Below are 63,466 nucleotides of genomic sequence, written 5' to 3' on the forward strand. Positions count from 1 at the left end.
AGACAGTTTTGTTTGTACCCAAAGATAATGTCATTTTGATATGTTGGGTCAAAATTATAAGTAGTTTCGTGGACACAAGCAGATTCTAGAGCCCCTGTTTGAAGACTCACAAATCAAATACTCTGTTTCTTATTCATCAAAAAAGTGACATGACTTATTCAATCATTCCTTCTCTCATGAAGAAAATATTAGTTTATAAATAGGCAATTATTTTCATTGGACACAAGCTGTCTCCTAAAATGGGTACAGTATGTGTAGCATTTGTCAAAGACAAAGATATTTGTTTTAAGTGATTGTGCTGTTACTCTATTTGTTTAACCAATAGCAGTGTTGGACTAATAATAGTCAATATATCATGACCATATATATAAAAATTGTAAAATGTTGTTAAGCAGTGTAATCTGATTTACTATTTACTTCTTGCTTACTGACCTTTGACCCAGCCTAAACTTAGTGTGAGCTTCTTGCTGTTGTTTGCAGCTCTAGACGAAGGTCAAAGGTCACAGCCTGCTCACAGTTGCAGCCTCCTAACAAGCTACTGTGTACCTATCCGTCATGTCCACGTGACCCCAGAGCACTATAGCATGTAACGCACCAAATACACCAGGGGTGGGGAACCTCCTGCCCCCGGGCCGTATACGGCCCGCGAGACCATTTGGAACGGCGCTCGAGGTGATTTATAAACACACGCAAAAAAGAAAAAAAAGAAAGAAATCTAGACCGCAAAAAAATGAAACAAGCGAGTGCCTGTTTTTCCTGGCCAAGGTCAGGGTCCTTGAACACAACACGGGCCTAACATGTCATCACGTGGTGTCATCATGTCTCGTCTGACAGAGGTGTGGTGCTGACGGAGAGCAAGAGAACACCGCTCCGGCACTTCCAAAAATGGCAGTAGCCTACCCATAAGGAGCCGTACACATGCCGCAGTTGTTGCGTGGCTGTGTCTTTAGTTGAAAACCCAGTGGCGATCTGTTCATCTGTCATACTGATCATACAGTCAATAACTTAGCTGTTATTAACATCTGGTTAGCTAGCTATGCTAACGAATATAAGAAGCTTTTTCTACAACCACTGAGGTAAAGGCACACCTTTATATGATCATTATAGTTATTATAAAAAAATAAGATAATAAAGTAAACTGGTATAAAATACTACATGACAGTGAAACAAAGTTGTTATTAATAAACAAGAATACAGTTTGAAAGGAGAGTGATTTGTAAAATATCCATAAAGAAAAATAAATCTGCTTACAGTTCTGTTTCATATGGGTGTCGAGAGATGTATCCATAGATCTCCTAATGTTGCTCTCTAAGTGCACCAGATTGATGCTTTTAACTTCAACATTAAAAAAAAATCTTCCCGGGGGAGCATGCCCCCGGACCCCCGTAGAGGAGGTTAGGTCCTCCACCACTTAAATCATGTCCACATGGATAGGGAACTAAATACATTTGCTCACATCTTGTGTACATATCTTTCTGTTTTGGTGGTCATGTCACAACCGTGCACGTACATGAATGCGTGAGTCATGGTAAGATATCTGGATTAAGAGGTTGCTTTTTCTTTGCACAACATGAAAGGAAGGCCAAATGAATGTGCTGTGATTTTAGTCTTTTTAAGCAGAGGTCAATAATTTGTACGGCCCTCGGAGGATGTTGAAAAAATTGAAATGGCCCTTGAGAGGGAAAAGGTTCCCCACCCCTGAAATACACTATCATTCATAACATAAACAAAATAAAAAGTGGATAAATATAAATTATGCCAGGCTGACTTCCAATGAAGTTTGGAGCGGTCCAAACCAGCGGGCAAATAGATCAATACTTTTTCCCTTTTAAAAATTGCAAGATCGGGCATTTTGCTTTGGATGAAGTCCACGCTTGATCCTTAATCTTTATGTTTCATCAACTAACAAAGCTGGCATTATTGTTGAAAACCTCCTTGGCAGTTTGCGATGCCCTTCACAGGTGTTTTCTTTATTATTAACGCACGCCCTCCCAGGTCATAAAGGTTTAAATCCCTTCAGCTATCAACAGCCAGCTGGGACTCGATTGCAAACAGCAGATCACCCATTAAAACCAGTACCATGAGTTATCCTGCCTCCCATCAGTAACCATCGTGGCACACACCTGCTGGCCACAACGACAGCAGCATGCTAATTTCCTGTGAAACCAGCATATCCCATCACCACAACTCCTGTAATCCCTGCAGGGGAGAAAAAGGGATGGATGGATTCCTGAGTATCTGATTGAGCAACAAACAAAATGAATTATTGATACGTAGCTTCTCCATACCAATGACTACACTACACAGATGAACAAAAACCAACTGTGTTACAGCCCATGCAGTTACAGGTCTCTCAGGCTAAACTAATCCTCCAGGAAATGTAATACGTGATTCAATTAGGAGCAGCATATAGTGCCAGCTACCTCCTGTGTATGACATGGTACTATGTGTTTGTGTGTGTGTGTGTGTGTGTGTGTGTGTGTGTGTGTGTGTGTGTGTGTGTGTGTGTGTGTGTGTGTGTGTGTGTGTGTGTGTGTGTGTGTGTGTGTGTGTGTGTGTGTGTGTGTGTGTGTGTGTGTGTGTGTGTGTGTGTGTGTGTGTGTGTGTGGCCCACCCACATCTCTTTGCGATCATTGAGCACGAAGAGGCCAAATGTACATACTGGCGTGAAAAGCCAAGAGATAAACTACACAGTTAAATGTAAATAAATGCTACCTATAGAATATGTCTCTGGGAAAGATACTGACTCAAAAAACTGGATTTCTGTATTTTAAAATACAACCTCAAAATTGATAGAATAGCAAACAATAGCCTTAACGCAGTCTCTGGCTTATGCTCTTTATTTGCTTTTCCATTATTCATCGTCTTGTTTTCATGCACTCCCCGTTGTTTTTCATGCTCACAGCATTAGGATGATGCCACTGTCTTTCAAGTTCGTTTCTAAGGGTCATCTCTTGCTTCAGACCCTAAATTCTAAACAAACAAATAGAAGTTAAGAAACCTGCTCTTACTCATACAAGGGGTAAACGTTCTCCCTGATATAAATTGCTCAGGATTTCAACGTGTTGAGGAATTTAAAGATGGACATTAATAGTGTTTCAATAAGCCACTTCCTCAGTCACTAAGTCAAATTCCTTGTGTAAAGTTTTAAAATTGTATATTTGCCACAAATTGTAGGAAAGTATATGAATATTTTGTAAATTATTAAAAGGGACACATATGGAACATTGCGGGGTTCTATAACTTACTAAACATATACAATATAAAGTCAAACACGTTGGAAATACCAATCATAGTCCTTAGAGGAAGCTTGTTAAAAATTACATAGTCATTGGCAAATAATAATTGCTTTGTATTTTAAAAACGCATGTAGTGAAACACAGCCCGTCTCATGGTCCAGAGGGGGAAGAGATGCAGGACAGAGGACAGGAATGTTACTCTTTATTTCTCCATCTCTCTTTCACGTCCTCTGAATCCCTAAGTCTCATGAAACTCTCGATGAAAAAAACACACACAAGCACAGAGTCCATCTACGACCCCTGTATAATATACAGCATGTGGAATAATGAGTGTGTACTGTATGCACTTCATTTTTGAGTTATGATTGATGTCTCTCTTCCAAAATGAGTCGACAAATTGGGAAAAGAGAGGGAACACACAACGAAGAAGGGATAAAAAAACAGCCACTTAAAAAGGTTTAAACCATTTAACCAAATAACCTCAAAACCAAAGTCACGCTCAGACCGCCTCTTCCGTCCTGCGTCCCTCTGTACCTCCTCTGACTGCCATTTAAAGTTTCCTCATTGCCAGGATCATGGTATGCACAATTTTAAACATTATACATACGTCATACTTACATACAGTAAGCGTAATGACACAGCATGTAAAAACAGAGACAACTGGTGTGTATACTCTCTCTATACATACATTATAACGTTTTAAAACCCCATCTATAATAGTAGTCTTATAAGGTTTTTCTTATTTCCTTTTAGTATGATTACTATTTTGATGCCGTTTGTCTGTTATGTTGCTTTTATTGTTAATAATCATACTTTGTACTATTATACACTTTTATCCATAACTGTGAAGCTCTTTGGAACTGCCGTTTTTGGAAAGTGGTATACAGATAAAGTTTATTATTATTATTACAGCCCGGCTGTAAACATGTATTTGTACTATGCATGAGTCTAGAATTTACTTTTTTGATTCAATGTTCGTTCAATGAAATGTCAAAAAACTATGAAAAACTATCGATTCCAATTTCAACTACATCTACAAAAGAAAATAGAGGAACCAGACAACAATGAATCCTCTTTTGAAATTATTTTAATTGAATTTTCTTATTGGTCAAGTGGTTGTTTTGTATGTCTTTATTCAGGCTGAAGTGAAGCTGGAAGTCTGGTTCGATTTATTACTTTTGTTGTTGTCAAATCTGACAAAATAGCCTAGTCCTAAATCCATAATATACACCAATAATAAGCATGTATTGAGCTTTTTCACATGAAAAAGTGACAAAATTACATGTACTTGAAATTGTTATGTGCACGCTGAAAAGTGCCTGATTTTTGAGTGTGACGTGGATGCACAAAGGAGCTAATCACGCTGCACAACTTTGAAGAAAATTACAGAGAGAGCTTCAAAAGGATTTTACAAACAACATAAAAAGTATTTTTAAAAAACTTTCTTTTAGAGAAGTTAAAATGGCAGATTGATTCTTAAGTGGCAGGTTAGTTGAACATTGAATAACTTCCTGTTTTTATAAAATGGCAAACTAGGGTAAATTCTGGTAAACCCAAAATCACTATACTGTTACGAAAATTATTTAGTATATTCAATTTTAGTGAATGGATTCAGGACACAGCATCTGTATTGTGAGTCAGTGTTCACTGGCCATAATTCTTGATTTTTAGTTGGAGTAGATGTGCAAAGTTTAATGTCCTTTTATTTCTCTTTGGCTATAATTTCCTGGTCCAGATGGGATGAGGGTTTTGCTGAGGATTCACATACAGCTCCTCTCTGATAATCCCTTCATCATCATCATCATCATCATCATCATCATCATCACACTTAGGTCTGACACCCATCCATCCTCCTACCTACTCTTTTGTCTCCATAACTGCATTTTGTTAAGAGTCACATTCGTCACAAACTACGGAATACATTTACAGTTGCCTAGAAAAATCAGTGGCTCACTGACTGACTGTGATAGTGAGTTAACCCTGATTGGCCGGCCTGTCTGTCAGTAATCAGAGTGGATGAGGGGGGGGCAGGCATCAGACCGGCCGGATGAGTCCCTCATTATTTTCCTCAATACTTTCTCCTGCTCTCATCCCCCACATCAATTTATAATACCGCTCTCTCATTGCGTCTCCTCTCCCACTTTCCTAAGCCTTCTGCTCATCAAATCCCCCTCCTAGACTTATCCATTCCCTATTTTTCATTTCCATGTTCTCTCTGTCTCTCCCTCTCTCTCTCTCCTGTCTCTCCGTTCTCTCTCTCCCCTGGATATTTAGTTTGATTTATTGCCTCTTGTTGGAAAGGTTGGCGTTTTAATAACTCAGCTCCTCCTCACCCGAACGCAGAGAGAGAGAGCGAGAGAGAGAGAGAACGTGCGAGAAGAAGAACTTTAGTAAGCACAAAATAAACGTGTGGACAGACAGCGAGGTTTTTCTAGTGCTTTTCTTTTATCTCCCCAGCACTCTCCTACTCTTTCATGTCTTCCGGTTCCTCTCACCGCTCACTCCCGGCTGAGGATATAAAAGCTAAACGCGCAACCGAAATGGATGTCAATTTGAGCTCCTCTCTGATCTGAGGAGAGCAAAATACACGCGCACACCTAACAGCTGTAATGGACTAGGGATGTGAAAACTGACAAGCAAATAAAAGATGGACCATCTGTTTTGAGGTGGAGGAAAGCATGGGACAAAAAACAACAAAAACCTAAATACTCATTGATGAAAGAGGGACAGCACTCGGCAGAGACTGGCAGTTATAATAAGAAATAAGTAGAGTTAGACGTGTGAAATTAACAAAGAGAGACAAGGCTAGAGAAGTATGTTCCTCAGCTAATGGGACAGTGGAGGATGAGAAAGTCAGAGAGAGACAGACTGGGAGATGTCTACCACCAAACAGGGCCTTTATTTAGATGGCGATTATTCACACTGGTCATTAGAGAACCATATCACTTTCCCTCATTTACTGAAAGACAGCGAGGAAGGGTGGGGGCGAGGGGAGAATGAGAGGGCAATCATTAGAAGATATCACTTTCACCCGCCTTGTGAGGAGGGGAACAACGCCACAGATACAGTCTGAGAGACAATATCCTGGAGCAATAAGACAATAACTGGCAATTAATAATTCAAGTCACAAACGAGCAGCCGCAGTATTGACACGAAGGAATTACAAACCCTGTTAACAGAAACTTGTTCATTTAGTTTTCTGTGTCTGCGTTGAAGGTAAATCCATCTGATTGGCGTAATTATGTAGTCTTAGCTATAGGCGGAGCATATTGTTCGTTCTTTAACAGCATATCTCTTCCGAGAGCAATTAAGTTAAAGTATATGCAGAGTTAATTACAGAGCATGAAGTAGGATTATTGGAAAACATGCACGCAGTCCTCATTTCATTAAATGTTTGAAGACATTTATAGTAAATCTGTCAAATATTGTGATGTAAGACTGGCAAACAATAGGCCTTTTTATAAACACACAGATCCAACACACAATGTACACACACACACACACACACACACACACACACACACACACACACACACACACACACACACACACACACACACACACACACACACACACACACACACACACACACACACACACACACACACACACACACACACACACACACACACACACACACACACACACACACACACACACACACACACACACACACACACACACACACACACACACACAGCTCTAGTGTCTGATTCCGCAGTAATAACTCACAGGAAAAATCGTTGATGGGTAAAAAAGTCATTGACAAGAGGAAAAAAAGAAATCTGCATTTTCATCTTCAGCCCATAATTCTAAAGTGGTCCGGCCTTTTTGAATCTTTCCTCAGGGAACAATTAACTTGCTTTAGTTCCTACCACATAAGCATGTCTGCCAAATCCCCATCAGATCGCTGCCCACAAAAACACACACCGACAGTCGAGAGACTATACAGCAAAGGCACACACTGGAAAACACACTCGTATATGAAGACACGCACTGCAACAGCAATACATTAATCAACGTATAGAGAGGTTTAAAAAGACAAAAACAACAACTGGTTTCCCCGCTTGAATCCACTTTAATGTAGATATCATAGGTAGATATGCAGTACTATTACTTTACATTGAAAGTTGGCACTGTCACATCTTCTCTATATCTAAAGATGAGTGCTCTTACGTTTTGGCCTTTCCTGTCTAAGTACATGGCTTGGTGTCCTCTTTAAAGGTTCAAAGCTCGATGTGCTGTAATGGGACAGTCACTTCATCTTCTACCCTGCCCCGCTGCCTCCTCTCTGTCTGTATTTAAATGGAAATCTCTTTCTTGGCACGTAGAAGAATTGTTTCTTTATAGACACCGAGCATCATTTAAGAAGTTGTAAGTCACAAAAGTGGAGTGTCTTGGCAGTATATAGATCAAGACATAACCTTCACTGCGTTTTTGGCAGAGTGTCAAACTGCATGTGCAAACTGCCACAGCCTCGTTCATCTCAAAGTTAATTTTACTACAGAGGTTCACTCGTCCATCTGGGATGGAGAGGAGGAGCGGAGGGAGATGCAGTTCAGTAGCGGACAGAGAGGGAGAGGATAAATGGTGGCGGAGGTGTTCGGGGGGGGAGAGGATGACTGCTGGCACGCAGAGAGGACAGAGAGAAAGTGGACAGAGAGCTGAGAGAGACCGCAGAGAGGGGCCGAGTGAATAGAGGGAACAAAAGGGCAGATGAATACGCAGAGAGGGACGCGTGTCCTCTTCCTGTTTCCATCTGACTCCACTAATCATCCACACATGCTGCAATGGGGGGGGGGGGGGGGGGGGTGAGATTCATCTTACTGTCCTAAATTGAGAGTCATTGTACATGTTTATAAAATACATTTGTACATGTCACATTGGGGGAAGCACAGTTGTAAATAATTATAACATAACGATGGCTGAACTCAATAACCTGGTATTGTTTATGCGGACTCACTGTCATCGTTAAGGCTATAGTAACACATGTGCTTTTCCTTCTCTATGACAGGTTGAATGTCTGTTATACAGCCTCTGTTTTTAATAGAAATACATAAAGCCATCCTGTATAGTTAGTGAATCAGAAGCAGTCTTCCACCATCCTCTGCACGGCTGAATTCTGAAAACGTTAGATAAATATCACTGTGACCTAACATCACTGAGCCATATTGCCAACTTTAGACCCGTTCTCTACTTGTACTACTGTTCCTTTTATTATTGATCATCTCTTAAGTGTCACTTGTGGCCATAAAACATTCTCTCTAGCAGAAGTTACATTGTTCACAATAAGTAACTATCTGATCAAACAATAAGCTAACGACAGAAATTATGCAAATTATGTTTCAGTCAGTATATAGGGCTGCAGGATTTGGGGAAATAATCTAATTGCGATTTTTCTGACAGATATTGCGATTCGATTTGCGATATTGGTTTTTAAGCGACCCAACGGAAGTTTATTGTAAAATGCGGCCATATCTCCGGCTAGGAAGGACGTATCAACGTGCTCCCGTCTCTAGCACCCCCGCACCCTGAGCTACGAGTGAAAGAACTAAACTTACATGAAACTTCCATTGGGTTGCTTTAAAGTCAAGCTTCAGTTTAAGATTCACCCTGTAATAGATTTAAAACATGTGATGGAGCATTACTAACCTGACTCAGATGCTTTGTTTCACCAAACCATCTAGGAAAGCTCCATTGGAAGCCATTTGGAAAAGTATTTAAAAAATACTTGGCAGGTGATTGGAACAATCTGTCTATCACCTTCTATCATGGGCCACTTCTGATTGGTTAACAATGGCTGGTACATGTGGAGCACAGCACTTCTGATTGGTGTGGATGTCTGACACACAAGAAGAACAAAACAAAACAAAAAACAGCAGGCTTTTTGATTTGATAATTGCATCATTTCAAATCGCGATTTCGATTTGAAATCTATTAATCGTCAGCCCTAGTAGCATATAAGTATTAAAGTTTTAATTCCACATCCATCCAACTAGAGAGAGGCAGGCGAGAGGGAACATAAGGAAAACTGGCTTTTTAATAGATGAACAAACAGAAAAGGAAAGAAAAGCCAATGGAGAAAGACAGAAAGGTAGATTGGACACTTTGTCTGTGATGATGAGGGGAAAGAACAGACACAATGGTATTGCTCATCTCAGTGTTGTATTCAGTAAGGGGCACTTACATAGTCAATAAATATGGATCGCACATATAAGAGAACTTTCCTTCCTTATTTGCTTACATGACGCTCACTCTGCCGACAAAAACCCTGACTACTGCATTGAAAATCTGTCTGACATACCAAACTCATCTCTTCTTTAAAGATTGCAACTATTAGTCACCAAAGAAGTTAAAGTGGCTCCTCAGACAACAAAAGAGGGAAATTAAATAAAGTAAAAAACACAGATGACTATCAATTCACAGTGTGGGTGATGTGAAAAAGTAAACAGAGAAAAAAAGGTGGTGCTGAGGAGGAAAGAGCAGAAAATAGGTAGAGGCTCTTTGTGGGAAGTAAGAAATTGTGGCAAAAAGCATTCAATAAACACGTCTCTATAGTAACCAAGATGTAATTTGCTTGGTGAGAAAAGGAGAAAGATGGAGATTGAGGGGGAGTGATGGAGAGAGGGGAATAGAAAAGCATTTACCATCACTGCTTGAGTCCAGAGCTGTAATTACGGAACTGAGACGCAACGAGAGAAGGGGAGGAAAAGAGCAAGGTACACACAAGAAAAGAGATGCACACAATGTACTTTCGCCAAAAGGAGAAGGTGAGAATGAAAATACACACAAAGTGATGACCCCATCAAATTGGCACTGTTGCAAATAAATGTAGTAGGCGTTGCAGAGAAAAAGCAGGGGGGGGGGGGGGGGAGCACACAATGACATAAAAAGAAAAGAAAAAGTTATGAAAAGGCTTTTTGTGTAAGGGAGTGTGTGTGGGAAGTGAGGTTAAAAAAAACATAATCAAAACATGGCTGAATGATCATTAAGCCAAATAAAAATAAATCAACAGCTCTCTGATTAAGTGGAGACAAGAATTAAGTTAAGTCGCTGGGACAACACAAATAAAATCATGGATGGGAAGAGAAGAAGTCGAAGTACAAGTGGGGACGGAGAATAGTGACAGACGAACCAAGATATCTTATGGCAAGCCGTAGTTCTCGAAAGATGAGTGATAGACAGGCCACGATGTGTATGAAACATTCAAACATATGGCCGATCAAAAATAGTAGGCGACCAAAAATAGCGGGATTACAGAGGAGACGGAGAATGGGGCCAGTGCCGCTCTGTGTGTGAAAGAAAGAGAGAAAGAGTGATATAGGGAGAGGAGTGTGTTCATGCTGTGTAAGTGTTTCAGGAAAGGCAAGTGTGTTTGTATAGGGTAGTTGATTACAGCTTTGCTGAGTGGCTTGGTGTTGGCCTGTATATGTGGAGATAACAGGATTAAGGGGCTACTGACACTACTGTACAAGAGAGAGGGAGACATGTGAAGTGTGAAGAGAAGGAACAGCAGGAGAAGGAAGAAACATTAAGAGAGATTTCTGAAAATTCCTTTGACATATGACATTTATTAATAATACTTTTATGGAAAATCATTCACATAAATGGGTGACAAACTTGAATAAATGAGCCACTTAATACACATGTCCTTACAAGGCACTTAATTGAATGAGTCAGTGAAGTAAAACAATGATATGAATCATACGTTATGGCCCTTAGAGTTGAACATGAATGGGGAACTTTTGGAGAGATATATGAAACCGTTTTCTCTATCCTCATATCATCAGGAATTATTATTTGGAAGAATCTTCAAGTGATTGAAGTGATTGAAGCCCTTCTGGAGGCTTCTCTGATCCCAACACCTCACTAAGATACTTTTATCTGTTTTGTATTTTCTTTAGTGTGACTTATGCATTTAATTTGGAAAAAAGTTGACCACTTCTTAAGCCTCTTACCTCAGATTCGATTTAAGAAGGAGCCCAGGAAATATATACATTAACTATTGAAAATGACAAACTAGTTCACGCCTGGAGCAATGACAGTGATATGTATTTACAGAGAACTGCAGAAAATCAATGCAGACTTTTGTATTGGACTTTAAGTTGTCATATTCATGAATCTTCTTTAGCCGAGTCCGAGTTGGTTTTCTAAAAGGCCCTGAAAACCTATTTTCTCATTTAGCTTATTGATGTATGTCATCTTCGACACACACACTTTACACGCCAAATAACAGTTTTTGGTAGGCTATTCTTGCTTCTCTGAATAGTAAACTCATGACACCTTAACATGTTTTCTTCCATAAATAATACACTTCCACTGAATCTTACATGAATGGGAGGGTATACAGTAGGAAACACACTATGGGATAACAGAACATTTTTGCTGGGATACACTGTACCAGGAGATGTGGGGAAAAACATTTTGACCAGTAATGAGAAGATCAATGAGAGGGAAGATTAGGACGAATGATGGATAGAGATTGAAGAAAGATTTTTTGGAAAGAGTGCTCAAAATGATGAATAGCAGACACAGGATGTGCAGGGTGTGAAACAAATATTCTAGGAGGAGAGGGGGAAGGGAAAGGTTTGAGGACGAATAGAAGTTTAAAGTGCTGATATTTATTTTTCTGCCTGTTTAGTTAAAACGGCTATTAGTATGTGCAAAATTTACCAGCTTTGCAATCAAAGCGGCTCTTAATTTAGTGCCTCATACTGTAGATTTCAATTGGTGCTCCCATGAGGTAAATGAGGCCACTTTTCTCTCCAATGTAATCTGAGTCAAGGGGGGGGGAAACTGGTCAATTTATAGTCTGAGACACAAGAGTTAGCTGCAGGGGCGCATACTTAAACTGTTCTGATTCTGACGTCAATTCCAAATTGAAAGTCAGAAAGTTTTCAAAATAGAAAGACGGAAAATTAAACAAATTTTCACAAAGCATTATTAACCTCTGGCACTCTTACAAAATGGGTTTTGTCTGGTCCAATAGATCAATCAAAACGAGAGAGAGAGAGACCCCAGCAGAGAGAGTTTCTCCTCTGTGGTCCGCTTTACTGAGCGCTATCACTAGGGACAAATTAGCCACACAGGAGCACTGAGGCATCATGGGAAATTAATGATCAGGACCTCCAGGAAGTGAGCTAATGAGTCCTAGTGCCACACGCACTTGTACATATGAGCCAGACACACACATACACAGGATAAAAGATGGAGAAAGCAAGAGAAGGAGGGGGAAACTGCAGAAAGGAAATATCCAAATGTGCAATTGCAGCAGCAAATAACACAAAGCTATCAATGTATCTTTGACTGGGTGAGTGATAGGGCTGGAACAATAGTAATCACAGACACACACACAGACACACACGTACTTAAGAGAATCAGATAATTAGAGGGGGCCACCAGTGGCTTTTGCCCATGGAGGCGTAGTGATTACTGTCACTACACCCTCCCCTGGGGCGTCTGACAACAACCAGTGAATTAATACTTAAAAACACACACACACACACACACACACACACACACACACACACACACACACACACACACACACACACACACACACACACACACACACACACACACACACACACACACACACACAACACACCACACCACACCACACCACACCACACCACACCACACACACACACACACACACACCTCAAGCAGCCAAGTGTAGCTAGACCAAATGAGGGGTGGTGTGGCGCCCCACTATTTGATTATGTTATGTGTTGGGTACCTGAACGCATCATTTTACCAGGTAACGTTGCCCTACCATGAGCTATAGCTACGATGACTAGGCTAAAGTTGGAAGGAAATGTGTTATGAGGTAGGAAGTTTGCTAGTTGAATTCTATGAAAGGCACATCTCTACTGGAGTAGCCTACCTATAGGTAAACACCCTGCATCAGCTGCCCTAGGACTGTGTGTGTTGGAGCATAATGAAAGCCGTTTAAATAATAAATAAATTGAGCATCTAGCTCCAGATGAGTCATGTCAGGGGGGAGAAAATAGGGGGAGGGGGGGTCCAAGGTTTCCCTGACAAACTGGAACAGTGACAGTCTGTCTCCCCACACCAGTCGGCGCACCTCTCCAGGATTTAAACTCGCACTACAGTATCACACATCACCACACCCTTGCCCAGTGATTGGCCCAAAGTTTCCCGGGTCCCGCCCTCAGCTCAGCGGACCCTCCCTTCGTCGCTCTCAGCCTGTTGCTGCCAAACCAGCTGGCATTTTCAATTGATATCCTGAGCCAGGACTTTGTACCCGAAATTCTGACCTTTAAACCCAGGTTTATTGTCTTTAATTAATTTCCAAGACGGAGCTCAAGAGTTCCTTTACGGTCATGCGGACCACGGAGAAACTCTCAGGAAATGCTCCCTGTTGAAACCCTCACCTCCCACTCTGCAGCCTGTGATTTAACCTACTATTTTTTAGAAGGACTTTAATCACTTTATCCTACCTTCATGCATCATACGAGACTGCAGCAGCACATGACGTAGAAGTTTGTTCACGAGTTGGTGAATCTGCTGGGGGGAAAACTGCTCAGCCAGCTCCTCTTTCGGGGTCTCCTCACCTGATCCGCACGCCACTCCCAGCCGCCGGTGTGCAGCTCTTTCCGGGGGGCCCGAGGCGGCCAGGATGGGGACACCGGGGGATCTGCTTGCTTGGAAAGTGACGATTTTCCTCTTTAATTTAATCTCAGCTGTTGTGGCCAAGAGACACATCGTTTATTGGAATTCAACAAACACAAGGTGAGAAAACACTGTGTGCTTAATGGTGCTCCTCTCCAGAAATATGTAAATGTATTTATGAAACTGGGCCAAATTATGGTTTATGTCGGTGTAAAGTCTCATTTCAACTTTGCACTGAGCATTACTGGCCTAAACTTGCTCTGACACACTCTTGCGCAACTACCACAATAATTCCTACTAAATGAGTCAGACCTCTGTTGTTTTAAGGAATTTTTGCTATGCTGCATCACGTCCCAGAACCTAAACACATCACTAACTCAAAAGCCATCAGACTGGTATTTTTGTCAAAGAAGAAACCTGAGTGGCCTGATCTCACCTTCGTCCTGCAGCTATCTTTATAATAATGACTACACTTTGACCCATTGCTTTCACATGTCAACAGCCTTTTAGTCAGTTATTATTCTACTTATAGATATGCCAGATGTAAGGGTTTCTTCATAAGTGTTTGCTCTAAATAGTGTCCTAGATAGCATTCTAAGAACACAGGTGTATTAAAGGCTAAAGTGTTGCTGAGCATAAGCGAATATCTAGTTAGATAATGGGAAGGTGTGTGTTTATGAGTAAAGAGTTGATTTGGGGCCATTAGCAAGCCAGAGCGAGGCTCACCTGCTGATCCAGGTGTTCCAGTCTGTCTAATTGAGGGGTTGAGGTGAGAGACCTGCAGGGCCAGTAGGACTACTTCCCAAAATAACACACTCCCTCACCTTCTTATTTAAAGACTCTCACTCTCCGTGCGGCCTTACTCCCCAAGCACTCTTTCAGATAAATGAACTTTTTAGCTAATAGCAACTGGCCACAGAAACCATTTTGTTTTGTCTGGTCCTGTCTTGTATTTAACATTTTGTGGATGCAAAAATGTACAGAGATATGACTCTCGGGACGGATCATTTCCCCAAATGCTCCTTTGTCAGATCTACAGGCCTCATCCTGTGCTGGAGTCAGCTGAGGTTGTATCTAGTGTGTCCAGGCGGGTAAAACCCAGTCATGTAATTGGGATCCAACCGAAATGTGCCGGGGAGGAAGACTGTGAGGATTAGGAAGCACCTTCTTGTTCCCCGGGGATTCAGGGATGAATGGTCACAGTCTGTGGCAGGGCCACACAGTTGGCTACAACACCACACAATCACAATGCCATCAGCATCACGGCGGCGGGTAACCCACTGTGGCAGAGAATCGCTCTCATCAGCAACACCACCCAATCACAAAGCTATCAGCAGAGCCGTGATGTTGCTCCCGGTCCAAAATCCCCTGGGTTTACTGTTTAATGCCTCTCCTTTCCTTTCCTTTCCTTTCCTCTCCTCTCCTCTCCTCTCCTCTCCTCTCCTCTCCTTTCCTTTCCTTTCCTTTCCTTTCCTTTCCTTTCCTCTCCTCACCTCTCCTCTCCTTTCCTCTCCTCTCGTTCTCCTCCCTTTCCTCTCCTCTCCTCTCCTCTCCTCACCTCTCCTCTCCTTTCCTCTCCTCTCGTTCTCCTCCCTTCCCTCTCCTCTCCTCTCCTCTCCTCTCCTCTCCTCTCCTCTCCTCTCCTCTCCTCTCCTCTCCTCCCTTTCCTCTCCTTTCCTCTCCCTCTCCTCACCTCTCCTCTCTTCCCTTTCCTCTCCTCACTCTTCATTACCTCCCTCGTTACATCCCGCTCTCCTTTTCATTTTGTCTCTGCACCCCCCCCCACCTCCTCGTCCTCCCGCCTCTTTATCTCTCACGACTCCCTCCTGCCCAGTGATGGATATTGGCGGAGTGATCAGTTGAGCTTCAGTCATTTTCCCATTCCATATTTTCTATTAGCTGCCAGCCAGCTAGCCAGTATGTCCTGAGACCTGTAAATGTAGCCTGGCGTGTGAAAAGTAGCGCAGGGACAGGAGAGCGATGCTTCTGTTGGCATGAAGATACACTGCAGGATCAACTCATGCTTATGGTACACTGATCACTTCAGATCACACAATAACATTTGTCCAAAGCTCAAAGATATTCACCTTTTTAATAAGGGAGACAAATCTGAAAATCTCCATATTTGAGAGGCTGAAAACTGTTTCTTCTGTCATTTTTGCATAAAAAAATCCACTAGCTGTCCATTATTTACAATTATTTCTCTGTCAATAAAATAATGGATTAGTCAAATAATTTTTGGAGCTTTATCCACAATATTGTCAAAGTTTAAATTAAAATATGTATGTACCATCTTACGCTCATGGTTTTCATTCACTTTCATTGGGTTTCATCACTTTTGTTGATTGTGTCTTTGCTCTGAAAAAGTGAATGTATGTCGTAGCCACACCAAAAAAAGATATTTCCTTCCTAAAGTTAATAAAGAACGAATCAGAGCAAAATGTGGTCCTAAAGAAAGAAACACAATTTGAAATGCTAGTGTGGGACGGTGTTTGTGTTTAGCTTGTAAAAAAAAAGCCACTCTTTACTAACCGTTTGCAAACATAATAACTTTACAAGGTAATATGTCAAAGATATGTTCCCAAAAATCAATGAATGCAGTATGAAATAGCACGCTTCTATATTTTTGTAAACGTATGAGCAGAATAGGGGAAGCAAGCTGCCCGTTACAGACATTACATTTAGGGCTCGGCTCGTATACCATCACTGTAGCTGGTGAGAAAACAAGCCCCTCTTTATTACGGATGACAGAAGACATTCTCTGGCCATCACCTTTCATTTGACATCTAGATTTATGGTTTTAATGAAGCAGGGGCAGTGAAGTGGAGACTGAAGGGCCGTGTTGCTCTGCTCTTCGCTTTCTAATATGGCTGTAACAAAGGCTCGCTGAAGCTCTTTAACTGGCACACATTTAGCACCCTGCAGATTGAAAAATGGAGCTCTGAAATGAAAGTGATAGACTGATGGGAGGGTCAACGCTGAACATCGTGGAATCAAGACACCCTTGCCTCTTTCCATTGTGGGACTCGAGTGGTTCGACTGCCCTTTTATGATTTTATGAACCCGCCGTTTACGATCGTTCCTTGTTTTATAACAGCGTTTCTCTCAGAGCGATAGTTCCTTATAAGAAGAGAAATTATTTTTTTACTTCCTGGAGCAGTTAAAGGTTAGTAACATATTATAACTGCTGTGCTCTTAGCTTGAGTGTGTGCTGACAGTATACCTCGGCTGTAGCAGGCTCAGACTAGTTTATTGGTATATTCAGCCCTCCCTCCTCTTGTTCCATGGTGTGCTTTAAAACGTAGGCCAAATAAGTTGACCAGCCTCTTGCTGACACTGGCTGGCTTCGTGTGCTGCATTCATCCTCATAAATTCACTCAGGATCTGTCAGAAAGTTTACTAGCATCAAAACTTAGGAATTGAATTGCCTTTTTTTCCCCACACAAGAGATATGGCTTTTAGGATACTTTTGCCACTCGTTTATGGGCTGCTCATACATCTGTAATAAGAATAAATGTCACCCAAACTCGAGCCTTAAATCAGCTACTCCATTTCCCCCGTCCTCTTGACTTATCCTTGGTCTGGGCACACACCTCTACGATTGCTTTCTCCTTTTACCTGACATGCAGGAGGCGAACTAGTTGCAACAGTTCTTTTCGGATCACAGCTCTAACTCTTGTTTCCAGTCACCTCTTGTCTTTCCTTTGCAGAGCCTAGGATAGCAAGGTGTCAATTAGAGATAAGCGTTTCACAAAAGGGGATACCACACAACAGAAAAATTATTCAAACCAATTTCTCTTACCTCTATATTTATGTATTTCTCACTCTGGAACTCACTCTGCAAGTCTGGACACAGAATGAAACGCCAGAGCCCTCTGAAATCTCTCTTACCTCCTCATCTGAGTCTCTCTCCCCTTTCTGGCAAAAGCTCAGGGCGAGCTCCAAGCCAGTGAAGCGTGTTTAAACAACGCGTGAGGAGATCATAAGTCGTCTGTGTAATCTCTGCTCTGTTTATGCATCATTTCCCTTTGTGTGCACTCATGAATGATCTACTTTAAATACCAAAGTAAATCACATTCTGCTCTGCATACCTTTGTCACACACACACACACACACACACACACACACACACACACACACACACACACACACACACACAGTCACAGACTCATACACACACTTGCCATGTACAGTAAAGTGAAAGCATACAGTGTGTGTCTTGTCAGAGGAGATGATTGCACTTCTAGACTGATTTCTTTCTTTATATATTTTTTATTATTTCTTCACCGTCAATGGGTCTATGTCTATCTCTATTCCTTCTGTGTCTGTGCAAATGAATGTATTTATCGTACTTCCTGTATCTCTCCTCACTGTGTCTGTCTCTCTGTTAATCTCTATCTTCCCCTGGTAAATGATTAACATGGAGAACCTGGCTGAACTATAATCAACAAACCCACAGTGAGGTAATTACCACCTTATTCCCTGTCCTGCTAACAAAGCAATCTCCCCTCCCCCCCCCCTGTCTCTCGCTTTCCATGTCTCTGTCTTTCCCTCTTCATCTGTCATCTAACTGTATCAATCCTCCTTTTCTGTGTCACTGCCTATTGTCTAGCTCACTGCTGCTGTGTAGATCAGAGATGTGTTTGTGATAGTGTACCTTATCGGTCCCTGTAAATGTGCTTTGTCTGTTTGTTTGTGGTGTTGAGTGTATTATCTGGAGGTAAACTTTGTGTACTTGCGCTTCGTCTTCTCTGTCTGAAAACAATGAGAGGCAGTGATTTTTAGTGCCAATGTTGTCGGTTGAAGTTGTTTTTAGCGGAACAATAGTAATGTGTGGTGTGTGTGTGTTTATGTGTGCGTTTGATTTTGGAACTAACCTGCCGGTTTGTGTAACAAAGAGAACTCTCTGTTCCCTTGAAGTGTGATCATTTCAGTTCTGGAGAAACAAAACCCAGAAATGCACCAGGATGCCCAGCCCTATTAAAACCTTTCATTCATTTGTGATCCTCCACATGATTCATCGTTTTTACAAGTTTTCTGAGAATTTCTCTTTTCCGCTCACAGCACGCAGTGAAAGTGGCTACGACTGTAAAACCTCCTCAGTTCCGGCCAGTGGTGTGCGGCTCTGGGAACATTTACCAACTGCTGTGCTGGCCTCTCGTCTAAATAGGTCATTGTTTTGTTTCCACTCGTTAGCTGATTTAAGGTGTGACTAAAGTGTTTGAAGAAAAAAGCAGCCTTACTGCCTTAGGATACTCTAATTTTCCAAAGGTGGGGCATGCAGATACAGTATTGTGCAAATACGTCTTTGGATGTAAAGTGCAACATTACGATAAGCTCCTTTTCTGAACTCAATCCTTACAGATATATGTGGCTACTAACTGCGTCAAATCAGCATTCCTCTATTTCCCTTTTTTAGTGTTATATTATACAGAGGAGTAAAACCAAAATAAAAGTTTCAAAATAACCTTTGCAACGCAATTTAAAGGCAGAGATGTGTACACGGAGAGATTGAAGCAAACTGAGTTTAAAATGAGGTTTAGTCAGAGGCCTAGCAGTGAGGATGTCTGTATTAAAATGGATCAGATAGTCACAGTGCAGCCGTTGGAGCAGACATGGTGAACAAGCATGAAAGGACGCTCGCTCTCTCCTCCTGGTCAGGATATTTAGTCAATCAATACCAATTTAACACCAAGATATTATCGCCCGGCTCCTCGCATTATCTCCAGACTGCATATGGACCCGTCTCTTTCCCAATTTCTCTCCACCGCGCTGCCCTGTTTCTCTGTGTACACACATCAGTATTAGGCAGCATTAAGCGGTAATAAGTAGTATTGTACGTATGTGTCCAAGTGGCATAGAACAGCTGTGGAATTAAATAAGGTTCAGCGTTGTCTGCCGCCCCGGTTGGCATGGCACAGCCTGGTTTTGGCACAAAATGGCTGCCGTGCCGTATGTGTGTGGAGAGGGTGGTTATGGGGGTTAAGGGCTGCTGGTGAGCACAGAGCGGGAGCACATTCATTCATTCAGGGCACACAATGAGCTGGCATTGTTGTAGGTGTCGGGCCAACTGTGTATTTCTTCCACATACAAAACAGCTATTAAATTATGGCGTGAGAATATGTGGGCTCAAAGTGTGGGAAACATTATCAACTTAAGCTTGACCATAATAACACAATCTGCTGGTTGTTTAGCCAATACAGGCATTTTTTCAAATATCACAATGACATGTGCACGCACAGACAGGCAGGCAGGCAGGCAGGCACACACACACACACACACACACACACACACACACACACACACACACACACACACACACACACACTCTCAAGTACATATAACCTCACACAATACTCTTCCACTCAGCTCAGAAATCCTGCCAAAAGGCAACCTGGGAATTCCCTGAGAAAGAAATTGAATTAGTATTGACCCAGGCTGAGCAAAAGGCTGTAGCAGGAACCCGGATTATTACACCATACAAGGTGCTCGCTGCCAGGAGGACACTGAGACATGTTTGCCATCATTCCTCAAATCTTCAAAGGTGCTTAAAGACAGTTTCTGCAGAATCTCTTTCTACTGCCTGCGTGTGTTTTCCATAGATACATTTTCCCCGGTACAAGAGATGCTGCAGTTTTCCTTCATTTAAGAATACAGAGAGACATGTGGATGCTTAATTTACCCAACAACCCTGATGCACAATTTCACATTTTATTTATACGAACGTATTAAGAATATTAATCGAGTGTCCCGTTGTGCGATCATTTACACTAGTTTTGGTCACAACATGGGTCCTGTTAAAAGCAGGTAGGAAAGAAAATCAGTTTAAGGCGTAAAACCTGTATCTTTAAAACTGATTTGATCTGACAAGCCGCCACGGATTTGAAGACACAGTGCTAAGGTGTCCTTGTGAGTTTCATACTTGTACAATTTCAGATTGTGATAAATATGAATATATTTTAATATCGGCCTTCAGTGATGCCGGGTTTAACTACCAACTCAATGAACCTGGTATCTGTTTTAACTGTTATTTTTTTCATAATTGTTACAATGTAGAAGAAGAGAATACTTTTTAATTGATGCTTTTTTATGGATTTGACTTTGAAAAAATATTGTAAAATGTCTTACCTCCATGAAATAAACACGAGTTGGCATTCTGCAATTTATGAATTTTTAAGAAGGATAAAAGCTATTCTGCTTTAAATGAAATCATACAACATCTACTATGACTTCTTGAACGGTAAGAAGCAGAAAATACACTGCAGGAGTTCACGTTTTGCTTATGTAAGTTGTTATCTTTGACCTGGCAGCTTGTCAGTCTTTATTTATTGATTACTTTTGATTAATTATGTATTCTACAAATCCACCTTTACAGCACATATGTTGCCATGTCATGTGCTTGCTGCAGTGCGGTGTGAGATGGTGAGCCTCCAGAAGCTGTACAAGAAAGTAGTAGCGGCCGTCTTCACACAAGACCAAACTTTATGGACTAATAAACCTGCTACAAAGAGCGGCTTCACTACACTTCTTCTAGACACAACAAAGAAACACTTCGATACAAATACTCAAAGGGCGGGAACATGTGTGTTTGTTAAGGAGGTGTGTAACTTTTGTGTATTAAAATGATTCTGCTTATCAGTTACCTCATAAAAAGGAGCTTTGTCAGCACCTTTTTCCAGTTCCTGAAGAACACCTTTCATCCTGTGCTTTGTGATTTCCAGAGGCGATTGATCACATGACAAATGTGAACATATTTTGAATCCGCTTGATTTTTCCATGGTGGAACAAAAGCTAATATTATTTAGCTGTTTGCCGCCCAGAAGTATGGGAACAGCACAGCCTACTTTCCAGCCCCCAGTGATGTGAAACACACATTCCTCCTCTTTGTTTCCTTTTGGGCTGGCATACACATACCACACACGCACACACACCACATATGAATATACATTCCCTTTCTGCTTCCTTTTCTCGTCAGCCCCCCAGAGATTATAAAAACATTAGACCTGCACTGAAGGGAGCGAGGGATGGAGAATGCGTTAAAGCAGAGGATGGTAGAGAAAGAGTCAACAGATTTCAACTCCCAAAACAGCTCAGGATGGCCCCGAGGGAAGGAGGGATGAGGAGAGAGGGAGAGAGGGAGAGAGGGAGAGAGGGAGAGAGGGAAGAAAGGATGTCAGCAGGAATTACTATCACTGTCTAAAGCAGGCGTGAGGAGCAACCCCCTTCACCTCCCCTCCCTCCGTCCCAACACACACACACACAGGGGCTGTTTCACACACACTCGCTCTGTGATGCTCTTATACAGGTGTGGTTTAGAGACACATACTACGAGTAGTAGCTGTGTGCGTGTTGACTAAGCATATTGAGTAGTGTATCCATGTTGTAAAATTACAGTAGAGTCCTTTTACCTGAGTTAAACAAAGAGGAAGCATGACTGGAATGTGGTATCATGAGCTTATTCAAACATGCCTGGGCTCAGATTTGTTTAGGCTTACAGTAGATTAGTGTGTGTGTGTGTGTGTGTGTGTGTGTGTGTGTGTGTGTGTGTGTGTGTGTGTGTGTGTGTGTGTGTGTGTGTGTGTGTGTGTGTGTGTGTGTGTGTGTGTGTGTGTGTGTGTGTGTGTGTGTGTGTGTGTGTGTGTGTGTGTGTGTGTGTGTGTGTGTGTGTGTGTGTGTGTGTGTGTGTGTGTGTGTGTGTGTCAGCATAGTTAGATGTGTTATTTTTGTTGCAATAACCAGCACTACTTGATCTCCGGGTGTGCAGTAATGCTCAGCTTGATCCTCGTCTCCTGGTAATTTCACTGCTATTTCTTCTCTCTGCTTCCTTGTTGTTCTTTTTTCTGCCCTTCCTCCTCTTTTTTCTCAACATTTGTTCCAATCAAATATTTTATTCATGAGTTCAAGGAATGTTTTTTTTTTCCAGAATTATTTCTTTGATCAACCTGCAGTTGTGCAGCTAGATAAGTGGGGTATGGTGCATACTGTGTACAGTATTGGTTTGCTTTTGAGTGATGCTAAGGTAGACCTTACCATCTACTACACTGACAGGCTGCTGACACGTTAGTATGCAGAGTGGGGACATAGTGTACAAACACTAAAGCGCTAAGTTGATTAAATAGCGTATTTTTTTACAAATGTCTTTATGCAAACTGTCATTTTTGATCAATTGCTCTGTCACTATCCAAAAATATGTTTTGTTATATTCATCAGAAATGATCAGATGGCTATCATTTACAGTCTGGGAGCATCCCTAGTGTTGTTGCTAGTGTTGTTCTGAATGAAAGAGGGTAAAATAGCCTTGTCCCAAATCTCCATAGCGGTGGCCTTGTAGCAGGAGAACTCATGAATCTCATTGCTCTCCTATTCAGCTGGAAATTGAGTTCTTGTACGCAGCACGCTTCTCAAAACACTGCTGCGTGTTTATGATTGTGGAATTAATGTGTGCTCACCTAAAATACACTCAGTGACAAATGCCTAGTCATGAAAGTCAGAAAACGCCTTACTCGCTACTTTTTACATTTGAGGAGTTTCACTGATGGATTTCTTTTCAGAACGAAAAAAGTTTAGAGCGGTTTTGTTTAAAAAAAAAAGGCAGATACTGAATATGTTGCGGGTTTTACTGTGGTATTTGCTTAGTTTGCAGTGGATTTACAGTGGACTTAGTCTGTTACTATGAAAAAAACCTGCTCACCACACTCTGCCACACTGTACTCTGTGCGTGTCACTTTTGGGTCATTGTGGTTGATTACTTTAAAGTAGAGACCAGTCCATTTTAATCCCAAATTAATCATTTAATCCCAGTCCAGCACCCGGCTGTTGTTCACACTGTATGTCAGACTGCCGTCTGCACCTCTCCTGTTGACCCTCACTACTTCCTTCCCCTCCTAAATCCACCTCCCCCTTCTTCCCTCTTATTGTGTCTTAAACCTTTCATCAGTGTTGTGGAACTCAACTGGCCTTTCTAAGAAATTCAGTGGCATCCGGCTTTGAGGCAGATAATGGCATCCAATACCAGCCCAAATATTAAAACCAATAATTCCATTTCACACGCTGCAAAGCAATGGATAAGCTAATGCTTATGTGCTAAAGTGAATATGCTGTATTAAGTTATAAATAACACATAGTATAGTAGCCTTGAAACCAAATGGACAGATTTTGTTCAAATGTCTCAATAATTGTATTTTCAGCTGATTGGTATTAGACGTCAGTGTGAGTGTCCTGTCTCTGGTGTGAATATGTGTTCGTGTGAGAGGGCGGGGGCGAGTGGCTGGCTGTGCGTGACTAGAACAGGACAAAGCTGGCTGCCTTGAGGGGGAATAGGGGGGACCTTCCATATCCCTGATGCACAGAGCGATACGAATCTTAACGGTTGTGACGGAGAAAGATGGAGAGGGAGGGAGAAGCATGGATCGTCTGCGAGGGGGGGAAGAGGGGGCCAGTTTAGTCTCCTGGGATTCCAAAGCAGTGACCGTGAAAGTGCTTAGATAAACAGAGAAAAATACAGAGTGGGGAGGGAGGGCGAAGTGGGTGAAATGGTGGTGGAAGAAGCAATGGAGGGAGAAGGTGTGTAGACACTCTGACAGAGGGAGGAAATGAGACCCGCTGAAGATGGGGTAGGAGAAAGCAGATGGGAGTGAAAGCAAGTATAGAAGTTTTTAAATAAGTTCTCCATGAGTCAGAGGGACGGGAAGAGCAGGCTGCCACTCTATTTACTCCCTAACTCGTGTGCCTCTCTCATCTCTCTCTCTCTCTCTCCATATTCTCCTTTGCACTCCTTCTCTGTCTTTAAATAATTCAGGCCTCTTGGCTGTATTAGCAGCTTTCCTTGACGTGTGTGTGTGTGTGTGTGTGTGTGTGTGTGTGTGTGTGTGTGTGTGTGTGTGTGTGTGTGTGTGTGTGTGTGTGTGTGTGTGTGTGTGTGTGTGTGTGTGTGTGTGTGTGTGTGTGTGTGTGTGTGTGTGTGTGTGTGTGTGTGTGTGTGTGTGTGTGTGTGTGTGTGTGTGTGTGTGTGTGTGTGTGTGTGTGTGTGTGTGTGTGTGTGTGTGTGTGTGTGTGTGTGTGTGTGTGTGTGTGTGTGTGTGTGTGTGTGTGTGTGTGTGTGTGTGTGTGTGAAGGACGGACAGATCCAGCCCTTGGACTGGCCATTCCTCCACTAACAACTAGCCAATGAGCCGACGCTGAGTTGAAGGCAGAGGGAATGCATACCTGGGTTTAACGGTCTATGTTGCCTATCCAGCATTGACCTTCACATCATGGAGAGAGGCAAAAACAGAGTGCAAGAATGGGAAAGAGTGTCGACGGCATCAGAAGGTTGACCCACTTAGTCAATGATGGATTCTCAAAGCCAACTCTGATTTATTGGCTCAGTGTATTTGCTTTGTGAGCGCCCTTTTCACTTTAGTGAAGAGTGTATCTGAGTTAAAATGTGTGACCGAATATGTGTGTGTGTGTGTGTGTGTATGTGTTTTTAAGGGGCGTTGCTGGCATGTCCTCCTTAACCTACTTACACAGGTGGGACCTGCTGACCTGAGACACAGATAAGTGTAGTTAAGTATAGTTAATATAACAGATGGGGGTGTAGAACGTATACTGCTAAGACGTTGGGACTCGATAGGGATACGAAAATATATATATATAAAACTATGAAACGTTGCCAATAAGCAACATGCAACATTCGCCAAACATTTAAAATAAATGTCGCTGTTTAAAAGGGTTTGATTTAAAAGGGTTTGATTTAAAATAATCTTTTTCAAAGATGCATTGAAAGATACAAGATGCATTGAAAGGCAAGGCAAGTTTATCAATATAGCACCTTTCAACACAAGGCAATTCAAAGTGCTTTACAAAAAATGAAAGACATTAAGAAAATGGCATTTAAAATCAGTCATTAAAAAGAAAAGATAATAAAAGAAACATTAAAAGAAAAAATACATGGTTGAAAGAGGAATGGGTATGGAAAGTTGGATCTAACCAACTTAGGGTTGCAATGATTATATTTGATTATCCTTTTATCTGTATCAGAATAACCTTTGGTCGTAAAACATTTTCAAAAATTAGTAAAACATTTCCTAAAGCCCAAAGTGACCTCTTTAAAGCTTTAATAATTCCATTATGGTTACATTCTATTAACTTAAATCCAAATATAATGATATGTAACAGAGCATTATATTTCTGGATTTTTTCTCTCTCCGTTGACAGAAAAAATAATTGTTTCAGCTTTAAAACAACGGACACGATGTATGATTCGAATGTGCAGTCTAAAGCCGGCTTTAAAATAAACACTTTTTTCACTGTTTTGTATTTATCTATTTTTTTTATTTAAAAGCAAAAAGATCTCCTGGAGCCCCCTCCGTCCTACACCACCTGCCCAATTGGCATGAAACCAATAAGACCAACCCTTGTGTCAGTGTTATTCACTTTAAAGTGAACACTCATTAATCAACTCTCTTTATTTGGCTAATCTTATCTGCTTTGACACTGTGTATGAAGTTGGTACAAAACATGAGACAAATGATGTTGACACTGTGGATCAGCCCGGCTGCCACTTTGTAGCAATACACTTTGATAGATTTTGTACATAGTTTGAATCATGGCTTTTTGTGTCCACCCATCATGGCTGTCACTGCCTCTCCTCCTCTGTCTGTCAGTGTCTGAGCGGTGAGGTACGGTAGCTATATTCAGGTTTATGTATCGGAGCCTGGCACCTGCACAGATCAACCCTGTATTTACACTGCAGCTGCATTTAGACTGCAGAAACATGGAGAGCACTCATTACTCTGAGGTTAAGGCTGTCCGACAGAGAGATGCAGGGAAAAAAGACGTATGGAAGGAAAGTATGGATGGGTGGGGCACTGGCTTGGCACCAATCCCGGCCTTGGATTGGTTGTTGTCCTGGCAACGGCACGTCTGACCTTATTTGCCCCCTCACACGCCCCTTTCTGTGCGTGCACCATGATCTCGCCCATGCGCATTTCTTTTGCCGCACACTTTCCCGTCATTCTTCTCTGCGTGAGGGCCGAACCTCTTCTGATTGTGCCCTTTCTCTCTAGCACTCTGCCTCCAAGTGTGGCCTCCACGCTGAGCAGGTGAGAGAGTCAAGTCCGAGCACTCACAGCTGCTGCTCCGCTGGTGGGCAACATTTGCACTCAGCCTTTGTCCGTTTATATTGTGGACAGTAATTTCATACCTCCTAGAAAAGTTGCTGGAAAGCTTATTTTTGGATCAGAATGGACCACACTGAGAGCGTGCATGACGGCGCTGCCACGTAGAGGCTGTGATGGTTTCTGCAGACCTGCAGCCGTATCAAAATGGTTCCGATGGAATGACTTCCATACTGATAGGTCCTGCGGACCCAAATCATGCAATTTTCCTCAGCCCTGACGACCGAGCTATACATCCTCTTGTGATGCTGATACCCACAGAATGACCACACACACACACACACACACACACACACACACACACACACACACACACAGAGGAGGACCTATGCCGTAACAGGCAGAAAATAGGGTCCCTCAGGGCCTGAAGCAGCGTGTGTGTGTGTGTGTGTGTGTGTGTGTGTGTGTGTGTGTGTGTGTGTGTGTGTGTGTGTGTGTGTGTGTGTGTGTGTGTGTGTGTGTGTGTGTGTGTGTGTGTGTGTGTGTGTGTGTGTGTGTGTGTGTGTGTGTGTGTGTGTGTGTGTGTGTGTGTGTGTGTGTGTGTGTGTGTGTGTGTGTGTGTGTGTGTGTGTGTGTGTGTGTGTGTGTGTGTCCGTCCACGGGGCAGCCTGCTGATCCTAACAGTTTGAATGCCCAGTGCATCTTCCTTTAATGGAGCCTGCAGGGCAAGAAAGGTGCAACCAATCACTTCCTCCAGGCTATACACATACAGCCATTGTCGCCAACGCTTATGCACCAAATTCATATAGATATACGATGCTTTGCAATGTGTGTGTGCACTGATGTTCTTATCCTTCTCCCATTTATGAGGGCAGATACATTAGGATTGTCTGTTAGAACAGGGCTTCCCCCAGGGAAGTGTTTATCAGAGGTCGTAAAGCCACCCAGATCTTACAATCTGTGTGTGCTCAGAACCTGCATAGAAAGAAAAGACGCACACTCAAGTGGATGGATACGGAAGAGGGAAAAATGGAGGAGGGAAGTTCACATACCGTCCACATTTCGAAATTAGGAGTCATGGAAAAGAAAGCAAAAGGTCTGTTTAGCGGGGAGATACACTTCCTTCTGACCTTGAAGGAAGCACACGTACACGAAAACATGAACATAGGCGCACCAAACAGGAAACGGTAGATAAGAGCAACAGCTTGTTCCCCTTAAGTCCCTTTTCCCTCTCAGTGAGGAGGGGTTGACCACAATCCTTTACCTCAGTTTGATGACACTTACATTTTGAAAATACAGGGTCTGCAGCGTCCCGGGATGTGAGGTTGAAGGGGGTTAGTAAAGGGATTTATTTCTGCCAGCTGGGCAGTCGGGGTTGTGGGGGGGCCCCAGATGGTCAGAGGTAGGGGGGGAAGTCCTTGTTTGTGCGCGTTGAGGGGAGTAAGCACCAGGTTATGTTTAGGCTCCGGACACAGCATGGCTTTGTGTGGGCGAAGAGGGGGGGGCATGGCTAGGACAGGGGGGAGGGGGGGTTGCCCTGATTCTGTTCCATTTTACAACAGCGCAGCATAAGATTGAGCAGGAGAGAAGAGATGGGGAACAAAAGAAAGACATATTTTTCCGAGTTAAAGTCTCTCTCTCTCTCCCTCTCATGTCTGACTCATGAGGAGCTACAGGTGTCCTATTCCTCTTGTTTCTCTCTCTGAAGATAGGATAGCCTCTGGAGCAGGAGGTCATTAAATCTTTGAAGAGAAAGAGTATTCTCTTGTTCTCTGCCTTGTTCCTTCTTTCCTCCTGTACCATCTTTGGGCTTTTTTGTTTTGAACTTCTCTCATACTTTCCAGCAGTTTTCCCCCACAGTACAGTGTTGTTATTCCCACGGAAAGACTTCTAGAGCCTCGTCTTCTTCACCTGCCCAGCAACAAAATGTGTACAGTTTTCTTCAATCCTCTCTTGTGTTGAGAGATGTATCCATGTCATTCTTTAAGATGTACAGATTTCACCATGAAACTGCTCAGCTGAAGTCATTATTAAGTGTCTACAAAACAGCTGTGGTTGAAAGGTTAGGAACACGGTTAGTTAGTGTAGTGGCTGCTGTGGTTGGTTAAAAACTGTTTCTTCAAGATGCATTTTTGTTCCAACAACCCCCGCCAATTCCAACAACTGCACATTTTTCCAGTTTGTGGAACAGTTTAGTCTGGCAGTAAGTCCCGATTCAGTTTGTCCTTAAAGACTGGGAGAGGCCCAACAATGTGGAGTTGGTCGGCAGTCCACATTTTTGTGTGAAAGTTCACCAGAGTTTTGAAAGCACAGATTGACTTTGTTTCAGCAGGCAAAACTACATAGCAAAGCCATTCCAGTTCAAATTGAGATGACTAGTTGGATTAACTAAACCGTGACACCCAGAATACTAATGCAATCAGTATGTCAAAGATGACATTATTTTATTCATCACGATTAATGACTCAGCTGTCATCTGTTAACGGCTAACTCCACCCATCTGGTGTAGCAAAACTGAAATATACAATACCATTTCACAAAGTCATCCTCCTCGAGAGCAACACACATCCTCCCATTTTAGCTGAAGTGTTACTACAGCACCACAGAGGCTGAAGCTGTGTCACGCTATGCCCCGCCAAGGCACAGTGACCACAGAAACGTACTGTGCCCAGTCACCATAGTGAACCGAGTTAGCGATCCGCCTGCTGTGATTTACCACGGGAAGAACTGAGGCTCCTCTAAGCCTCTCTGCCTCCCGTCGTCACTTCAAGGGACCCACAGACTGTGGGCTTCTTATCGTTCCATCAGAGGCATGAACGCGTTTATTACATTCACAGTATCTACAGTATACGTTCATTTGGGATGCATGGTACAGTGTGATATTAGCATTTGTATTGTAGCGGAATATTTGTTGCCCCCATGTTTATGTGCAGTACATGCGTTAAGTACCCAAGTGTATTCAGTATGCATAGTACGCAGCTGCTCTGCGTGATCGAGTATCTGCTCTGTATTCCTGAAGCCGTGTTGTGGGATTGTTGCTCCTTTAATTATTCTCTCATATTAAAGGATCAAAGGTCTCTGCCACAGTCAAACCCCTGCATTTCATTATAACTACACACACACACACACACACACACACACACAAACACACACACACACACACACACACACACAGGAATGTATGTCGTGCACACACGTTAACATGGACACACATGGGGAGGACATCAGTTGTTCCATTTTTTAAATGTTGAATGCAATTTCCTGCAATTATAAAAAAAAGGATAAATGTTCGCCTTTTCAAGTCCTCCATTGAAGGGCGCAGCGTGTTCTTTTTGATTCGTCTCCTTTTTTTTATCAACCAAGAGCTTGCACTAGTGCTCAGAAGGGTGTCACCGATCACCCTCTGGCATGAGGGGAGAGCATGTTTTATTCTCCTGAAGTACTTTCATGTCTCTGTGTGTGTATGCCTAGAGTGTGTGAACATGTGTGTGTGCATTCAGGACCACATGTGCTCAAACACACATGAGTGTGTGTGTGCTGTGCCTTTGCCCTCTCCCCTTTAGCTCCAGCTCTGGACCAAACCAATCCTCCGCTTCCAGAGCATTCTCCAGCCGATGGGCTACTCCACCAGCTCTCTGTTCTTTTACACCCTCAGCTCTTCGGTGCTCCCATGATGCCCCTGTGCTGTCACCACTCTGCTGTGTGGTGGCTGGCAGTAGGGGAGGATGCTGAGTGTAATTAGGGCATACCCAAGCCTACCAGGGCCACAGAGAAGGGAGGAAGGGAGGGAAGAGGATGGAAAGAGGCCTGACAGTTTGACATCAGTAGAGCACACAGTCTCTGTAATTGCTGGCGTGCATATGACGCGGGCCAAGGTTGGAGACTTGTGGGAGGAAAAGGGGGGTGACGTAGGATAGAGAGGAGTCATACATAGGAGGGAGAGCAGGATGACATGCAGCCTCAAAAGTGGGGAGAGATAAGGAAGGAGATAAAGAGAGGAAGGGGGTGAGGGGGTGAGGAGGAGGAATGTAATGAATCAGGAGTTGGGTGAGGGGGGAATCTGAAGAAGAAGCTTGAGATGAATGACATCGCGGGGGGGGGGGCTGCATGTTGACACAGCACATGTCTATTATTACACATTCACGCACACTTCCACAGCTGGTGCACCTAAGCAAACATTTCTGTGTCTTGGAGAAGCCTTCAAAAGCACCACAGCTATGAAGAGTGTGTGTGTGTGTGTGTGTGTGTGTGTGTGTGTGTGTGTGTGTGTGTGTGTGTGTGTGTGTGTGTGTGTGTGTGTGTGTGTGTGTGTGTGTGTGTGTGTGTGTGTGTGTGTGTGTGTGTGTGTGTGTGTGTGTGTGTGTGTGTGTGTGTGTGTGTGTGTGTGTGTGTGTGTGTGTGTGTGTGTGTGTGTGTGTGTGTGTGTGTGTGTGTGTGTGTGTGTGTGTGTGTGTGTGTGTGTGTGTGTGTGTGTGTGTGTGTGTGTGTGTGTGTGTGTGTGTGTGTGTGCCCTTAACCAGACAATGAAGTCGGGCTGTAATTAGCACACAGGTAATAGAGCCGTCGGGGCCCGGCCACACAAGCACATTCACAGAGGGGATATCGATCAGGTGGTGTGTGTGTGTGTCTCCCCCTGAGCGAGGGATCCCGATCAATAGTGTCCTGTAGATAGATCGCCAATTCTTCACGCTAGCTATTGAGCAGGAAGCAGCGTTCAGTGAGACCTGCCTGCAGGGTCTCACCTACATTTCCATGACAAAACACACACACACACACACACACACACACACACACACACTCACACACTCTGCTTTATTATCACTGTTCAACCAGCATTCAGGTTGAAAGTCAATCATGTAATATGGCTCCTCCTTCTCCTATAGCGTCTTGTGATTTCTCCTCTCATTGCTCCATCGATCCTTGACACGCTCTGTAGATCTGCTGGACCATCTTCGTCTCCTGCTGCCTGTCATGTCTGTTTTATTTCAGTGTGTCCCCTCCTCCTCTTCCTCCTCCCTCTCCGCTCTTATTTTTCGCTTATTCTTTTGGTCTCCTCTCTGTCGGCCTACTTATCTTAAGTCTGCTCCTCCGTCCACCGCCCATCCTCCCATCCCCTTTTCCGCGCTCTTTTTCACTCCCATGTTCCCCTTCGCCGACTCCCAGCACTCCCTTCCTCTCTCCTCCGCTCTGTCACCCCTCCATAAAGACTCCCACTGATGGACCTGAACCTTCTGCCCAAGCCCCTCTTTCTTCGTCTCCTGCGCACCATGCGAAGAGGAGCCCAATTAAAGTCCGTCTCCTCTCTTTCTCACACTCGTTGTTCTCCTCTCAGTGTCTGCACTCGGACTCTCTGGGGTCGCTAATTAAAACACCACTTTCTTTTCTCTTTACTCCACTTTTTTGTATACCTGTTCATCAAACTTCTGGCTTTCTTATTCATTTCTTCGTCCCATCTGTCTGCTTCCAACCTGTCTCTACAGCTCTCTTTTCATCAGTCTCCATCTGTCTTCCTCCGGGCCTCGCCTCATGTCACCTCCATCAGTCACATTGGTCTCACATTTCTCTCCTCATTTACCATCTCCTGATTCATAAGTCTTATGGTCTCTTCATGTTGAATTCACCTCATACATCGACTTCCCTTCATTTCCCTCACATCCTTTCTTCTTCCGTATTAGTTTACACCCAGGTAACTCTTTATTGTGGCTGACAGGAAGTGAGAATCTGCAGTCCAAAGGAACATGCATAATGCAGCTCTTCTGTCCTAATGATGCTTTTCTTGTCCTGAGTTGTTGTTATGCCCAGAGCCGGTCAACCTTGACTGAAGCTGCGGGTTGTGCGTATGCGTGCACGTCTGCATACATTTTTACACTTCTGTGTGTGTAGAGGGAGAACGGACAGCGGAGGGAGTCAAGTGTATTCTACTCTGAACCCCCCTCATTGGTCTTAATTAGCAATTGAGGAATTGTTGTTTTTGCTCAAAACCGCTCCTTTGCTGGCCTGGAAGTAGAAAACAGTCGTTGGGATACATCAAACTGTGAAACATTCTTTGAAACCTGCACAACTTTGCCTTCTAACCCTGTGCAATCGTTATGTGTAATATTGATGAACTATTCATCTGCTGTAACTATCCACATTCCTCCCGGCACAAAGGAATTATGGAATTTCTGTCATCTGTCTTCTTTCTCTCTCCGTCGCTGTTTAATCGCCATCTCTCTTTACCCTTCAGTTTACTCCATGTAACGTGAAATATGAATGTGCTTTTCGTTGGTTCTTCCAGGTTAACAGCAGGAGATATGTCCATCCAGGTGAATCTGAATGACTACCTGGACATCTACTGCCCTCACTACCCCAACAAGAGGCCCCTGGGCTCCGGGCAGCCCGAGGAGCTGGCCCTCTACCTGGTGGGGGAGGCCTCTTTCCAGGGCTGTGTGGAGACCAGAGGGGCCATCAAGAGGTGGGAGTGTAACACCCCCTACGCCCCCTTTGGACCTGTGCGCTTCTCTGAGAAGATTCAAAGGTTCACCCCCTTCTCGCTGGGGTTTGAGTTTCTGCCGGGGCGCCACTACTACTACAGCTGTGAGTAGAGGATGTGTGTGTCTCTTTGTGTGGGAGTGTGGGGGGTCATTTAGCCATTGTGTCAGATTCAAGTGGGTCTGGGTATCATTTAAAAGAATTTGGTGTTGGTAACATGTAATGTATTGGTATCAACATTTATGAGTTCTCAAAGCCTATTCTTTTAAAATAAATTGTTTAACATTAGTTTTTCTAATGTTAAACAAGCAGCCTTGCAAAAGATGTAAACAGTAAAATATTTGTATGGATTTGGTAATTTAATGAGGGCACGTTTCGGTCAGTTATGGTTGCAAATCCATCTATTGTCTATGAATGGAAAACATATTAAAAGAGATCACATTTTCCTCAAGCCAAAGATGACTGCAACAGTCAAACCCCCCAAAACGTTCAGATTATTATCACATCAGATAAAGGAAAGTGACTTGTGCTTAAAAGTAAGACGATGGACTAGGTGATGTTTTGATATTTTTTTTTGCAAAATGAGAGCGAACATTAAATATTTTGACTCAGTAAGCAAAAAACCGTTTCCAAGCTTTGAAAAGAACTAGAATGATGTAACATCTTATCCTTAGTCAACCCTTACCCCAACCCCTTGGAGTTAAACACATTTCTCAGAGAAACTGCTTATTTTGTATCACAAATATTACTGAAAGCAGTACTTTAATTTCCTAAAAAGTATCTAGGTTCAATACATGACTAAAGGTTATTTGTTTTTAATTCCCAAAGTGAATTATCACTAGTATTTTTTGAGCATCTTCTACTTTAGTAAAGCCATGAATCTTTGCTTCAGGCCCCCTACACTGGAAGTCAAGTGAAACAGCTGTAAAAGAGAAAATATGTAAATGTCTGCTGTTTCAGTTCATCAGACGGTGTTGGAGGCAGTGTGGTGGCCGCACATCCTAATTGAAGTGATGAAAAGGTAGAGAACAACTTTAGCTTGTGTGTGTTTTCTTTTTATGAGGCTTTGAGTGTTGGCAAACTGCAGCCTAAAGCATTAATGGTCTCCATAAATTCCTCCTGAATGACATTGATTTGATGTTTTCTTAGACCTGTAGGCAGTTACACACTTTTAGTGAAGGTTTCCCCTTTCCCATTACACTCTCCTGTGCTTCTGTCCCCTCACTCATTCATCTCAAACCACTGGAGGGAGAAAAAGGAGTGAGAGACACATAGGATGGTTTAGTGGCTGTAAAATCTGTTTTTTTCCTTACTTTTTACAACTTCTGGCATCAGTCCAACCGTGAGGGGGAGCATATGAAACAAGTCAGAGAATGAACGAATCAAGTGAATGCAGTATGGAAAGGGTGACAACAAAGAGACAGAGCAACCGCAAAGTATAGGAGGAAGAAACAGAGATCAATACAGGACGACAGTGAACAGGGGGGGGGGGAGCAGACGGAGGTAGAGAAGCGTGGAGGAGTGACAGAGAGAAAGAGCAAAAGATGGACACAGTCTGACAGTACAGGAAGGGGGGGGGGGGCAAGAGAGGCCGGATGAGAGGAATCTACACGAAAGAAAAGGGAGGGCAACAAAAGCGACAGTTAAGGGATGGATGAGACGAAGAGAAAGAAAGATTCTTTACATAAATTACTGATGCGGTCCACGGGACAATGGAGCATTGTGAGGGCATGAGAGAGCGCTTCCACACACACACACGCTAACACACATGTATATATGTACACACACTCACACACACACTGGGCTATTGTGATTGTTCAGGCAAGTTCAGTGAAAAGCAACAATGGCCCCCCCCCCCCCTCGGTTGGGCCACATTGGGCTCAGAGCGATTGTGTGTGTTTTGTCCACATCAAAGATAAGGCGTAAAGTTGGTCCAAATGTCTGGCTCTGGGGTCCCTGTGCTGAATGGGCCCCTAGCACTGGGACAGTATAATGGCATTAGCCTGGGAGAGCAGTACAATGGTATTAGAAACACTAATGGCATTAGTTGGCTCAGTCTGAGCCGGGCTCAGCTCCACTCTCAGCTCCCAAAGACGATCACCCTGACGACACACTGACTGTTCCTCTCACACTGACCTGTTGACCAATCCCTGCGGCTTCTACATGTGCGGATCCCCACAAACAGGAAGCACCTTGACATCCTCTGATGGTCAGCTGTGCCCTAACATGGAACCATTCGAGGAAACGTTTACAAGGGACACCTAAAACTGAGGAATGCTGTTGTTGTTAGTCCAACACTTCAATGTGCCATCATAATTGGAAGAACATATCTGTAAGATCTTATCTAGACATGTTTCAAGACGTTTATGAAAAGACTTATGATGGTCTGCCTTTCAACATAGTTTCTAATATGGTTTTTCGCAGACATAAAGAGTTAAACAAACTACTTCAAAATCTTTAAAAGCCCATCTACTTCTCCAAGATGTTAAAATGTTTTATAATACTTTGCATATATAGTTTGTTGCCAGACACAAGATGTTTCCCACTAGATTAAAAGGCCTGTTCTCAGTGTACAGTATGTGCAGTTGTTGTTTCCCCTTTCCAGGTCACATTTATGTAATTTGCATGACGCATCATGTTTGGCTTTCCAAGTCCTGCTCGTATGGACAAGTCCTAAACAGAGATTTAAGGTTGGCGCACTGTAACTTTCACCTTTCAGCCCGTGAACATGCCTTCTAGCGTCAACCTCTGCGTTCTGCGGAGTGAAGCTCAAAGCTTTTTGAGTAGTAGTAGATCTTGAGTTAAGATTTGTTTCGTCAACAATGAACACATGAACACTTTTTGTTCAACTTGGAGCATAAGAGACAAATGTTTACCTACAAAAAAATCACATATCAAGGCATGTTCATCGTGAAATGAGTTGAAGCTCATGCAAGTACTCTCTGTGTTTGCCCCATTTAGCTTTTTTTCATTTAGCTGCGTTTCGTTTCCTTATCGGACATATGTCCTGTCATAACAGTGAAGATGTTCTGTCTTTGCGAGCGGAGCGCTCTCAGCCACTGTAGAAAGTGCTTTATAAGACAGCCTCACTGCTCTTCTGTTCTCTACCTTATCGGTTGAAATTAGAGATACAAAGTGAGACAGGCTGTTAGCGATCATACACTCAGCTTGTGTGGTGGGTCCCTGTTGAGATAGCAGCTGTTTGTGAATAATTCAAATGTAAAGCCCTTTAACTGCAGTTTCCAGACAGAGTTGTTTTGTGAACGCGATGCTAAACTGACAGGTAATACATCTGATGTTTGCCAGATTTCCCACATGAGCTGTGATCAGTATTGATATCAGAGATGTTGCATTTTTAAATAGTTGCACTCTCAATCCTGTATTTTATTGTTTTTTTTTTATTGTGCAGATAAGAAGGAGGTATGTTACTAAATGGGACACAGGGAGATTCTTTATTTGGATATCATGTAATGTATGATATGGTAGAAACAAAAAGATAACCTTCTTTGTAAGAGGTACCAAGAGAGCTCTCAAAGATAAGATCGGACGGGAAGATTTCATTCAGCATATTCATATTTCTCTTAATATTTGACATGTTTAAATATTAACCGTTTGTCAGGTTTGATATGTAAGCAACGTATTTAAAATCTGTCTTTCTTTCTCTCTAGCTCTACCGGCAGATGAAGGCCCTCCTCTGCCATGTATGAAGTTGCGTGTCACCGTGTGCTGTGAGCCCAGTGAGTACTTTTCATCTGTTCTTCCTTTCATGCTCCCCCCTTTGTTGTACAGCAAGATACTTCTCTCCCTGCCGCTCTCATCTCTACTACCAGGGCACATGATGTTTAGACTGCTCCTCATCCCCCCTACTATTCCTCCTTTCTGTTTGAATAACTGTGATGCTCTAATGTCCTTAACTTATATCAAGGAACTTAAACTCATCTTCAGAACCTTGCACTACCTTTAACTTCATCACATGAGACTTACTGCGCTATCCACTCCATGCTGGCTTTACAACCTAATTGGATTGAGAGTTGTTTTAACCATTAGTTCCCTCTCCTCTTTTCTTCCTCAATCCCTCCCTCCATTCTCTCCCTTTTCTTTTTTTTTTAACTCCTTGTCTCCCTCAATTTTCCACTCTCCATCTCTCTCTACCCCAGTGTGAAATTCCCAGAGTGATCTAATCCAGAGCACGCCTGGAGTAATGTTAGTCTTCCAGTCCAGTGAGCTGCCCATTCCGGTTGGGAATGCTGCCCAGTCACTGTGGGAATCCCTGTACTGTGTGTGTGTGTGTGTGTGTGTGTGTGTGTGTGTGTGTGTGTGTGTGTGTGTGTGTGTGTGTGTGTGTGTGTGTGTGTGTGTGTGTGTGTGTGTGTGTGTGTGTGTGTGTGTGTGTGTGTGTGTGTGTGTGTGTGTGTGTGTGTGTGTGTGTGTGTGTGTGTGTGTGTGTGTGTGTGTGTGTGTGTGTGTGTGTGTGTGTGTGTGTGTGTGTGTGTGTGTGTGTGTGTGTGTGTGTGTGTGTGTGTGTGTGTGTGTGTGTGTGTGTGTGTGTGTGTGTGTGTGTGTGTGTGTGTGCTATGTAGGACATTTTACTGTGTATGTTATTGTGCGTTCTTGCAAGGGCCTTTGCGTGTGCTCTCTTGCTGTGTGTGTGCGTGCGTGTCTGAGACGTCTGTCCCAGTTCCCATCCTCATGCTGTCTGCAGGGGGCTTGTCGTGCTGTCCCAGGATGAACCAACACACACTTTTTCCAAGAAAGCTTGCCCAATGGTTGTTTGTCTAAGCATCTGAGATCTGTTCACTAAATTCCTACATGTTGTCTAACAAATACCCCCCAGCCGCACCGCCTTGATTAAAAGTGTGTGAGTTTTGTGTAAAGCAAAAAAAAAAGAAGCTGAATAAGAAGAGCCCCATCCGTCTTGAATGAATTCTTAAATGCCATCACTGTTCCGGCGCGAGGCGGGGAGTCATTTGCAGCGTTATTACCAGAATGAAGGCTGATGACTTTTTTGTATATGTTAATGATCCTGCAGTCATTAATTAGAAATACCACAGATAGTTGTTTTAGAAAATGCTAATGTAGCAGTCTGACCTTCTTCATTCAAAATATTTGGAATGGTGTAGATTACGCACGCTGGCAGACACATGCACACACACTTGACTTTGCCGTTAAAGCCCATTACTTTACTTCAGAAAGACTCCCCCCCCCCACACAAAAGATTCACATACTTCTATCTACTGTTTCTTTTTCCCTTTTTTTTTCGGTGCCTCTCATCCTGTTCTTTAACCCAAAACTAATCCGGACTAAATGTCAGGTTCTCCCTCTCCTTGTCTTCCACTCCTCCCGCTCTTTTCTAGTCTTCTGTCATTCCTGAAGTGGCACTAATCCTCCCCTTCTCTCTGTCTCCTCAGCTCTCTACACCCGTCCTCTTTTTTTATGATCTCTCGCTACTGGAGCAAAACTAATCTAGGCACCATCCATGCAGTCTCTAACACTTCCTCTTCCTTGACTCCGCCCCAGCCACTCCACCTTCTCTGTGTCTTCTCTATTTCTTTGTTATCTCCATATCTACTGCAGAGTAATTCACCGACTCCCCTCTCCCGGTTTACCCGCTCCATCTCTGTCGTGCGCATGCTGTGCGACGAGTGCGTTGGGATGAGAATACATGAGGCCGGAGAGAGGAGAGCAAAAGGAGATGGATGAGGGAGGAGATGAAGGAGAGTTGGAGGGTCTCTCGCTCTCTTTGCCTGTCCATTAGTAGCGGTTTACCACAGCTGTTGTTGTGTTGTTCCCTGTAGTAACACCTCACCTCTGGTTCCTTCCTGCTCAGGTTGCCTTTTATCTGACAGGTAGCATGGCAGCAGGGCACACCGTGACCATGTCTATGTGTGTGTGAGAGTGTGTATGTGTGTTTGGCCCTCGGTGATGGAAGCTTCTCGCCCTTCAACTACATCTTATCTCTTATCTAAACTGCAAACTGTGCACCTCCCTTCCTTCTTCATTCGCCAGAACTCTATTTTTTTCGTAAAAGCATGTTATTAAAACCACAATTCCATGCGGGGAGGCCCTGTTGTGGCCGTTTGAGTTAATTATCAACACACACACACACACACACACACACACACACACACACACACACACACACACACACACACACACACACACACACACACACACTCACACTCACACTCACACTCACACTCACACTCACACTCACACTCACACACACACCTACCTGCCTCACACCGGTCTGAAGGACAGAGTGATGACAGTGAGGGTCCGTCAGGTACGCTGTCATTGCTCCAAGGTCAGCTTCCACTCACCAGTCCCTCGGTCTCCTCTCCAGTGTGTGACTGTGTGTGTTTATCGTCTTAATTTAACCCAAAAACACAACAAACCACACAGGACAGACTCAGGGACGCAGGGAGCTAATGGTGTGTGTGTGTGTGTGTGTGTGTGTGTGTGTGTGTGTGTGTGTGTGTGTGTGTGTGTGTGTGTGTGTGTGTGTGTGTGTGTGTGTGTGTGTGTGTGTGTGTGTGTGTGTGTGTGTGTGTGTGTGTGTGTGTGTGTGTGTGTGTGTGTGTGTGTGTGTGTGTGTGTGTGTGTGTGTGTGTGTGTGTGTGTGTGTGTGTGTGTGTGTGTGTGTGTGTGATCCTTGCAGTATTGTAAAGCATGTTTTGGCTTTTTTAAAGGTGTGGTTATGTTTTCGGCGCAGTGTTGTGTGTGATGTTTATTTGAACACAATGCTGTCAAGAATCACGCCAGAGAAAGTGCTTTGCTGGAAGGGGCTTGAATGTGTGTTGCATCAGAAAACAAGGCTCTCAGCCGGCATCAGCAGACTGGTGTCATGTGAAATCTCGGGCTCCCCTCTATTGCATCTTTCACCGGTTTACTTTGCCTCTCTCTCCATACCTTTCCGTTGCTTCAACTTTTTCCTAAAACTCCTCCTGTTGTGTTTATCTCTGTGTTTCTACGTGTCGTACTGCCTCTCCGCCTTTCTCTTTCTCAGCTACCCTACTGTGAGAAACCATTAGAGACCAACTTTCCTTTCTCTCTAATTGATTCCTGGTCTCTCTTCGTCTCTCTCCACGTCATTTCTGCCGTTCTCCCGCTGTGAGCAGTCCATTGCATTCATTTCAGTTTACAGAGCTTCGCCATTTCTCCACTGTCTTTCTCTCTTTTTTTTTCCTTTTCGAAATGTCTTACACCGCTGCCCTCCTTTTCCCACCCCACTTTCTTTCGAATACCTTTGTACCCTCTGAACTCGATACACACAAGGACAGAACTTGAATACAGACACATGCGCGCGCACACACACACACACACACACACACACACACACACACACACACACACACACACACACACACACACACACACACACACACACACACACACACCGCTTGGACAGCCGACGACTCTCGAAAACCCAGACTCGATACTTTTGACTTAAACTGCTATTTTCCGTTTGCGTTTTTCGTTCGCCGTTATTTCGCCTTTTGTGTTTTTTGCAATTTTTTTCCTAATAGTGAAGTGCTAATAGTCAGGGTGGGTTAGCTTTAGCTTCTATGTGTAAAATGGCGGCGTGAGAGGAGAGGTAGGATGGTGGAACAGTGTCTGTCTCTGCAGTGGGGCGTTCTGCCTACTAGAGAACACACACACACACACACACACACACACACACACACACACACACACACACACACACACACACATATACACTTCCATGCGCACGCGCACTCACACTTTTGGCCATTGTTGTGCATGTACAGTTACACATGCGCATGTTTCTGACTGCAGTGCAGAGACAGCACTGTTTTTGCAGTCACGCCATCATGAACGCCATTTTGTGGCGCTGCTCACCGTGAGCGAAATTATGATGTTGACCAAACTAATGGTCCTTGGTGTTCAGTTTATGCGCAAATGATGTGATTAAAGTCAGATCAAAACACACATATCACACACAGCCGGGTAAACACAAGGCATTTTAGTTTCGAGGTGCGCGGCCGCGTTAACACAAAAATACTTTTCAGTAAAGTGTTTTTCCTCTACCCAAGTTTAATTTAATACTGATTCTTCAATTGTCATAAGATAATTCTTTTTTTAATGTGACATCAAACATTTCCAGAATGAAAAAAAAAGTAAATATAGTCGAGAAGGAATTGAAGTGATAAAACTGGATATACATTTATTTTTTCGTATAAATCTAATTTTTTGTTTTGTCTTTTTATTAAAATCGTTAATTTGATTTAGATCATCCACCTTTTTTTTCACACTTCATCAACACTATTAAAACTTGAAATGACAGCTGGTTTATAAATATTCTTTGACCAATACATTCTATTAAATCATGGGTTGATGGCAAAAATGCCAAACAAATGTAACGAGTGAAGGCCTGAAATGTTTGATTATTACGCTATTTTTGTTTGCTTTGATTTTCTCCGTAACAACACTCGCAATTATAGACACATAGACACACACATGCACGCACAGCGGAGTACTTGGAGGCCCAGACCCAGCAGGCTATGTAATGCTTCGTTAACCCCTCGATGGTCGTTAGCTGTACCGAACCTGGGAGTCATTTAGTGTCTCGTGTCTGTCGGAGCGACACGTAGCAACAGAGACCTGTAGGTACAAGATGGAGATAACAGACAGACGCAGTGTTTGGACAATAAGCCCTCATTTGATAAATCCTTTCTGCCCCTGTGTGACTGTACAGCAGATGAGCTCAGTGTCCCATTTCCTCTCTCATAATCTCAGTCAGTCGCAGCGGGATGTGGATTGGTGGTAGTTTTCCTGGAGACATCAACACACACTTTGTCTTTGTGTGTGTGTTTGAGTCTTTGGGGTTGCAGTGTCAGCGGTGGGTTCAAGGCTATAGATCGATTTTAATAACGGCGGCAATTGTGCAGCCTCATCCACGTTTCCTGACCTATAGTCCTCTCCCTCGCTGATGTTACACTGTGGCTCCTTTTTCTGAACACTTTCCGCTTTTCACTCTCACCACCTGTATTTCTTATCCTCTTCTTTTTACCAGATCTCCCACCCCTCCTTTTCCCTTCATCCTCACCATCCCTCCATCCCTCCGTCCATTATTTCCTTTTAGTCCACCCCCTGCTGAGAAAGTGACACGCAGACACAAACAACCCCCCAATCCCGTCTCTCTCTCTCTCTCTCTCTCTCTCTCTCTCTCTCTCTCTCCCTTTTCTCTCTGTCTGACCTTGTTTCAATCTTTCCAACCTTCTTTTTTTTCGACATACTTTCTCACTCGGGTCTCCAACGCTCTTCCTTTCATCTTCTGTCCACTTCTTGGTTTCGCTCTGTCATTTTGAATTTTCATGTGTTTTTTCCCCCCGTTTTTCATTTCCTGTATCCCCTCTGTATAATCTGGATCATTCTTACTCCTTCTAATTTACATAACACTATCTTTTCCTGTTGCCATGCTTCTCAAGCGCTTTTTTTATCCGACCTTTAAGAGAATTTGCATAGGGGACATATTTAGGGTTGCGCAGCCAGTCAGTGCTCATTTTTCATGGCGTAAGTCTTTGAGTAATGGTAAATACCTTCCCCTGTTCATTTGTCTGTTTCTCGCCCCCTCTGTTCCACAAAGCAGTAGCTTTATTGAGAAAGTTAAGCATACAAAAATGACTAATCAGCAACTTGTTTCTTTGCCTCAACTTTACTGAATTATGTCTTTCTCTTCTTCTCTCTCTCTAGTAAAAGCATCAGAGGGTTCAAAACAAATACAAGGTAAGATGCAACATTTGAATCCTTATTTATTCTCGTATAGGCATATTTACAAGTGCTTACAAATTATTTGTATGATCAAAAATGAGTATGATGTCACCATAACTTTACAGCTCTATTGTAAAAATCCCCAATTTTGCACTTCTATAACATCCTACTATCTTCTGGAAAGTTTTCCTCACAATTTTGGAACCGGCTGCAGGGATTTGCTTGAGTTTTTTCAATGGTGCTTTCTAAAAAGTTTCTAAAAAACCAAAAACTCCCTAAAAACTGCCGACAAAGTTAGGAGGCCTTTTCTATAATAACTGTATATGCTTTACCATTGAGGTTTTCATGAATTGCAATCAAAGCACGGAGCCCAAAACGTGGAAAACTAGACCACACTAAGGGTGACAATAATGTCCTTCTCTCTTTCAGAAACTGAGGCTGTAACTAGTGCCTGCTACCTGAGGACAGCTTCCCCTCCCCTCCTCCTCACCCTCGTCCTCCTCCTGCTGACTACCTGACTTCCTCGTCTGTCCGCACCGCTGACCCGCACGCCCCGGCCCGAGAGATACTACTCAGACGGTCAATTTACACAACGCATTCTCCGTTCGGACAAGTGAATGACGCAATGTGTTCTATGCCAAGTTGCTGCAGATGACACATGTTCCATTGTGGCTGGTTTACCTGTGAAAATCCCGAAGAATTTTTTTTGTCTTTTTCTAGAACGGGGCCAGATTGACTCAGGGACCGAAACGCTGGATCACAGTGATTAATTTCTTTCACCCTAAGTGTATCGTAACACAGAATATTACACATGGAGGTAAGACTCATAACGAACTCTGATGCCAGATAACATTGAGTCTGTCAGGACACGTTCCAAACAAGTTTTTCCTCTACCGTTTTAGTTCCTCATGTTCTACTTTTTGTGTTGTATTTTCATGTTTTTTGAGTACCTGCCACATGGTACCAAGTGACCAAATTAAAACACTACTGTACTGAATGGCTCAGGTTGAGGTTAAATCAGTTAGCTGGGGACTTTTATAATTTTCTTCATATTGTTAGACATACATAACTGACACATTTTTTTAAGTTTAAGAAAAAGATAATTAAGATCAATTCATCAACAAATGTATAGATTTTGGAAATAAAGGTATTTAGGAGGAAATTAGGAATGATTAGTCAACTGGGGCTGCTGCGCCCCCTACTGGGATCAAACTGGTTTAAGTGGAGTTGGACTGGGTTGGCCTTAAACTTAAACGTGAACCCTATATTGCGGTCCTGTGAGGTAACAACGGGACCTGGGACAGAGTTAGTCCTCTTTGATTGGACCCCATGTTGTTCTGCTTCTCTACTCCTCTCTGCTTCAGAATATAGCACAGAACAGAGGGGTTTATGGGTAAAGAGGGAGCATCAGCGCGCCTTGCTCCACTGAACACGCTGCGGAGGCTGATTTGTCGATGCCCCCTGGTTTTTACACATCCTTGATTTTAGGTTTAACTGTATAGTTAATATATTCTGCAAAATTAAGATGTATTAACCGCATAAAAAATAAGAGCGGATCTCTGATATTGAAGTGCAGAAATCGGACTAAATGTATATTCTGGTAAAGGATGTGTTGCTTTTGTTTTTTTCATATGCTCTGCTACAATGTAGTTTCACAGGTAAATTGATATCATGTTATTTTTGCCAAATATTTTTCTTTAAATAAATTGATTGTCCTGGATTAAGAAAAAGATATCAGAAAAAAAACATGGTTTTAAAAATGTCAATGAACAGCATAGTTGTTTATTTTTCTTTGAAATTAAATGAATTTTATATATTTGTAAATTTACATAATTATTTCCCCACAATATTTGAGTGACTTGAGGTCAGAAAATGTATAGGTAATTGTTTTTTTGTTCTTAAATGTTTTTATTCTATCTTTAATCTACATTGTTAGCACCTAATATATGCTCCTCCATGCTGTAAATCACACCAGTCATGCTATTGTTTTTTTAAATGTTAATTTCCTAAATGGGCGATACAAGTTAAGTTTGAAGATGTGTTAAATAACTTCAGTGTAGGATTTTACAATCATGTACAACAAGGAATGTGTTTTTGATATCTTAAGTTTTTGTTTAACTTGTTCTCCTTTCACATTTTAGTGAAGAATGTAGCTTCTTCTGTGAAGAGCCAATTGCAATCTGAGCCTTTTTTTTTTACGTGGCAAGACAACAAAAATAAATATGGTTGCTTTCAAAGGCTTCAAGTTGATCATCATTTAACTTTTGAAAGTATTTATGTTTTAACAGCAAGTCTCCGTGAAGACACACGAGCATACTCACAGCTTTATTTGCGGAACACACACGTCCACATTAATACACATGGGTATAGAGATAAGGAGACTTCAGGGACTTTAAATGACCTTGTGGTGCAAGAGGCCATTGTAATGTGAGTAACTTAGTGGAATATTGAGCTGAGTTTTTATCTATGGGCAGCCGAAGCCCGATAAGACTCCAATAGACTCCCGGTATTAATAGACCCTGAAGCATCATGCCCAATACATCAACCTAAAAGTAGTAACTGCATTCATTTTCAGTCATTAAAAAAACACAGTTTCAACACAGAACTGAATACAGAGCAAGACAAAATGTTGTGTAGTTTTAAAAAAGATATAGTGTACATCCAGATAAGCTGTAAATGCATTTCCATTTATGTAGGCTGTAATGTAGTCGAGCCTCTTGTGAAGCCAGAAAGGCAATTTCCTGGATAATAGGGCTAATGCTGCTATTTCATGGCTTATGATCTCTTTTGATGACATGTTTGTCACTGTTGAGGCATATGATGAGCTGGCTATGATTTTGACCTTCACAAAGAAATGTGTTGCTTCTTTTTCACTGTGAATAATGACGTAAGCATACTGAAATCAGCAGAAAGTGAGGGGGTACTTTTAGACTTGTGTCAAAGGAAAAGGACTTAAAAAGCAGCAGCAGTGTCCATTTCCATTTTAGTGTATAAAATATGTATGACTTTTTATGCCAGCACAAGCATGCACAAACCAAAGCCTTTACATGATTATGTGATATTGAGTTTTGAAAAAAATAAAATGTGTTAGCTTTGATTTTAGGATATGCTTGAACAGTCAACATTTCTGAATTTCTTTGGACTTAACAATGTTGATGTTTTCATTCGGCTGTGTATCAATACCAAAGCTGGAACCAAACTCGACCTCCAAAATAAACGTTGTAATTATGGACAGATGTTGCCATAATATATATATTTAGATCTAGAAGATCGTGAAAATGCAACGTCAAAGCTTCCTGCACGGCCTTTTGTGGCGACTGTGATCATAAACAATTTCATGGATGACACGTTTAGTTTTTAACTATCTGTCTGACTAAAGTGTTCCATATCCATATTTGCAGCTTGTGTTCTCCACCAATGAAACTGTAATTAGACTGTATCACATTTCAACACGGCAAACTGGCTTATATTCTTGGATTGCCGGTGTTGATTACATCTCAGAATACAAAACTCTGGCTATTAATAGTCAAACAATGCTTATAAAGCTATATTATAATTACATGAAAATGCACCTGCTGAAATAAGTTTAAAGATGTATGTCTGGTTAAGTTTTAAACATTTCCAAGGTACCATGTTTCTTTCTTCTTAGAGTTTAACGGGGATTACATGAACAAGATACATGCTACAGCCTTTCCTTGAATTTTGTAGGAATTCATTTCAATGTTGAGAGCTTCTTGGCTGGTAATTGACACCTTGAGCGATGTTCTTGTAAATTCTGTTGCTGTATATTTAACATATTTCAGAATCAGGGTGAATTGAGGTCAGAGGACGTCCCCGATGCTGGAAGTGTCCTTCTAAAGACTTAAGAAAATAAAGTTACAAATCCCTAATCGCAGGGGAGTGAAGATGGCTTTCTTTGGCCATTCTCTTATGAGCTATCCTTCACATTGGAAAAACACATGCAAGGATTGTAAAAATAAACAGAAGTTTTTCCCGCACTCAATGGGACATATTTTTCGACTTCATTCATGTTGTTATGTTTTCACTGTTTTCACTGAGATGGGGCTATGAATGTGATTGTAGGGCAGAGCCATTTCAAAAGGTTCCACTGATCTTTTCCCAAATATAAGTTGTCATTTAGGCTCATAACTGCCGATACTCAAAAACTACTTTTTTTTTTATAACCTTTTGCATCAGGAAATGGGACTGAATAATAATAATAACTGTCTGAAATCTCACAAAATCTACTTAAAACAACTCCAGGCATAAAAAAGCTCTGATTTACAGGAAAACACTTTGATTTTCTGTTGGATGAAAATCGCACTCACTTATCTGCATTGAGGGTTATGTACTCCTCAAGGTAAAGTCGTGTGTGTGTGTGTGTGTGTGTGTGTGTGTGTGTGTGTGTGTGTGTGTGTGTGTGTGTGTGTGTGTGTGTGTGTGTGTGTGTGTGTGTGTGTGTGTGTGTGTGTGTGTGTGTGTGTGTGTGTGTGTGTGTGTGTGTGTGTGTGTGTGTGTGTGTGTGTGTGTGTGTGTGTGTGTGTGTGTGCGCGCAATATAATATAGTGCTGCCTAAGACCTCAGAATAATATCAAGATCCGAGAACTATTCTAAAGTCGCCACCGATCAGTGAAGTGTCACATGACATCTCTTGCACATATTGCATCTACTTTTTCAATACTTTATAATCAGATTCGGTATATATTTCTCCGGGTGAATATTTGACCCTTCATGCAGTGGAGAGTAAAAGACTGACTTAAGATGCTAAATCTTTGGAGCAGACTCTCCACATAAACGCCTTTAGAGTCTTCAGAATTCAGTTTAAGAATATCCCTTTCATTTATTCTGGAGGTTTCACTTCACTTGTTTCCCAAGCTGCTCGCTATATACCACACTTATGTTATATAAAGGTAAAACATTGGAAGCTATGCAACTGCAATTATAGAAAAATAATGCAGGTGTAGTAATTGTGCAGATGCAGAAACCCCAAAGCTTTAAAGCTCAAGTGGTGTAATTATTGAATTGTTCAATATAAAATGAGTTTAAAAAGTTGAATCTGATGACAAAAGACAGCCCAAAACTTCCACACAAAAAAAATCACGTTTAATCTCATTTATCAAACTGAAGCTCCAAAATGTCACCCAATATAATTTAAAATAAATTAATCTATTTAAAGACACATTAGCTTTTACACATTTATTACTGAAGATGTCACATTACAACACACCCGCTTTTAAGTAATTTGTTTGTTTAGTTTTGAACGCTATTTATTTGATTATATTTATATGAACTGATTTACTTCATCTTTAACATGAGTTCTGTTAAAAGCAAAAAAAAGGTTTATGGTATTGCTGAATGTATTTTGGGTGTAAGACTTTGGGTTGTGAGAACCTCTGAGGATTATCTTTGAATGGTTTCTACAGTGTTGATGAATCAGTGTTCTATTTCATTTCCAGGTAATGCTTAATAGTCAGGGTTTTTATTTCCTCTTCGGGCGTAGGCAGAATTTGTTTGTTCTAAATAAAAATCCAAACCAACCGCAACTGCTTGGCTCGTATTCACATCCTTTCCACGTGTCAGGTAGCCAATAACAGTGTAATTATTTCTGCTGTGTGCTCACAAAGCAGCTACCGGTGTGTCACACAGTCTGTGATGAATGTGGAAAGACCAGAGTATAACAAGCAGAGAAAAAAACATGTTGCTTGTTAAACTCAGGCAAGAGCATTTTCAATAGATACATCAAAAAACAAGGCAGTCTTTTCGTGAATGTGTTCTTTTTCAAATCCATTATGCACAAAAGAGAAACCCAAGAACGCTCTACATTCCCCGTACCGACTTTTTAAACTAAAAAGATAAACGAAATGTCATCTAAAAGAGTATATACATATTATTTCCATGCCAGATTTAGCATATTTTAAATCAGTTTAAACATTAAATTGGCCTCAGACAAGCCAAGGCAGGACCTTCTTATCTTAAAAAACAGGAATCAGATGCATTTGCTGAGCCTTTCTAGTGTAAAACATCTGTTATATGTCTAACACCCTGCACCATGTTTAAGTTATGGCTGTTGAGTGCAAACGAGCTCCAGTTGAGTTGAGCTGAGCTGAATTTCTCTCATCAGTTTTTCCGCATGCTGGTTCAGGCTTCACAGACCCTGGCCCTTTACATTAAAGCAAGCTCGCTGTGTGAAAGGCGTTTTCTAAATGCAGCCCATGTGTGCGGCTGCGAGCAGGGGGTATCGGTTGTGTCTGCCGGACAGCAAGCTGTGACAAATGTAGGATTATGAAACCAGCTTTTATTTGAACGCACCAAAACCAGACACAAACAAGCTGAAGTCAGTCACACTTCATAGCAGCAAAGCAAAGCAGCTTCCTTCCTCATTCTCTCTTCCTTCCTTCTTTTCTTTCCCTCTTACTTTCATCACCTTTAATGTGTGACACTTTGATACTGAACATCCTATTTCCCGTGTTCTGGTCGGTTGGCTTTACATGCAGATGGGATTGTAATTTGCATAGACTCAAAGGTCTCCCTTCTCTCCTGATGCTTTCTGACAACGCAGTGTCTATTCATCCTCTGTGTTAAGCATCCCTATAGGACATCGCCTGAATTGCTGTCTCATGCTGCTTCAAGTCTCGTTTTACACCGCAGGAACTGCTGAGGAGTTGGATTAGGAACATATTTCTTTAGAGGAAAGCAACGCAATCACCAGGGCAGGCTTGCATCCGAACTGGATAGTTCTCTCCCATATCAAAGGTTTTCACATGTTTTTGTACAAAGCCACACCGAGTCATGCTGAGAACATATCACACACACACGGTCACACACACACGGTTAGCTCTGTGGAATATGTTGTACTGAAGAGTCCCACCTGGAGACAGACACTGGGGTGTTTCATCAGAAAAGTGAATTATCCTAAAGAGAGGAACTCTGATCCCCCGGTTCTTCCTATACTCAAATCCCCTTTAGTGGCTGCTGTAATCATACTTTTATACCGGCCCACCTAAAATCTATCTTTGGAGAGCCAATTAAGTTTAAATATGCACAAGAGAAAAAATAAATAGCCACTTTGTTTATTCCTGCTCGTTCCACTTTGTCTCAAATGACACAAAAGTTGCTGTATCGGTATTTAAAATAGTGTTTGTTTGCAGTTTTGTATATTTCAAACAGACCTTGTTTCAAAAGCACAGCCGTGTGAAATTAAAAGATAACATCTTCATAAATATGGAGTTGTGGGTCTCGCACAAAAGAAAGTATTTTAGTACAGATACTTTTAGGCTCCAAGTCAATACCCATATCCTCTCCCTATGTCAACAGAGACGTCTTTCTGACTAAGTCTTCCGGTTCAAAATCAAAACATCATTTTGAAATTCATAAGATGGACTGACCAAAGATCCTGAGTCATAATACACAGGAAAGGCAGCGAGGAAGGAAGTGTGATAGATAATGTGAATAAAATTGTGAATCCAAAATGACATGAAGGATGAAACAGGCAAGTGAGAGGGATGAGTGACAAGAGAAAAAAGGACGAAGATGGAACTTTGGAAGACAAAATAACAAAGACCAAGGTAAAAAACTTTAAAAAACAAAATGCAGAAGTGACTTCTCAAATACAGCATTAGAGAAAAAACATTAAAGTGCTTTCTACTGCAACCTTGTAGTCAAGAAACATGATAATGTGCCCTTTAGTTCCCTTAGAGAAAATGTGATGCAGTGCCATAAAGGCTTCCCTACATGCTAAGGTCTTTTTTTGGTGCTGGTGCCCTTTGATTTGCTTTTCCCTCCCCTGGACACAAGAACAAATATAGTTCTGTGTCATGAATCGTAATCTTTTTTATTGGAGTTGTCTTTGTTTTTGTGATTTATAAAATATTGGAACATTCTTTCCCTTTGGACCTTGAAGATTTAGAAATAAGAACAAGAAGTTAAGATGAGAAATCATACAAACGTCTCATTGACATCTGTAAATGTGACGGTTGCCAGAAACTATTAGAGGTCACAGGTCAAAGGTTGGGAATCCCTGATGGTAGTCAAATAATGTTAGGCTTTTTTAAGGTAAATTCTTAAATTAACTCATATTTTTAGCTAACCGATGCATCTAGAGGAGTATATGAATATGAAAAGGAACAACAACTAGAAGTATGCTATGTCCATCTGAATGTTACTTAAAAATACAATATTTGAGTAAATAAGTTGTTTATCTCCACAATTAGGGAAAATAAAATGTAGGTAATAGTCCTCAGACAAAGACTACTGGGCTTCAAGCATACTTGCCAACCCTCCCGATTTTTGCGAGAGACTCCCGATTTCATTGCCCTCTCCCGGTTTCCTCCCGGGGTCATATTTCTCCCGCATTTCTCCCGATTTCTGACAAAATCAGATTTACTCACGACTGTTTCCACTCGGACTTGCCAACAGCTACACCATTGTTTGGTTTCCATGGTAGCGCGTCTCTTTAGTAGCACGCGCAACTGTAAGTCTGAGAGGGTGAGGAAGACAGTCACAGAAAACTGAACAAGAATCGACAACTCAAACCTCTGCTCACTCATTTCCAGACCATACATATGCTCCATCAAGGATGGTGCTACAGGCCACAAGGCAGTGCACTTAGAACTACAATAAGCATGTTAATGTTAATCTACAGCTCCGGCAACCCACTAGCACCCGCCCCCCCCCCCCGGTTTTGAAATGCTCCCGATTTCTGAGGTCTCAAGGTTGGCATGGCAAGTATGGCTTCAACAAAGTAGGCCTAACATATTGTAGGGGCATAAAGCCTACTTGTATTACAGCATTATACACACTTATTATTACATTATACTTATAAAAGGGGAGCAACTCCGACACATTGTAAGTCTATATGACTTTAATTTTCTTCCACTCGAACATCATTCCAGACAATGTCCCGGTGTTTTTACCGCACCAGCTAAACACACACACACCATTACATTTCTGCAGTTATTATGAAGCCTCTGCTCATTGTCTCTTTTATTACTGTTATTATTAATAAATCAAGCAAGCCGTGAAGCCCGGACAGACAAGTTAGGGGGTATGGGGTATGGGGGCCGGGCTGAAGGAGGTAATTGTCGGTGTAACAGTGTGTGCTACCCCGCGGTGGCCTCGTAAGCGACCCGCTTTATTAGATCGGCCGGTATCGATCCGCACTCCGCCGCGTTGACTAATCTCCAGGCGGGGAGAGAGAGAGAGCGGATCGATGGGCCTGGATTCAATCATGTCTGAAAACAGAGAAGGTAATTTATTGTAATCACGTGCGCTAAATGGAGAAAAAGTGAGAACAACGCGCCCGTGAGGTGCTCAAAGAGAACTGCAGCATCAGGGTGGAGGTTTTCCAGAGAAGAGATGCTCCATTAAATAACTTGTAGTGTGTAATATGGATATTCAGCAAGACACAGTGTAGTCAATAAGAGACTGACAGTTGACCTTCAGTTCTCTACATGCTGCTGCAAACTGGGTTTTCCCACCTTGACAGAAAATGTGTTCACAATACTGATACATTTTTTAGAGGCTGTCTTTCTTGTATTCGATTTAGAAATAAGACAAATGGATTCATGAATAAGAAAAACCAAGAGCAATATTGAAAGCCCTGCACACCACTCTCTATATGAGAGACTCCTCTTAAAATAGAGACATGACAATGGAAAATGATGACAAAGACTGATGTTTTATTGAAGAGCTCAGAGAGCCATCACTTAAGGCTGAAACTCACATGTATAAACAAATAGCAGACACGCATAGACTTCTTTAACAATTTCATTCTGAAGGTATTCCGCAAATATTCACATGAATACTTTATAGAAAGGTCCATGTTTAGTTTTGTGACCACTGTGTGTGTGTGTGTGTGTGTGTGTGTGTGTGTGTGTGTGTGTGTGTGTGTGTGTGTGTGTGTGTGTGTGTGTGTGTGTGTGTGTGTGTGTGTGTGTGTGTGTAGGGGTTGATACAATATCTGAAACCCTTCCTCAGCAACAGGTGAAACAGTGCAAAGTGTGACTACATCAGAGGCGGGAGTTTCGCTCCTCTTCTTCGTTCTCCAGGAGGTAGGCCGCCCTGTATCGCGTCAACCCCCTCTCATCCACCATCTGGAGGGAGGCATTGCGACAGCTGTTGTCCATACTGCCCAGAGAAGTGTACCTGCAGGTCCGACAGAGACATTTAATACAGAGGATGATTGTACTCTTCTGCTGTGAATAATGGAGGATGCAGAAAGTGGTCAAAGTTGAATGTGTTCTTACCCTTTATCATAGAGAATACAGTAGGGAACATATAACGTCCTTATGAACGACCAGATGTCATGATACGTCCAGTCCTGAGGAGTGTTGAAAGACATTTAATTGGTTTGTGATTGATTCATGATTTGTTCAAAGAAATGACTATAGCCACTCCAAAAGAATGTGCCATTTCTAAATAAATAAGCAAATCTAAAAGGGGAAAACATATTTGTGTTCAATATTTGTTGAGAATTTCTCACAGAGGTGTTCATTCATACATGTTTTGGGGGGGCTGTAATGGATATCATTACAGGTGTATCTGTTATTTGTGGCGAAGGTGGCAAAAATATTCATAGAATTTTTTAAAGCCTCACAAACGTTGAATCGCATTAAGCTGAGCAGGTGGTGTGATATTTTGTTCAGCCTGTGGATCTGCACTCTGAAACTTCAGTCAAGATGACAAATAACATTAAGTGTAACAAGGGGAAATTGCTTGGCTGGAGCAGTGAAAACAGATTTGTATTACCAGTCAAAAAGCTGTTTTCCTGCAGCACTATATACACTAACTTGAAGAATGGAGGGACAATGAAAGACTGATTTTTTTTTTTTTTGATAATAATAAATGTCTGCAGATGCTCTTAGGATAAGGGCAATGTGTATTTTTCATTTAAATGCATTAGCTGATATTGTTTTAAGTGGATTGATAAAAATAGTGAATATCTAATAAGAGAAAAAATACCAGGACATAATGAAACCTTATATCTATGTAACATATGTATATGTGTGTGAGTCTCACTAGTAATGGGTTGACTCTCATGTAGTCGGGCCAGCCGGGGTCAGTGGGACACATGGCTGTGAGTGTGTGTGAGTAGGGGTCAGTCCTCCTGGTCCCCATCAGGACGGCCTTCAGCTCCGGCCTCCTCTCCTGCACCTCAGTCAGCGCCTGCCGAATACTGCCCTCCACTGAGATGATCTCCAAGTCATATCTACAGGACACACATGGCAAAATAATGAGCTGTAGTGAAACATGGAGGATTAGGACACGTTTTTGACCAGAGACACAACTATTAGGACTTGTAACAGCTGCTGACTCCTATTTATAATATATATACAAAAACCAGCTGAAAAGTCTTTAGCAGTGTAAAATAGTGTAGATTGATGGTTCACCTTTTTATTGTGTCCTGAAGGAATCTCTCCATCTCTGGGAATGGAGAGACGATACGGATATACAGAGCTTTCAACTTGTCTTTACCATCTGGAAAACGCCTGAGAGTGGCAGGAGGAGAAAAATGGGTCATTAAAAAAAGCCACAGAAAGAGATTAGGTGTTTATCGTTGTCACTATCTGCCACGACATTTCTAATACAGGTCAAGAAAAGTCCAAACACTCAGTCTCAGTCTAGTAGCTGCTAAACTCATTTTCTTCTTCATTACTTCTAGCAGTGATGCTCCCCTGAGTAGAAGTGGTATCATTATGTTTTTAATTTGACTCTCTGTTTCATCTCATCTCTCTGAGGTGATTTGTTTTGTCCTGATTAAATCTTCCCTGGCCCTAAACGTTCTAATTGTCTCATCCCGTCCTCTCCCCTCCTGTTACCGTTTCAGCGCTGCGTGGTAGAGATGGAGCAGCGCCGTGCAGTCTTTGCCTCCGTTGAAGCCGGCGCAGACCTCCTCTGTGGAATACTGATCCAGAGCAGCCTCTATCGTTTTCAGTGCACACATAACTTTGTCACCCAGTGGTGTGCCTGTGGGGAATTAAATGAAATGTGACGTCAAAGTTTTACAGTTTCAATATAATGTATCCCTTGGTCTTATGTACAATTCTAAATAAAACCCTGTTTGTCCTTTGTCTCATCATATTAATTATATTTTCTTTCCTCTAATATAGTTTTAATACTCGCTCTGATTTTACAGCGATAATTACTTTAATGATTTTGCTTTATTTATTGGTCCCAATGCCTGTGTTAAGTATAAGAGTTCTCTGCAATATTCACTTTATATTAACTTAACTTAGTTTTACAATCACCCTCCACCAGAGGTGGGAAGTAGTGGAGTACAAATACTTGGTTACTGTACTTAAGTACATTTTTATGGTATCAGTACTTTACTCCACTATTTACATTTTTAACACAAATACCTGTACTTTTTACTCCTTACATTTTCAAAACAGGCTGGTTACTTTAGTTTTAATCTGCGTTTGGTGGCGTGATCTTTATTATTTAGAGTCATTGCGTGCCTATTGATTTTAACACGATCCTTGTATCCATCACTTCCTGGTCTTCTATAAAGCCCCTGTCACACTGTCCCGAAATTGACACCCGATGGACACACGAATATGGAATTGTGAATTTCGCACGAAGATGGCCCCGAACCACACACGAAGGCAACATTTACATTACATTTAAGACATACAACTGCAACGAAAGTAACACAAACAATTATGTTAAAGTATTATGATACTGTACTGATATTTTCCGACTTTGTTCTTTACTTTCTCCGTCTTTATATGTAGAAGGTATTAAGTTTTCTCCGTCATGTTGTTTCCATAGCAACAACAACTTCCTCGTCTTCAAAATAATATATTATATCCTTTTTAGTTTCACAGAACACAAATTGGGTTATTTACATAATATGTTTACATGATTTTGTTGTGTAATAAAACAACCAGATGGACACACGATAAAGGAAAAGTTCAAATTCGGCTCTGATCGTAGCAACATCGGGCCATTCGTGAGGGCATCTTAAGCCATCTTTGGCATGCCAAATATTTTTCCACCGCTCCCGAAGTTGCTGCCGGAGCCTGATAAATTCCACCGGCGGTCATACGATGGCTTAAGATGCCCTCACGAATGCCTTACGAAGGGCAAAATGGACACACAAAGTCAACACGAAAAGGAACCTTCACAAGGTCCTTCGGCAATGCTTTGTGGTGCCAAAGATGTTGCCACCGCTCCCGAAGTTGCTGCCGGAGCCTGAGAAACTCCACTGGCGGTCATACGATGGCTTAAGATGCCCTCACGAATGGCCCGATGTTGTTACGATCAGAGCCGAATTTGAACATTTCCTTAATCGTGTGTCCATCGGGTGTCAATTTCGGGACAGTGTGACAGGGGCTTAAAGGGAGGTCAGTTACTCTTTTCAAACAGTTGGTAGTTATGGGTACTTTTTACTTAAGTACATTTCGAAGCCCATACTTCTTTAGTTGTACTCGAGTAAAGAAGTTTAGTCAGTACAGAGTATCTGTACTTCTACTTGAGTAAAGGATGTGTGCACTTTTGCCATCTCTGCACCCCACCACCCTCTGTCTCCCCCTCACCGCTGTTGGCCAGCGCGTACACCTCAGTCGTGGCGATGGACACCGGGTCAGTGACTAAGGGCACCACGGTCCCCTTGGGCAGCTCGTCCAGCAGCTGTGTCCGCGCTTTGTCCACCTCCTCCTGGCTGTCCGAGTCCAAGACCAGCCGAACTCTGTGATAGTTGCCCAACCAATCAGGGTAGGAGCCCAGAGCCACCGTCCGGCTCCAACTAGCCTGCAGTCTGGTCAGCACATTGGCAATCTCTGTTTCATCTGCATCCACAAACACCTAAAAGCAAAGATCAGTTAGTTGTATTAGTTCCAATACACAGTGTTCAGGTGGATTTGTATGTATTGATGAGTACGGTCATGGTGTTACCTCACGAGTGTGAAAGGTTGTCCCTGAACCAGCAAAGACGTGCTCCATTCCATTGAAGGCCCTCTCCATCAGAGAGGGAATCCCAGGAAAGATATACACGTTACGCACACTGACCTGGGAAAAGATAGTGTGTTATAAAGTGTGTGTAAATGTAGTTAGTGCAAACAATTGTGTGGCTACTTCAATTTATTATTGGCACTAGGTAATCAATGATTTGACTTTACATCTAGAAAAGTTCATGTTTGTGCATCTCTCCGTCAAACTGTTCAGTAAATATAATTATAAATATACTACTTAACCAGTAGTAGTCCTATAGTCTTTTTATTATTAAGGAAAAAGCTAGATGCAAAACAAACATAAACAGGTGTGTATTCCTTATATTGCTGTTTAAATGTTTGCCCCTTGTAAGAAGCTGCTTTTAAGTCCTGCAACTCTGCTAAGTGGTTGATGTTGCAATCTGTCTGAAACACAACCCCTGAACAGAAATGAACAGACAAACAACTTCCTGAAAGTTGTCAACTAAACAAAATGTATCTTCACTAAAAAAATCCAACTGATAAGTTAAAACACAGCACAGCAGATACATGGGATATCAGTTATAACGAAAGGGCTCTGGGGGTCAGTCAGCAGGTGGAGGGTGATGATGATAGTCTGTACCTAATTGAGTGTTTTATGACAGCATGATCCTACTTCAAAGATCTCAGATTGATGGAAAACTAAGCTAATCCCCCTTCACCCAGCCTTCACTCACCACTGGGTAGCGCAGCAGTTGTCCAGTCTGAGGGTCAGTTCCATAGTTGAGATTGGCCGAGCGAGGCACCATGGCCAGTTTCATAGCAGCATTGTTCTTATCTGTTACACCATAAAATTCCTCAACCAATAGGGTGAGCTCAGGGTTGGCATACAACTCTTCTTCGAACGCCAGGGCTACACTCTCAAAGGTGACATCGTCATGCGTCGGGCCTATGCCCCCTGAAGTGATGAGGTGCGTATATTTAGAAGAAAGGAGAGACACCTCGTTGGCAATGACCTCCTGTACATCTGGTATTACTGAGATGCGCTGCACAGATACCCCGAGCCTCCTCAGTGCTCGAGTCAGAAAGGCACTGTTTGTGTCCCGTGTGTGACCCTGGGAGACAAAAAGCACAAGAAGAGACACTCGGTAAGTTTCAATACAGTGTTTCCACCAAAACATTACAAAGGCTTATCAATGACTTTAAGGTTTAAATGAAATGCAATGTCTAACAGTGAGTATGTTTTGAGGCTAAGACTGACACTGGACGGAATCAAAGTCTTCATGTTTAAATCATGATAATGTCATGTCAAGAAACAGTGGTGAACTTGTCATTTAAAAAAAATAATACAGCAGCCACATCAAATAAACATCACAGGGATTGCCTGGGAATATACAATCTAGATCCTGGACTGCATAGCGGTCCAGAGAGCTGATGCATACTGATATATAAGGGTGTCATGTTAGTATGTTTATATTAATAAAATTATACTCTCAAAAGTGCACATTTTATTGAGATTTTTTTTTAATCCAACAGCTTTCAAGGAATCTCAGTGGGATACTACCAATCATATGAATACAGTTCAGTCGCACAAATCACAAGTAAGTATCCAACAACACTATATCACCTTGAGAATCTCATCTCCAATGATGAGAATGGCTGCAGTGGGAGCGTCCCCATTGGCTTCAGAAAAAGAACTAGATCCATGGGGGTTTGTTGACATGGTTGTTTTGGAGAGTTGAGCTGCCAGTCTCCTCACACGCACCACTGTTCTACTCAGATTGGGAAAAGCAAAGCTAGAAGACAAAGAGAAAATGCTTACAACACTGTTCAATAAACATGTTTACTTAATGCATGTGTAGTGTGGTTTGCTCTATTTGCCATCTGAACAAAGCCATAAATCTCCCTGGTAATAAGCAACGCCATTTTGTCGTAGCCTACAGTAAAGTAAAATTTAACTTCAATTTTCAATAATCTGTCTCTATCTTTTAGTTGCTTTTGTGATCAACTATTGTGTTATAAGTAGAGTTCATTTAGAATCTTACTTCAACATGAGGATTCAATATGGAGTATCCCAAAATATTTCAGTTCAGGCCCTCTTCTGCATCATAACTTGTCTCCTACCAGGGAGTATCTTGGAGCAGACATGTGAAAGAGCAGATTTGTAAAAAAGGAAGGTAAGACAAAGGGGAAAAAAGAAGAATCTGTAAGCGTTTTGTAAACTTTAGCAGCAAAAACTGCTAATAATTCAATGTTAGTTGATGCACTGATTAATGTCAACAAGTGGAAAAATGATTAGTCACAATTACTATATTACACATAATTTAGTACACCTTATATATTTGCGAGGAAAGATTTATAATTTTATAACAGGTCTAACTGTAGCCTGATTTCAATAATATGATGTAGCTGGAAGACAGTTCAGTTTCCTGATATGCATCAAAGACACGGACAGTCGACACACCTTCATACTTCATATAGCCCAGCTATAAACTGGTGACATTGCATGATTTGGTCTGTCTATAAGTTGTCTGAGGCAAATGTGAAGGATTGACAAATAAGGCTGAACATGCCGATAGGAGTGAAGGAAAAACAATCTTGCGAAGAAATGAATTGAAGGGGGGGCAAGAGGAGTTTGAATGGTTAAATGGACAGGTCATGTGCCAACTGTGTTCAGCGGTCAAAAGAGGTGACAACAACGCATAGAGTCGGTGCGAGAAAACGTTTCCTCTGTATGTAAAAATGTAGCCTTCATGTTCTTTGTACACTATGGGAAGGCTTTGCAGAAGCATGCTAATGTCTAACATATATGCACATTATGATGCGTAACACTGAATTTACGTAACTAAATAGTTAAATCAATGTCATGCACATTTATGACAAACTACACACATAATGGCAAATGTACTTCTATGAAAAATCTTAACTAACTATAAAAGTGCCATATCTCCTTGCTAGCTTACTTATTAACCCACTATTGTTTTAGTTACTAGCAACAAGCAAGCAAAAGGCGTTCAGGTACACTTACATACTGTAGTAGCTTATGTCCTGACTCTACTGCCGATTTCTCTGCCCTACCATATAGCCTATGAAGAAACACGCAATGTTGTGTCTGTTATTTGTGAAACCTTATAATTAAATCCGAGGAAACTTACTCCTGAGCCGCATCTGACCTCATTACGTATCCGACAATTTGTGGCTACATGTCACTCAAAAAGCATACCGTTAGCCGTCCAATCACATTAAGGAATGGTTTCTGTGAGGACTGAGAGCCAATCAGGTTTGAGAAGGTCCCTCTTAAGGGCCAGCCTTATTTTATCAACACGGAACTAACTGAAAGATGCAAGAGTCCGTGAAAACGATGCGGAGAAATATATGTCGTTTGGCAAAAGTAAATAAGATAATCAGCTTACCTTATATTAAAGGTACTAACGACGACTCATTTATCTGTGAGTTGACAATATCTGCACTCGGATAGCATGCTGCTAACTGCTGCCAAGACTTCTTCGACTTCTTCTCTTCTGCTCAATAAAAGAAAGGGGTTCTTCTGCCTCTGCTGGCTGGAGAGCAGATAACTTGAGATTGATACTGACCGTCTAAAACTTGACTATAGGTGTCGCATTGGCATTACTTATACAAACTGTATCAGTATGGTCTGAAACCACAAGTCCGCATTTTGAAATAAAGTGGATCGCTTGACTTCCACAGCACTGTCCGGCCGGAGAATACATTGATAATTGAAGATACATTAGGAATAATACAAAAAAAGCAAACACCATGGGTGCATGTTAGCAGGGCTAAATGAGTTATACTGTTAATCAAAAGCCAATTTAAGTCAAAGTATTAACCAGTTATTGGCATTTGTATTATTGATAGTATGGCTTTCACAGTCACTTAAATAGTGTATAATGTGGTGACTAAGCTATATGGTTTGAACTAGCATAGAAATAGTTCAACCGTTTTTTTATATTCCATATTAGTGAGTGTATGCCTTTATCCTCCATATCTAAACACTCTAAAAGAAATTCAACTAAAACAACTATAATTTATCTGCATAAAGGTATAATTTACTGCAAAACTGTTACATTAGACTGCGTTAGTTTAAACTTGGTTTAGGTCTACCTCATTAACTACTAGCTAGGCCTAATATTTACAATAATAATAATAATAATTGTATGATAGGTTAAACGCCTCATACATTCACCCAATAACGTTTTAAGGGCTTCAGCACACTTTGAACCACTATGGTATTGGGATGATGATAATACTGTGATTTCTTTCTTTCTTCTGGTAGTCTAAGCACGAAAACGAAACTTCGCATGTGGTTCTTATTAAAGGTAAGTCTCTGCTTTTGGCTCAGTCTGGGTTTTCTACATTTGCGCAATGTACACTGAATGGGCCAGGTGCAAAACAGGCAACGCACACACACGCACACACCAGATGACGTTGCCATTTGTTCGCGGAAGTGGCTTCTGTCGTGACCGTGGAGGGGGAGGCAGGGGGAGGAGGAAGGAAAGGGAGAGGAAAGAAAAAGTTTAGACTAATCTCTTATGAAGTTTATTAAAACTGTGCGGCGCCTGGCGGGATAAAACAATCATCGACTTTTTGTCCTGTTAGATGAAATTAAGCTGAAGTTTCCGAAGCAACAGTTTGGTGGGCACCAGGAGCAACTCGAGAGAAAGGGAGGAAGATAGCTGGTAAGTTGCTCGTTAAAGTTGACCACACTTTTTTGGGGCATGGTATTACTCTGTTGCGTGGTCTGCGTCAGTGTACCACAGTTATTGTACACTTCAAAAGTTTGAGGAAACTGTTCACTTACAACATTAACGGTGCCCGCAGGGAAGCATTGTCCTGCCTTGAGTTATAATAAGACGACACAGTGTAGGGAAGCCTGTTGGGTTACTGTAAAAATGTTGCTCAGGACACAACTATGCTGTGCACACATTAGCATAAATGGTTAACTTGTGTTCGTCCTCACGCTGTCAGACAAGTTTTCAGGGTTTGTTATTACGTCTTTGAGTCCCAGAAGCTGCTCTTAGAAAACACATTGTAGAAACAGAGCACAGCCACTGTTTGTGTATTGTAGTTAGTTTAAAATAGGCTATGATGAAAAGTCAACTGAGTGTCCTCAAGCTGATGCCTCTTTCAGTACACGAATAGAGAAAAGCTCTCTAAAATGCCTTTTTGTTATATCAAGCATTTTTCTCAAACATGAGTCAGTATGATACATGTTGAGTTAGTAAGTCCTTACCCTAACTTAATACGTAACTATTTGATAGCCCGATGATAACTGTTTCATTCATAAAAATCAGACATTTGTTGTTCTATCTTCTCCAGTGTAACTGAATACATACCATTATCTGACATTGTATAGAGACAACACAATTGAGATAGTAATTGGCCAATTCATTATTAATGAAAAATTATGATTAGTTTCAGCCTGAAAACTATAAAGTTTAGGGTATATCAGAGATAAGCTAAATCTCTTCAGGTTGCAATAAGTTGCCAGTGAGATAAGCTGTAGCCTATCAGTGCACACAAACAAATCTGTACACAATCCAACAGGGAAGTTACAACTTTAGTGAACCATTCCTCCAAACGTATCCATGGAAACCAATCAGCAGAACACACCCCAGATCTGTTGAAACAGGGTCACTGTGACAGAGTTAAAGTTCACCAAGAACCAGTGAAGGACAGACAGACTATTATGGAAAGGGGCTCAAGGGTATGGGGGGGGGGATTATTGAGGCGACTGAGAGCAGTGGGCTCAGTGCTCTTATCAGGGTAAACCACACAGCTCACACAGCAGCCCCCTGACATTATATTATATGGAGGAAGTTATCTCCGCTGATGAAATGGAAGGGAAGAGAAGGTCCAATCAACAGCTGATCCGAAAAATTGTCAATTCAGACATATGTCAGGACCCAGACAAACAAGTCATGTGCACCTAGGCTACACACACACACACAAATGGACAAACACAACGACAGTCCGAGACGCAATCTGTCAGTCACAGCGGAGAATCTCGGCCACTCTATCACAACATTGGCACAATCCAAAATACACTTGATTAAAATTGGATCTGTCCAATTCTACTCAAACGGTATCAGTCAACAGTGACAGATTTTGTCCTGATTGACGGGACATCGTGACACTTGTGATTGTTGCAGCTTCACTTTGACAAGTGTCTGCACATAGCCATACACTGACTCACGCACAGACATACAATATTTGTTGTAAAAAGTGAATGTTAGCGCTAATTTTAGCCTTGAATTAGGCTTGTGATAAGTGATAACTAAGCTGCTTAAAGACATCAAGGCTGTTGACAGGACATTGTGTGTGTGTGTGTGTGTGTGTGTGAAGATGTGTTTGTTTCTGTCTG

General features: G+C 42.0%; 3 protein-coding genes across 9 annotated transcripts in view; 2 read left to right on the plus strand and 1 right to left on the minus strand.

Annotated features, from left to right (window-relative positions):
• Nucleotides 1-13,385: 13,385 nt before the first annotated feature.
• efna4 (ephrin A4) lies at nt 13,386-45,414 on the plus strand. Of its 2 annotated transcripts, XR_013801092.1 has the most exons (6): nt 13,386-13,994; nt 33,252-33,550; nt 34,406-34,466; nt 37,114-37,182; nt 43,160-43,192; nt 43,607-45,414. XR_013801092.1 is itself a non-coding variant. In XM_079641394.1 (5 exons), the coding sequence occupies exons 1-5, from the start codon at nt 13,882-13,884 to the stop codon at nt 43,693-43,695; spliced, it is 603 nt and encodes a 200-aa protein (XP_079497520.1). In that variant the 5' UTR covers nt 13,392-13,881; the 3' UTR covers nt 43,696-45,414. The 2 variants fall into 2 exon arrangements, 1 of the variants encoding a protein (XP_079497520.1); XM_079641394.1 differs by lacking the exon at nt 34,406-34,466 and having other exon boundaries at nt 13,392-13,994.
• Nucleotides 45,415-52,832: 7,418 nt separating this feature from the next.
• On the minus strand, nt 52,833-60,655 carry flad1 (flavin adenine dinucleotide synthetase 1). 6 transcript variants are annotated; one of them, XM_079691618.1, is made up of 11 exons: nt 60,498-60,655; nt 59,130-59,218; nt 58,712-58,880; nt 57,822-58,199; nt 57,071-57,184; nt 56,713-56,980; nt 54,994-55,141; nt 54,565-54,663; nt 54,194-54,383; nt 53,422-53,495; nt 52,833-53,320 (listed from the first exon to the last, which is right to left on the minus strand). In XM_079691618.1, the coding sequence occupies exons 2-11, from the start codon at nt 59,135-59,137 to the stop codon at nt 53,185-53,187; spliced, it is 1,584 nt and encodes a 527-aa protein (XP_079547744.1). In that variant the 5' UTR covers nt 59,138-59,218; nt 60,498-60,655; the 3' UTR covers nt 52,833-53,184. The 6 variants fall into 6 exon arrangements, with proteins under 6 accessions (XP_079547744.1, XP_079547746.1, XP_079547745.1 ...); XM_079691620.1 differs by lacking the exon at nt 60,498-60,655 and adding an exon at nt 60,240-60,383; XM_079691619.1 differs by lacking the exon at nt 60,498-60,655 and adding an exon at nt 60,113-60,253.
• A 901-nt stretch (nt 60,656-61,556) lies between these two features.
• Nucleotides 61,557-63,466, plus strand: part of shc1 (SHC (Src homology 2 domain containing) transforming protein 1) — a 20,016-nt gene continuing 18,106 nt past the window's right edge. Inside the window, exon 1 of the mRNA XM_079692365.1 lies at nt 61,557-61,781. The gene's annotated coding sequence lies outside the window, so the exon portion shown is untranslated. The remainder of the gene's footprint in view (nt 61,782-63,466) is intronic.

Source organism: Notothenia rossii (assembly GCF_949606895.1).
Source record: "Notothenia rossii genome assembly, chromosome: 7".
Lineage (NCBI taxonomy): Eukaryota > Metazoa > Chordata > Actinopteri > Perciformes > Nototheniidae > Notothenia > Notothenia rossii.

Bases quoted from the DNA above. Each gene is read 5' to 3' on its own strand.
- efna4 (XM_079641394.1), top strand. From the start codon at position 13,882: ATGGGGACACCGGGGGATCTGCTTGCTTGGAAAGTGACGATTTTCCTC. The intron at 37,183-43,159 runs GTGAGTACTTTT...CTCTCTCTCTAG, and splicing joins CACCGTGTGCTGTGAGCCCA to TAAAAGCATCAGAGGGTTCA. The intron at 43,193-43,606 runs GTAAGATGCAAC...TCTCTCTTTCAG, and splicing joins GGGTTCAAAACAAATACAAG to AAACTGAGGCTGTAACTAGT.
- flad1 (XM_079691617.1), bottom strand. From the start codon at position 60,262: ATGAGGTCAGATGCGGCTCAGGA. The intron at 58,200-58,711 runs GTGATATAGTGT...TTTGTCTCCCAG, and splicing joins TTGGAGATGAGATTCTCAAG to GGTCACACACGGGACACAAA. The intron at 54,384-54,564 runs GTGAACCATCAA...TGTGTCCTGTAG, and splicing joins CTTCAGGACACAATAAAAAG to ATATGACTTGGAGATCATCT.